This window comes from Hippopotamus amphibius, chromosome 3 (assembly GCF_030028045.1).
Source record: "Hippopotamus amphibius kiboko isolate mHipAmp2 chromosome 3, mHipAmp2.hap2, whole genome shotgun sequence".
NCBI classification, from domain to species: Eukaryota; Metazoa; Chordata; class Mammalia; order Artiodactyla; family Hippopotamidae; genus Hippopotamus; species Hippopotamus amphibius.
The window spans coordinates 125,757,033-125,818,657 of NC_080188.1; the positions used below are offsets into that span (position 1 = coordinate 125,757,033).

The 61,625-nt window shown below is 52.1% G+C and overlaps 5 protein-coding genes across 9 annotated transcripts in view; 3 read left to right on the forward strand and 2 right to left on the reverse strand.

Annotated features, from left to right (window-relative positions):
* Positions 1-3,895, reverse strand: part of BATF2 (basic leucine zipper ATF-like transcription factor 2) — a 6,608-nt gene extending 2,713 nt beyond the window's left edge. For 2 of the 3 annotated variants that reach the window (XM_057729683.1, XM_057729682.1), the window contains exons 1-2: positions 3,701-3,895; positions 2,291-2,395 (exon numbers count right to left, since the gene is read on the reverse strand). In XM_057729683.1, the coding sequence (XP_057585666.1) occupies positions 2,291-2,395; positions 3,701-3,739 (144 nt within the window). In that variant the 5' untranslated portion in view covers positions 3,740-3,895. Of the gene's footprint in view, positions 1-2,290; positions 2,396-2,653; positions 2,894-3,700 lie in introns of those variants that run through there. The other variant, XM_057729684.1, reaches the window with a different exon arrangement.
* A 12,453-nt stretch (positions 3,896-16,348) lies between these two features.
* On the forward strand, positions 16,349-23,431 carry ARL2 (ADP ribosylation factor like GTPase 2). The gene is made up of 5 exons (XM_057729686.1): positions 16,349-16,710; positions 19,902-20,012; positions 20,110-20,272; positions 21,737-21,817; positions 22,964-23,431. Exons 1-5 carry the CDS (start codon positions 16,646-16,648, stop codon positions 23,096-23,098), a joined length of 555 nt encoding a protein of 184 aa, XP_057585669.1. The 5' UTR covers positions 16,349-16,645; the 3' UTR covers positions 23,099-23,431.
* Positions 23,432-26,590: 3,159 nt separating this feature from the next.
* On the forward strand, positions 26,591-35,857 carry SNX15 (sorting nexin 15). 3 transcript variants are annotated; one of them, XM_057727781.1, is made up of 8 exons: positions 26,591-26,783; positions 29,626-29,661; positions 29,883-30,003; positions 31,358-31,473; positions 31,576-31,744; positions 32,042-32,185; positions 34,741-34,998; positions 35,292-35,857. In XM_057727781.1, the coding sequence occupies exons 1-8, from the start codon at positions 26,685-26,687 to the stop codon at positions 35,396-35,398; spliced, it is 1,050 nt and encodes a 349-aa protein (XP_057583764.1). In that variant the 5' UTR covers positions 26,591-26,684; the 3' UTR covers positions 35,399-35,857. The 3 variants fall into 3 exon arrangements, with proteins under 3 accessions (XP_057583764.1, XP_057583766.1, XP_057583765.1); XM_057727783.1 differs by lacking the exon at positions 34,741-34,998; XM_057727782.1 differs by lacking the exon at positions 32,042-32,185.
* Positions 35,858-36,255: 398 nt separating this feature from the next.
* Positions 36,256-38,851, forward strand: SAC3D1 (SAC3 domain containing 1). Its single transcript, XM_057728223.1, has 3 exons — positions 36,256-36,388; positions 36,580-37,160; positions 38,244-38,851. Exons 2-3 carry the CDS (start codon positions 36,587-36,589, stop codon positions 38,744-38,746), a joined length of 1,077 nt encoding a protein of 358 aa, XP_057584206.1. The 5' UTR covers positions 36,256-36,388; positions 36,580-36,586; the 3' UTR covers positions 38,747-38,851.
* Positions 38,852-39,325: 474 nt separating this feature from the next.
* On the reverse strand, positions 39,326-48,979 carry NAALADL1 (N-acetylated alpha-linked acidic dipeptidase like 1). Its single transcript, XM_057729237.1, has 18 exons — positions 48,780-48,979; positions 48,521-48,693; positions 48,317-48,438; positions 47,811-47,933; positions 45,150-45,433; positions 44,941-45,045; positions 44,137-44,222; positions 43,877-43,996; positions 42,067-42,152; positions 41,920-41,983; positions 41,767-41,834; positions 41,427-41,518; positions 41,255-41,345; positions 40,431-40,512; positions 40,173-40,346; positions 40,012-40,099; positions 39,809-39,901; positions 39,326-39,512 (listed from the first exon to the last, which is right to left on the reverse strand). Exons 1-18 carry the CDS (start codon positions 48,977-48,979, stop codon positions 39,326-39,328), a joined length of 2,238 nt encoding a protein of 745 aa, XP_057585220.1.
* Positions 48,980-61,625: the final 12,646 nt, after the last annotated feature.

A 61,625-nucleotide genomic window follows, 5' to 3' on the forward strand; every position in this document is an offset into this window, starting at 1 on the left:
GAAGAAGCTGCAAGGGTGCTTTATATTAAAATGTTGCTTAAGCCATGGACTCAAAGTTCTAACAGGCCTCAAAATCACCCGCATCCCCACTCCCAAGCTGGTTTCTGCTATGGAATGTGGAAAGACATTTTAAAAACATGTCATTAGGCCACTCTTCACCCAAGTTCTCCAAAGGCTTCAATTCACCTCCAGAAATTGAGTCACTCACTCATTCGCCACTTTCAGGCTGCTCTAATGTCACCTCCTCCAGGAAGGCTTCCCTAGTTAGGTTTCCATCACCCCACGTGCCCCAGTCTCTTCCCTCTTCCTTGCTTTAATTCTTCCCAGAGCACTTATCAACATCTGATATCCTAAATACCTCATGGGTCATTTATTTGTCTATCTGGCTCCCCCATGAAAATAAGAACCCTGGGGAGGGTGAGCTGGGCTTTTGTCTGCTGTATTCACAGCTGTATATCCAATGCTTAGAAATATGCCTACCACACAGGAGATACTCAATAGGTATTTCTGGAAGGAAGGAATAAACGAATGCAGCCAGTCTCTACTGCTGCCAGGCAGGCACCATCCTGGGCATCTGTCCTCATTCTGCATTCTACAGGATGCTACTCTCTTATGCCTGTGCCAGCCCTATTTCATTTGCCTGCAATGCCTTTTCTCACCTTCCTCCATTTGGAAAACTCCTATTCATCCTTCAAAAGCAGCTCAGACTTCATCTCTATATCACCTTGACCCAGCGATCTGTGTGTTGCTCCCACCTATGCGTTCCCAGAGTACTTTACTCTGACTCTATCATTTGCTCCGCAGGGAATTATTGAGTCCCTTCTATTTGTCAGGCATTGATCCAGGTGATGGGGAAACAGCAGGGAACAGAATAGTTCCCTGCCTGAGGATGCTTACAGTCTGCTGAGGAAGATGAGCAATGATCAACATCTAAATATGGGATAGAAGGGGACTTCCCTAGTGGTCCAGTGGTTAAGAATCTGCCTTCCAATGCGGGTTTGATCCCTGGTCGGGGAACTAAGATCCCGCATGCCGTGGGGCTACTGAGCCTTCATGCCACAACTACAGAGCTCGTGCACTACAACTAGAGAGAAGCTCAAAAATGTGCGCTGCAAGGGAAGATCTCTTGAGCCACAACTAAGACCTGAAGCAGCCAAAAATAAATAAACAAACTTTTTTTTAAGTGTGTGATAGATGGTCAGTGCTAACCAGAAAAATAAAGCAGAGTAATAGGAGAGGTCTCTTTAGATCAGATGTTTAGATAGATCTGTCTGAGGAGGTGACATTTGAACTAAGCAACCAGAAAGACCTGAGGATCTAGCTGGGCTGCTGTCTGAAGGTAGAGGGAGCAGCCAGGGGGAGCCCCTGAGGCTGAATGTGCTTGGCCAGTGAAGGAGAGAACAGGGTGTAGGTTGTTAGCAGAGGAGGGTGGACAGGTCGGGGTGGGGTTGCAGAGAGTGTAGGGCCTTTGGGTGTGGAGGGCTCGAATTTTACTCATTGCTCTAAGGACTAACGTTTATGCAACTCTCCCAAAGGCCAGGTCCTGAACCCAGCTCTTAATTATCCCCCGGGGGGTGGAACTGGTGGTGTCCTTTCTCTCTGCACAGAGGTAGAGGGAAGCTCCAAGGTCAGGTTACCATCCAAGGTCATGTTACCATCCAAGGTGAAGAGGCAAGTGTGAGCGGAGCCCTCCCCCCCCCGCCACTGGGCTCCTTTGCCTCCTTTAGTCTCTACAAGGGTCCCGCCAGTGGGCAGGGATTACTGTCCCCATTTTCGAATGAGGACAATGAAGCTTAGTGAAGGAAGTGAATCACAGCTAATGAGTGCCGAGCCCATCTTAGCCCTGGCCCAGTTTCTCACAGTGTGACCTTGGCCACCCCCATCAGAAACCTGACAGGCAAGGTAATCATCGCAGCGCAGCACCTCCTGAGGTGGATCCTGGGTGGGGAAGGGTCAGCTGATCACTGAGCTGGGTTCCCCCTCTTTGCCTCCCTTCCTGTCTCCTCCCCCTAGACTGGGGGTGCCTTGAGGGCAGGCCCAGGCTGAGGATGCTCTGTCATGTCCCTGGAGCCCAGCACGCGTCTGGCACACGGTTTCCACTCAACACTCAGGAATTAGCAAATCTCAGCTGCAGAGCCCTCCCCTCCTCCCAAACTCAGCACCCACCCACGCCCACCACCCACCCCTGGCACATACAGCAGCGCAGGGGGAACTGCTCACACATGGGACAGAGAAGAGGTGGCGGGGGCCAGGTAAGTAATGTCCGAGATGGGAAGGAGGCACTCCCCACCTGGTGCAGGGCATCCGCCTTGTTTGTGTGCTTCTGCCGGCTTCTCTGGGCAGCCGCCCGGTTCTTCTGTTTCTTCTTCAGCTGCCTCTGATGCTCCTCAGAGTCCTGTAGGGCGAGAGGCTGAGGGCTCAGGGTTCCCAGCAGGGGCTTGCTAGCTGTAAAGATGTACCCTTCTTGAATCAAGTCCCTGAGGGTCCGCTTTCTCCACGAAGCCCTCTCGGGCTCCCTCGGCGTCCACGCACCCCATCGCGGACTCAGCACACCTCGGTGGACAGCCAGCCTGACCCACGGGTCCTGCTCACAGCTCACGATGGGGCAGCACAGACGGGGTTCAAACCCAGACAGAACCGACTTCACACTCACCGTCTCCTTATCGGCCATGTTGCTCTGGGCAGATCACTCACACCTCTGAGCCCAGCTGCCTGATCCCTGCAATGGAGGCACCAGCCCCTTCCTCACGGGCCATAGAGCAGGCAGATGTTAATAAAAGTCAGCTGCTGTTGTTCTGCTCGCTCATAGTTCCACGGTCAAGCTGTTGATTTCTCTAGCCATGAACTGTCTGTGAGGGCAGGGCAGGGGTTCCGATTCTGCTCTGTGTTCCCATTTCCAGCTCAGGCTCAAAGCTGATATTCACTTACCCAACAACTATTTCTTGTGCACCTACTATGTCCACGCACTGAGCTATGGGGACACAGCAGCAAACAAAAAAGGCAAAACTTCCTGCCCTCAAGTGGCTCGCATTCTAGGGGAACAGTAGCCTAGGATGAATGGATCGAGTCCCTTCTAACAGAAGAGTGGACTCAAAGGTTGGTTGACAGCTGTGACCCTCCCGCGACACTGGGGTTCGTGAAACTTAGATGAAATATTTAACCCAAATGCCTAGGGTTCTGGAAGGTCAGACAAGAGGGAAAGTTGGAGACCCAACCCTCCTCCCATAGGTCACTCTGGGACGTGCCTTCCGAGTGTAGGGACCTCAGACAAGACCCTGGCATCCCTAGCTGAGAACTCTGTGCTCCTAGGTTCACGGCCACAGCAGGCCCCTTCCAGGTGCTGGCGGGGACCGAGAGGCTGGAGCCTAGGGGAAAGACCTGCAGAGAGATGGGGTGGGCCTCTGGTACCTGGGTCCTGGGAGAAAGGCAAGGCCTCCAAGGGAACCACAGCCAGAGAACTTGGGGAGGAATGAAGGTTCCCGTAATGGCAGTGAGAGAACAGGTAGGTTAGGAGAGAGCAGTATTCAGGGGTTAAGTTCTAAACTGGAGGCTGGATCTGCAGTGTGAGAGCGGGAAAGCCCTCGATCCAATCCCCTGAGGAAACTGAGGCTCAGAGAAGGGGTGTGTGACCAGAGCTGGCAACGGACACCCTGGGGCACATTCCCCTTCTCATCCCCTGAACCTTGTCCCTTGTACTCACCGTCCCAGTCAGTGGCTCATGGCCCCCGCAGAGATGCATGGTGGGGAAGGAGAACAGAGGCTCACACCCAGTTCAGGGCGTCCCTCAGCCAGTGACCTCCCGGTGCCCTCTGGGGGCCCAAGGAAGTGGCAGCTCTTTAAATCCCCGGTGACCACTCCGCCCCCAGCAAGCCAAGTTTCAGTTTCTCCTAAAGCCACCGGCTGCTCAGAATCCCGGGCTTGGGTTGGCTCACGTGGCTGGAATTTCCTAACATGAACTGGCCTTCCGGTTGGGCTCCTTCTCTGGAAGGAGGATGGTGGAGGGTGGCCGGAGGAGGGAGGCTGAAGGCCAGGTGTGGGGAGGGTGTTCTGGGAGAGGTAGGGCAGGCTGCCAGGGACAGAGCCAAGAGAGGAAGCCAGTGGGGGACTGAGGGCTCACACGGGATACAGGAGAACCCCTGGGCTCTACAATTGCAGGAGCCTAGGTTCACAGCCCACCTCTGGTTCACTGGAGCTGTGCAGCTTTGAGAAGGTGATTTACCCTCTCTGAGCCTTCGTTTCCTCATCTGTAAAGGGAGATGATACAGATATCCACTCACAGGCTTGATGTAGGAATTAAGCGAGGTAATATAACCGCCCCCAAACCCTGTGAGACTAATTTTGAGGCATGTCTGCAAAAATAAGCAATGGCCCTTAAATAGGAGAACAGATGGCTAATGCCTGTGTTTTCATACAACAGACCACGCAGCAGTAGAGAGAGTGACGTCTAGCAGTTAAGAGCACAGCTTCCAAGCTATGTGACTTGGGTACATAATTCACCTTTCTGTGACTCTGTTTCTACACCTGTAAAATGGGGATAAAAATAATTTCATTGTGAAGGTTAAATGAGTTAAGGCAGGTAAGGCACCTGAAAGCGTGCCTGGTGCAGAATGAGGGCTCAACAAATACAACTATCATATGGTGGAAGATTCAAAGCTGAACTTATCACAGTGCCTAAAAGTTCATAATATCCAGTTGTATGGAAATGGCAAGCAGCAACAAGATCTGAACAACGTAATTTCTGTCATGTTGAATAATATGGATATGCTATCATGTAAGAAAAGTATAAAAATATGCATGAGAATGAGAAACACAAAATTTAGAGAGTGGTGGGCTGGCGGGGGTGGAGGTAGAGATGGACTGAAGGGGACACACAGGGATTTCAGTTGTGTCCGTGATGTTTTGTTGTTTCAACTGTGGGAACACAGTTGTCTGTGCTAATATTATTACCTACACTTTGGGGTATACCTGAAATGCTTCATAATAAAAACTTCTGTTAAAGACCTAAGATTTCCCTGGTGGTGCAGTGGTTAAGAATCTGCCTGCCAATGCAGGGGACACGGGTTTGGTCCCTGGTCCGGGAAGATCCCACATGCCGCAGAGCAATTAAGCCTGTGCGCCACAACTACTGAGCCTGCTATCTAGAGCCTGCGAGCCGCAACTACTGAAGCCCAAGCTCCCAGAGCCCGTGCTCTGCAAGAAGAGAAGCCACTGCAATGAGAAAGCCCGTGCACTGCAACAAAGAGTAGCTCCCGCTCGCCACATCTAGAAGAAGCCCACATGCAGCAACGAAAACCCAAAACAACCCCAAACAAACAAACAAACAAACAAACAAATGAAACCTAACTAAACCTGAAGTCCCAAGCAAACCTGTATGGTTGTGGTGACTCTAAGAGAGACCATGCTTGGAAGGGACAGGTCAGGGGATGGTGGAGCCATTAATCCCTGTCCAAGAACAGCATAGCAACTGATGTACAGTGTGGAGTCCTGTGACCTGCTGACTAGAGCATCTGGGGGTTATGCCTGAGTCCTGAGGGCTCAAGGCTGATGGTGTGGGATCACAGGAATGGCAAGTACTGTGGATTCGATCTGATAGGTAATGTTGTCGTGGAGTACTATGTGTAGGAATTCACAGCTGCCTCTGAGCTTATTAGAAAAGAACCCTGCAATTGATTAGCAATGTCTGCCATGCTGTGATTGATTAGGGATGTCTGTCATGAGCAGGGCATTGAGAGTAATAGTCCCTGCTATGTTATGAAGTGGGTGTGAAACCAGTTTGGGCTTTAGAGGCAGACTTGATTCTGACACCTGGCACTCCACTCACCAGGTCTGTCACCTGCAGCCTCAGTGTTCTTGTGTGTATACTGTGGATGACCAAGAAATCATACCTATTTATAAAGTTGATTTGAAGACGGAAATGAATGAGATGAGAGCTCTTTGCATATATTCTAGCCATTTAGAATGGGTAGAATCCATTCCCATTTCTGAGATTTGTGGGTACACAGGATTAATTATGCAGCCTCGTAATTTAAAACCCCTGGATGGGTGGGGTTGGGCATGACAGCTGGGCCTGGCCCTCCTTGCTTGTGAAGGGCCTGGGAGAGGAGGCTGAAGTGGGGCACCCCATGTGGTGAGGTTGCCCTAACTTCTCTGAATTATTTTTGTTTCCCAGAAACCAGGAGGGCTGGGGCATCTTGCTTGAGGCGGGCACCTGAGGGGCTCATTAAGCCATGAGCTCCTCAGGGAAGGATCCAGGGTAGCCGCATGCATGATGTAACCAAGAAAAAACATCTGGAGGCAGGTGGGGGGAGGCTAGGGCCCAAGTATCCCCACCCCAAGCCCCCAGCCCCAGATCTAGACCACCAGTCTTCCCCTCTCAAGACCCTGGCTTCGGGTGGAGGCGAGACAGTCAGCCAATATGCCTGTGGCCCCTCTCAGAAGGCCACAGCCCTAGAGGAAGATCAAAAAAGGCAGCATTTATGGCTTGATGTCCCTGAGGAGTGGCAGGGAGGGAGGGACACAGATTGGATAATGTTTAACCATGAATGGCCATGCAAGGCTGGCAGAGCAGCCTTTGGGGCCATCCAGTCCAACCTCTTACTTAGAAGGTGAGGAACTAATGCCCAGGGAGGCAAGGTCACCTGGTGGACGGGGGTGGAGCTGGAGGAAGGACACACGTCTCTCCTCCAAGCCGTCAGTCTTTCTCCACACCCAGCATAGAAGCCCCCCATGGGTGAAGGCTCAGAGGCCTCCCCAAACCAGAGCTACAGAGTGAGTTCCTAGGCAGCAGGATCGTTGTCCATTTTTCTCTCTGAAGCATCCCCAGTGCCTCAGACTCTGCCTCCATGTAACAGGCGCTCAATTAACGAATACATGAGCGAAAGTCCAGCAGGCAGCTTGCCATCCCGGAACCCCAAACGCTTCCTGAATGAGTAAAAATCTTCTGCTTTACTCATTCCCACAGGACCTTTCCTAGGTTCCTGGAGGACTCTTCCTAACAAACCTCCTCATTTTACCAGTGGGGAAACTGAGGCACCAGGAGGGGACAGTCACACAGCTGGTTTGGAAGGAGCCAGGATGCATTGATACCTTGTCCCCAGTTCCTTCCCACATCTCCTGGGGTTGGGGAGATGCCTGGGGTCTTCAGCTGCCTAGGGATGAGGACCCCTCTTTCTAGGTCCCCCACCATGCGCACCCCTCATTTGAGGCCCAGCCTCCTCAGGGAACCTCGAGGGAGCTTCAGATGACGGAAGGCAGAGTAAGAGGCCAGGCGCCTGCTGGTGGGGCTGAGGCTGGCTATCGACTTCCGACCCGCAACCATGGATGGGCCCACACGGCAGCGAAGCCTCAGCTGGGAGGGGCTCACAGTCAAATGGGGTATAGGACACACGCCCAGCACATTGACTGGCAGGGCGGGGCGGTGCTTGAGGGCGGCAGCCTGCCTCTGTGAGGGCATCTGTGCCATCCAGGGGGCCCTTCCTGTGGGGGAGATCAGAGAAGGCTTTCCAGAGAAAGAGCTCTTCCGGAAGGACATTGAAGAATGAGGGGAAGGGCTTGATCCCAGGGCCTGGTACTTGATCTTGAGCAAGTCATTTAACGAACCTCTTTATGCCTCACTGTAAAATGAGGGTAATAAGAGCTTAATGAAGTAATATATGTAAAGGCCTTAGAACAGTGCCTGGCACACAGTAAGTCACATAAACATCTGTTAAACTTTTTTTTTAAATAACTTTACTTATTTATTTATTTATTGGCTGGGTTGGGTCTTCGTTGCTGCACCCAGGCTTTCTCTAGTTGCCGTGAGCAGGGGCTACTTCATCGTGGTCCACGAGCTCCTCATTGTTGTGGCTTCTCTTGTTGCGGAGCACAGGCTCTAGGCACATAGGCTTCAGTAGCTGTGGCATATGGGCTCAATAGTTGTGGCTCACGGGCTCTAGAGCTCAGGCTCAACAGTTGTGGTACACAGGCTTAGCTGCTCCGCGGCATGTGGAATCTTCCCAGAGCAGGGTTCGAACCCGTGTCCCCTGCATTGGCAGGCAGATTCTTAACCACTGCGACACCTAGAAAGTCCCTGTGTTTAACAGAAGGACCTATCTGTTAAACTTATAACAATGCACTTAATAAATAACTGATGAATTTTTGGTCACGTACAGCAGGCTTGTATTTTATTATTATTATTGTTGTTATGATTATTAATTCTAAGAAAAAATGGCAGAGTGCAAGAACAGGGATGAGTTTTTTTCTAATGAAATACATTTCATGAAAAGAGGGTTAACGATTGTGTCCATATGTAAGACGGGCAGCACTTAATAGTTGATGAAAACCACTCAAAATTTCTCATGTTTACAAAGGAGTCTCAATAAGAGATGGGAAATTAATTAACTCTGGATTCTTAATTTCATAAATGATCTAACTAAGCTTAAGTTACTGACAAGTCTTGAGTATACCAGCTTCAGGCACGGCTAGATCATGATGCCCAAACAATGTCCTCAGCAGTCAGTGTTTCACTCTATCTGTTCTCCCCCTGGCCGGCTACTTTCTCAGGCAGGTCCTGCTCAAGGTGGTCAGCTGGCCACCTGAAACACCAGTTTAGCTGCCCCAGAAGGGTGCATCCTTCCATCCCCTGCCACTTTCCCAATACTTCCAACAAAGGTCCCAGACCTGGCTCTGCTTGGTCTGGCTTGAGTCATGTGGCTATTCCTGACATCAGTCACTGTGGCCAGGAGATGACATGAGATAGTTAAAGCTAGGGTTCCATAGGGACTAGGGGTGAGGGAGGGGAAATGTCCGGAGGGCGTTAGGGTGCTGTTGGCAAGAGAAGGTGGAACGGATGCTGGGCTGACGCCGCCACCTTGGCTCCAATTCAGACACGAGGAAGCTGCTGCTCAGCAGTACATCCCTTGGCCGGGTCACGTCCCCAGGTGGGGCGGACTCTATCCCCACGTGTCTCTGAGCCTGGCACTCTCTCTTTTTATTGCTTCACAGGGACCCATAAGCAGGAAAGGAAAGGCTTGCTGAGGGGACAACTTCAGATGAACTCAATGCAGGGCAAGGACTGGGGCAGTAACATTGTGGGGACAACCCAGGGCATAGGGAGGAAAGGACTGATGTTCACTTCAGCACAGCACCTTGACCTTGGAGGCTCTCATTAAAGCCTGAATCTGCCAATAGCTGGGCCTCTCAGGAACTGGGTGACTTCACGGGGGCTCTATGATGCCATCATCGCCCCATCCTAGGTGGGAGCTAGTGCATGTTCCCATCCCCCAGTCATGCCGGGCCCTCTGCCACCTCCAAACCTTTGTGCTTTGATTCTCTGCTATTCCTTGAACGTACACATCTTTCCGGGAAGCTGACTCAAACTTCTGGAAGAGGGCAGGGACTATAAATAATAAACAACTGCGCACTGAAGAGTCAGCTTCTTGGGATGTGGCAGTAGGGACCACAGCACGTGGATTTTCCCAGGTGGTCCAAGTCCCAGACAGGCTTGAGTTCATATCCCTGCTCTGCCTCTTCTATCCGTGTGACCTTGGACAGGGCCTTTGGTTTCTCTGGGCCTCAGTTTCCTTGTCTGTATAATAGGCTGTCACAACGACGGAAACCATGTAGGGAAAGCAGTCACCACAAGCTCCTTCTTGTCCCAGTGTCCCTGGCTGGACATCCCTTGTGATGTCACGTGCCCACTGTCCACTTTGGATGCTGGAGAAGCCCACGCGGGGCACCCTGCTGAGATCCCGGACACTGAAGAGAAAGGACAGTCACCTGGGCCCTGGAGGGAGCCTTTCCACTCATCAAATGGCTGTCTCCCTTCTTGGCTTTTGTGTTGGTGCCCACAAGAGCTCTGAGAGGCGGGACGGCCTCACTAGGAGGCTGGTTTGGGGACGTGGCCGGCCAGGGTCGTGAGCAAGGGCCTGGAGGGCTGGGCTGGGGGCTAAAGCCCAACCCCCTTGAGTGGCCAGCGACTCACAAGCACAGATGAGAGAGGGCTTGCTTTGGCTGACCCAGCCCAGCACTTGTACCAAGGGTGCCAAGGGCTTTGGCAAGGCGGATTGGCAGTCGGTCATGGTCAGAAGATTCTAGAGATTGTTCTCCAGTCCCCTCGCTTTACAGCTGGGGAAACAGGCTCAGAGAGAGAAGGGGACTTGGCCCAGGGCAGGGAGGGAGCAGATCCAGGTAGACGGGGTTCTGCTGCAGCCCCGGTACGCGCTTCCCATCTTACTCCTCGCTGATCCCGCTAACGTCTCCCAGCGCTGGAGTGGAAATGACGGGGACACAGAGCACCCTTAGAAGGGGGGGGAGCATTCGCACCTGTGACAGAAACTTGCGGGGGGTTCGTGGGGGAAGGATTGCTGACCTTTGTTGAAGCAACATTGAAGATGGGGCCTCCCACAGGGACTGGGCCAGGGTTCCTGAAGCCCGGAGGGGGCCCCCAGCCAGGAGAAGGCTAGGAAGTTATCCCAGGAGAACTGGGTGCACCTGCAGCTCAGGTGCTACCAGGTGCGAGGCCTCAGGCAGCCTTGTGCCCTCTCTGGGGCTCAATTTCCTCATCTGGAGAATGAAGGAATGTGACAACTGACCTCTGAAGGCCCCTTTTCTGTGGCTGGAGGTTGGGACCAGCCTGAGGCCTCTTGGGAGGTGGACACCTCCAAGCCCAATGGGGGTCGTGCCACCTCAGAGGACAGAGCAGGTCCTTTACTGCACCAGGGGCCGAGCATCAAACTGAGGGTAGGTGTGTGGGCACAGGAGAGCCGGAACTTCCCTGCCTTCCACTCCAGGCCCCAGCTCCCGCTCCAGACACCGCATAAGATGCCCTCCTCGGTTTGGGCCTGGCCTAGGAGTCACCCTCTGTGGGATCTCAGAAGAGAGGGTGCAGGCCCGGCATGCCTTGGTCTGGGGACTGAGAAGCCTGGTTGTCAGGAACCAGGCTGATGAGGCTCTGCTGCTTTCTGGCCGGGTGAGCAGCTAGAAAGCAGTTAATGAAGCCTCTGCCCCATTCCTTTTACTCAACAGATATTTATTGAGTATCTACTATGTGGCAGGCCCTGTTCTAGGTGCTGAGACAGCTTTTTTTTTTTAAGTAAATAAATGTATTTATTTATTGGCTGTGTTAGGTCTTCGTTGCTGCACACAGGCTTTCTATAGTTGCGATGGCTTCTCTTGTTACAGAGCAAGGGCTCTAGGTGCATGGGCTTCAGTAGTTGCGGCACACGGGCTCAACAGTTGTAGCTCACGGGCTCTAGAGCACAGGCTCAATAGTTGTGGTGCATGGGCTTAGTCGCTCCTCAGCATGTGGGATCTTCCTGGAGCAGGGATAGAATCCGTGTCCCCTGCTTTGGCAGGCGGATTCTTAACCACTGCGCCACCTAGGAAGTCCCAAGACAGCTTTTAAAAAGAAAAAAGATCCAAATCTCTGCCCTCATGGTGCTTCCATTCTAGAGGGGATGGAAGGGTGGGGGAGAATAAATGTAATAAATTAAGGGAACTGTAGAGGCTGGTAGGAGGCCTTACATGTCATGGGGGAATATAGAGCAAAATATAGGATTTGGGGAACGTGGGTAGGGGTCTGAGCAGATTCAAACTTAAATAGGGTGGTCAGGGTGGGCCTCATCATGACACTTGAACAAAAAAAATTTTTTGAGACATTGGACATGTGAGCAAAAAATTGAAAAGAGGAGGGTAACAAGGAGGTATGGGTTAGGGGCGCTGGTCCCTAATGCACTGCCCTGTTGGAGAACTGGTAAGCAGGGAGGGAACAGGTGATGGAGACACAGAGCCATGGGGACCACTCATGCAGGGCCTGGTAGGCCACTGAAGCCCTCTAACACTCAAAGATATGGGGAGCACGCAGCTGACAGTGGAGGGCTTTTTTTTTTTTTTTTACATTTATTTATTTGGCTGCGTTGGGTCTTTGCTGCTGCACGCGGGCTTTCTCTAGTTGTGGTGAGCAGGGGCTACTCTTCGTTGGGGTACTCAGGCTTCTCATTGTGGTGGCTTCTCTTGTTGCAGAACATGGGCTCTAGGCGCAAGGGCTTCCGCAGTTGTGGCATGTGGGCTCAGTAGTTGTGGCACACGGGCTTAGTTGCTCCGCGGTATGTGGGATCTTCCCAGACCAGGGCTCGAATCAGTGTTCCCTGCATTGGCAGGTGGATTCTTAATCACTGCACCGCCAGGGAAGTACCTCTTTAAAAAATATACATATGTATGTATTTTGGCTGAGCTAGGTCTGTTGCAGCATGCAAACTGTTAGTTGTGGCATGCGGGATCTGGTTCCCTGACCAGGGATGGAACCCGGGCCCTCTGCACTGGGAGTGCAGAGTCTTACCCACAGGACCACTGGGGAAGTCCCCAGTGGAGAGCTTTCAGCAGATGATGGACATGATCTGACCAGAGGTTAAAAAATTCCCTCTGCCTTGGGGAAGAGGAGCAGGGAAACCGCTGGAGAGGCTGCTGTAGCAATCTGGGTGAGTGGAGGCCCTGGCTCATCTGTCAAGTGGAGATAAGAGTGATACCTGCCTCTCAGGTCGCTGAGTGCAGGCACAGCAACTACTCCCTCCCCCCAGCCCCATTCACCAGGCCAGGCCAGGCCCTGCGGAGACAAGCAGCAGCCGGCACAGCCTTGCCCTTGAGGATGCGAAGGCACGGGTCAGGTGGATATGGACGTGGTTGTTGGAAGAGCTCAGATTTTCAAGTCCTTGATCACTCCTAAGGTTCTGGAGAGGCCTGAGGATGTCATGGGCCCTGAGGAGGATGACAGGGGTATAACAGCTCCTTGTGTCATCTGGAAGTTGGAGAGGATACCTCCTCTGTCTCCCACAAGATGCAGCTGTGCTGAGACCTGTAATGAAGATGCTCAAACACTCTGACTTGTGGGACTTCCCTGATGGTGTGAGCCTGTGAGCCGCAACTGCGGAGCCCAACTACCATAACTAAGACCCAGTGCAACCAAATAAATAAATGAATATTACAAAAAAACTCCACAAAAATACCCCATTCTGACTTTCCATTTAAGGCATTCTGCTATGGTCTGCATGTTGTACATATGCATTGGGGACAGGGTGGCCCTTGGATACTTAAGGCCTATAGGGAGATATGGGGTGGGATGCAGGAGCAGGCCAGGGTAGAACTGTGGTCTATAGGCAGTTGCTGGTTCAGTGATGAGGTGGTACATTCAAACCTCCAGTTCTTTGTTTACTCATTAGTAGGACAAAAGCTACACTTGGGTATGCTGACACCAAGTGCTGGTTGGTGCCTCTGTCATATGCACGTGGTCCCCAAAATAAAACTTACATCACAGATGTTTCAACAGAGAGAAAAACAGGATTCCTGTTATCGAAATGGTAACTGGACTTTAAACAACCTCATATGAGCATTATAGTTTAAAAGAATCAAATAGGAAATTCATCTACAGCAAGCTTAAATATTTATATATACAAATAAATAAATAAAATACACTTCTTGCTAATGCTTAATGATCAACAGTTAGACTTAACAAGGGTCTTTTCCCCTGGCTTTTTTGTTTTTGTTCCAGAATAACAAAGTTTCCTTTATGATTATAAAGGATACATGAAGTGGACTGTCTGGATCAAAAAGGCTACACTTCTTAAAATTAAAACCATAATGCCAGGTTTTTCTCCCCAGACACTGGGTAAATTCACCCTTTTAAAAGGTATCTAGAACTCTATCCTCAAGTTATAATCCACTTACTTAGCTCCAAGAAATTCTCCCTCAAAAGCCAGTTTCACAGCTGTCAGGATTTGAGTATTTTAATCTCATGATTCTTTCTTGTGAATATATATATATTCACAGTTATATATAACTACAGCTCCAGAGATCTTCATTCCCAGTTTTCTTCCAAATGTATTCCACAAAGATTTTATTTCCTCAAGAGCACCCTTCCTCCTTCCCAAGAGACAAATGAAAACACTGTCACTAGGCCCCTACATCAGTCCTTAAAAGCCCCTCCACCCTCATTCCCCTACTCTTGATGTCTAGCTACTTGCAATTAATATTCAAAAGTTCAATACAGTTACCCCCTGGTTTCCTAATCTTTCACCAAACTAGGAGGCTGTTTTTCAAATTGGTGTCCACTGGAATCCTACTCTGGCCCCTGGGACGCTAAAGCAACAGCTTAGACAGGACAGGGCTTTTTTTTTTTTAATAAATAAATAAATAAATAAATAAATTTATTTATTTATTGGCTGTGTTGGGTCTTCATGTCACACACAGGCTTTCTCTAGTTGCGGTGAGTGGGGGCTACTCTTCATTGTGGTGTGCAGGCTTCTCATTGTGGTGGCTTCTCTTGTTGCAGAGCACAGGCTGTAGGCACGCAGGTTTCCGTAGTGTGGCACACAGGCTCAATAGCTGTGGCACACATGCTTAGTTGTGCCACGGCATGCGGGATCTTCCTGGAGCAGGGATTGAACCCATGTCCCCTTCATTGGCAAGCGCATTCTTGACCACTGCAGCACCTAGGAAGTCCCAGGACAGGGCTTGAAAGCCTGACATTTAAGCAAGGATTTCAATGCTAGTAGCAGTAGTGAAGTAAAATAATCCACAAGTGCTTATGGTAATAATTGTAAGTTTCCCTCAAACCTGCTCCAGAGTCAACAGCTGAATTGCAGCAACTTCCAAACTTTTGTGACTGTGACTCAGTGTGTACATATATCCATATAAATATCTGAAACAAATGTTTCAACAGACACCACTTACCTTCTCTTCACTGGCACAGGCAGCAATGTTTTCTGTTCTGTTCATTCTATTTAACTTTTGCTAATGCTACTAGGTTTCACTATATGAAACTGACATCTTTGCTGTCAGAACAGTCAAATACCGGCAATTTCATACATTTCAACTTATTTGTGACACTAAAATAATTTCACAATATACTTAATGGGTTGTATCCCATAGTATGAAAAAAAACATTGTTTAGGGGGTTATTGTTATTTTTAATATTAAAATGGGTTTGAAATTTGGGGTGTTTTCTTTCACGTAATATGGCATAGACATCCTTCCACACAGGTACTTCACCTTTCTCAAAGGCTTCATGGAACCCCCCATACATGGGTACTTTAGCTTAGGTAACTGATCCCCACTGAAGGCGCTTAGATGTCTTCCAATTTCTTGCTGTTCTGAACCATGCCAAAGTGAACTTCCTTGTCATAAATGTCCACGTGCTGGTGCTAGAATTTCTGTGGTGTAGACCCGTGGAGGCAGGATGGCAACACACCGAGATCGTAGCTGTGTCTCAAAGCCTTTGAAGAGGAGTTATGCTCACTTTCCTCCTTTGTGTGCGCCTGGTGGAAAGTAATGGTGCTGACCAAGGGGGCCCAGCCAGGCACTCCCTTCTGTCCAGCCCTCATCTGTCTACAACCTTCTTCTGCAAGATGGGAAGCTCCAGTTCACTCCAGACCTCTCCCTCTTTAGACAAACAGCATGGAGGGACCCAGAAACAGAGTGCACTTTACTGTCGACCAGACCCGAGTTTAAAATGCTGTGCAAGCTCTTTAAATTCTGGGGACTCCACTATCACATCTACGAAAAGGACATAAACCTCTCGCGGTTGCTGGGAGGATAAAGCAGAAAACGTGAATGCTTTATAAAACGAGACAGAACTGAGCCGTTATCTTCATCTGGTGCCTAAGTGTTTTCTCCCAAACATTAGAGCCTACTTTGCTGCCTACTCATATTTACCCTGTAGTGGCTTGGGGGAAGGGCTCAAGAAAAGATGATAAGGCTCACCCTTCTGTGTTTACAATCTGCCTGGTCCCTGGCCTCGGTTTCCTCACTTTTTCTGGACTTGAGCGCTAAGATTAGAAACCAAACTCCTGGACAAAGCCATTCATTCAACCACAAATATTTACTGAGCACCTACTATATGTCAGTCACTATGGCAATCAGGCTAAGCACTATGTGAGCCTCAATTCTCTTACCCGCAAAATGAAAAACGGAGCTTCTTAACAGAGAAACAATGGGCATCTTGGGCGGGACAATTCTTTGTGCAAATCTGTCCCCTGACGTCTAAACGACAGGGACTTTACCTTGAAACTGGGACAATCCAATGACGCCCCCACACATTTCCAAAGGGCCCCTGAGGGGCCTTTCCACCCTGGATGGAGAATCCCCGGCCTACCCTCTACGATTTCAGGAGCCGGGGAAGGAGGGGAAGCCCTGCAACTGGCAGATTTAGGATGATGCCAAGGCCCAAGATGAGCAGAATCTGGACCGTTTTTCCGGGGAATTGAGCCTCACAGTAGCCCCAGGGTGACGTCAACTTCCTTGGGGTTCTTGACTCTGGCTCCTGAGTCAGAACTCCTACTCGATATGCAGCCAAGACACAAACCAGGAACTTTAGGTTTCTGTTCCCAGCCGAGCCTAGGGTGCTAGAAGGGAAAGAATGGCGATGCTCTCGTCTCCCAAGCCCTCGGGATGCGAAGGGTTAACGCAGGTGGCCGCGCAGAAGCCCCCAACACCGCTAGAGGGACCAACCATCGCAGCACCGCCGGGCGGCTCGCGGTCACGCGGGAGCGAGGGCGGGACCAAGCCAGGAGCCCACCAATAGGCTGTGCTGTCCGTGGGCGTGCTAGCCAATAGGAGGAAGGAAAGGGGTCCCAGGACTACGAAGAAACGGCGGCCGGGAGGGGACTACTGGGACATGGGGCTTCTGACCATTCTGAAGAAGATGAAGCAGAAAGAGCGGGAGCTGCGACTACTCATGCTGTATCCTCCCGGACGCCGCGGCCGCGAGGGTAGCAGGGGGCCCCCGCCGGGTGGGCGGTGCCGGGCGCCCCCTACCGGGCGCGGGAGGAGCGGCCGGCCGGCCCGTACCAACTGCCCATTGTGCGTCACGCACGTGGGCCCTACCATCGCTTTTGGCCGGGGGCCGAGAGGAGGCCGTACCACCGGCTCGGGCGGGGAGGGTCCGGGCTTCGTTCCCAAGGCCAAAGGTGTGGGCGTAAAGGCACAGCGGCCGGACCAGGTGTCCCAATGTAGGGGGAGGTGGGGCCCGGAGGCGACTCGAACGCTACCACCTGTGGGTCTGGCGCGAGCGTGGGGCCGCCGTCCTCCCCTGCCGGAGCGTGCTGGCCTCGGCCCCTCCCTCAAGGTCGGAATCCCGGGGGAGTGCGGGGCCCGCCCTTCACTCCCGGGAGAGGGGGGTGTGGACTCCGCGGGTCGTTGCGCGGGTGGGTCCAACTGTGCTTGTCTTTGCTGCCTCACGGCCAGTCGGCGTCCCCGCGGCTGATGGCTTGTAGGCCGAGGGCCCCGCCGACCTTCTGAGTCCCATTAGCAGGCATCCGCGCCCGTTCGCCCTCCTCTGTGCCAGGACCAGAGGGTACGCTCTGATCCAAGAGCTGGGCCCCCCTCACCGCCAGCAGAGAGAAGACATTTACGTGCGGAGATAACTTAAAAATAATGTTTACATCATGTCTGTTTTGAAGAACGCTGAGAAGGGCACAGAGAATTCACTCATCCAATAAACATTTATTGAGCACCTGCTACGTGCTAGGCACTGTCCTGGGGGCTGGGGTAAAACAGCAAGACAAAAAAACCCTGCCTTCACGGACATTATATGCAATGCCCAGGGGAGAAAGACTTTAACAAAAAAAATAGGTAAAATATATACCATGTACGAAGAATAATGCAGCTTAAATAAAGTGGTCAAAGAAGGCCACACGGAGAAACAGTTGAACAAAGATAGGGAGGTGAGGGGTGAACCATGTAGATTTCTGGGGAATATTGTTTAAACAAAGGCAGCAGCAAGTGTAAAGGTCTCCAAGGAGGAACTCAGCTGGTGTGTTCAAAGGCCTGTCAAGGAGATCAGATGGAAAAGCCACCTCATGTGGGGCCTTTTAATTTTGGACTTTTCCTTTTTTTTTTCTCTCTTTTTCCTTCTTTTTCTTTATTATTTTTTTCAATTTAATTTTCATTTTATATTGGCATACAGTTGATTTACAATGTTGTGTTAGTTTCAGGTATACAGCAGAGTGATTCAGCTATACATGTACATATACCTACTCCTTTTCAGATTTTTTTCCCATAAAGGTTATTACAGAATACCAAGTAGTGTTCCCTGTGCTGTACAGTAGGGGACTTTTCTTTAAATGAGAAGTGCAGAGAGGAGGTGAGATCTAAGACTAGTTAGGCCACTGCAGTAACACAGGTGAGACAGGATGGTAGCTTGGATCAGAATGGAAGCTGTGAGATGATGGAAGTTGGGGGACATCTTGATAGTAGGGCCAGTAGGAATTGCTGCTGGATTGCACATGAGTGTGAGAAGGGAAGAAGCTGCTTGCTGAGAGGTGGAAGCAGGTAGGGAACGGATTCAGGGCGAAGATGAGAACTCAGATTGGGCCATGTCAGATGCCTCTGAAACATCCTAGAAATGTCAGCTAGGTAGCTGGACATAGGGACCAACATCCAGGGGAGCAGCTGGGTGGGACGTGTGAATTTGGTAGTCACCAGCATTAAGATGGTATTTGAAGCCGGGATCCTGGATGAGATCACTGAGGGAGTGAATGTGGACAAGGAGGAGAACCTAGGCTGCTCCAATCAGGAGGTCAGGGAGATGAGGCGGAGTGACCAGGGAGGCCTGAGGAGAACCAGGCGAAGGAGTGGAAGAGGGGGCTGGCCACTCTGTCTGAGCTGCCAGCAGAGCAGGAGGAAGAGGGCTGAGGACTGTCTGGCCAGTGGAGAACAGCATGGCATCTGTAAGGACTGACCTTGGCCAGAGTAGTTTCGGGGGAGCAGTGGGAGCAAAAGTCTCACGGGTTCAGAAGAGAGCGGGAGAACAGAAGTTGGAGAGGGTGAGAATGGACAACAGTTTTGAGATTTGATATAAAGGGAAGGAAATAAAGGAAGACGTCAGGGGGAGAGGGATCTAGAGAGGGTGTCGTTTGCTTCTTGCAGGTGGGAGAGACCCCCGCTTATCAGCTGCTGGAAACAATCCCGTGGGGAAGGAAGCATGGATGATTGGGGGGGGAGGGGTGGGCAAGGGGGACAGTCAGCCGCTGATCATCAGGGCCTAAGGCTGGGTCTTGGGAGAGGTTCTCTCGCCCCCTCCCAGCCACAAGTCCCCTTAAGTGTTAGAAGGAAAGAGGAGGGTGGGTCTCTTCGGCTGGTGAACTTACCCATGTGTTTGCATACTCAGCAGCCAAGTGTTTGGAATATTCCAGAAACGGAAAGGCGAGGGTGGCTGCCTCCAGATACTTGCTCTTGCTGTTCCCTCTGCCTAGAACGCTCTTCCTTCAAAAAGCTGGCTCCTTGCAGTTTGGGCCTCAGCTCAGGATGGTCAGAGAGGCCTCCCCAGGTGCAGAGCTAAGGGAAGCTCCTCGATGGCCCTCTCTGGAAGCCTCTCCACCGGGCTGACACTCACCAGGCTCCGGCAGCGCCTTGCTTCTCACTTGTCTGCACTCTACCAACTGTCCTGCACTAGAGTTGTGAGCTGCACAAGGCAGGGACTGTGACTCCAGGGCCCCCCCCCAGCGCAGAGGTATTCTGGCACAGACTAGGCTTTCAGTAAATGTTGTGGCATGCATTAAGGAGCCTCTGGTTGGGAGAAGATATTTCTTGATACTTTCATATTTATCATGTAGGTCAGGCGTGTATTCAACTTTTTTTTTTTTAGTTTAGTTGCGCCAGGTCTTAGTTGCAGCAGACAGGCTCCTTAGTTGTGGCATGCGAACCCCCAGTTGTGGCATGCATGTGGAATCCAGTTTCCTGACCAGGAGCTGAACCCTGGCCCCCTGCATTGGGAGCATGGAGTCCCAACCACTGCGCCGCCAAGGAAGTCCCTGTATTCACCTTATTTTGATATGTGGTGGGAAATGATCTGTCCCCTAAGAGAGGGGCACTGTGATGATGTCACCACCCTGCAGAGCCTGGGGACTTCTCCTTAACCTGGCACACCCCAGTGGCCTGGACAATGCTGGCAAAACAACCATCCTCAAAAAGTTCAATGGGGAAGACATTGACACCATCTCCCCGACGCTGGGCTTCAACATCAAGACCCTGGAGCACCGAGGGTGAGCGGGGGTCCCCAAGGGCAGGCCTGCCCAGAGCAGGGCAGGGAGGGCGGGTGAGGGGACAGGCTGACCCTCCCGCAACCCCCTCCCTGTCCAGATTCAAGCTGAACATCTGGGATGTGGGTGGCCAGAAGTCCCTGCGGTCCTACTGGCGGAACTACTTTGAGAGCACCGACGGCCTCATCTGGGTGGTGGACAGCGCCGACCGCCAGCGCATGCAGGACTGCCAGAGGGAGCTCCAGAACCTGTTGGTGGAGGAGGTGGGCAGGAGGCCTGGCTGAATGGGGGAAGCCGGGCTTCCCCCAGTCTCCGGGCCCTAGTACTTTGTGCAGATATGTGGATGTGTGTACATCTTCCTCAGCAGATTCCCTGAGGGACACCTGGGATGGGGTCTGTTCCTTCACTGAGCCCTCACCATGTGTCCAGCACCCTTGGGGAAGCAGAGACAACCTGTACACCAGCCCAGGGAGGCCCACAGTGCCATGAACAGGATACGCTGTGGACTGAGACACGAGTTCACGTCCCTGCGATGTCACTGCTTCACCACCCTGAGCTTCAGTTTCTGCACCTTGAATCGGGCTTTAGGGAGGATGACTTGAGGCTAGTGTGTGAGGCTTTGGGAGGCAGTGGAGCCTGGCTCAGGAGTTGGACTCTTTGCTGTGTGACCTCAGGCAAGGCACTTAACTTCTCTGCATCTCCACTGCCTCTTCCCTCAGATAGGCATTATTACAGTGATCTTAAAATTTACTGTCTAGGCCAGAATGCCCTTCTTTAAGTAAAATTTTAGATTTACAGAAAAGTTGCAATGATAGTGAAAAGATACCCCATCTATCTTTCACCTAGCTTCCCTTAATGTTAACATCTTACAGAACTGCCATACATTTGTCACAACTAAGAAATTAACATTGGTAAGTTACTATTAACTGTATTATAGGTTTTATTTGGATTTCATCAGTTTTTCCACTAACGTCCTTTCTCTGTTCCAGGGTTTGATCCACTTTACTACATTGCATTTAGTTGAAAACCAGGACACTTTTGAGAGTAAAAGAGAGAGCGGTTATTAGTTATGCAGGGACAACAGGCATAAACAGGGGTGTCGAGCGGGTCCAATGAGATCCTGGCTGTTGAACGCTCAGCCCTGGCCTGGCATGTCAAGGCCTTTTTAAGGGCTAGATCCACCATCCACGTGGAGGAACTCCCAGTCACAAGCACATATATGGAATTAACTGGAATCACAGGCAGAGAGTGAGGCCGGTCAGGGTAATGGGACAGTTAGGAGGCTGCATGAACTTGGAAGAGGGAAAGGTCATTTCCAACAGACCCCATAGGCCCTGTGATGGTCACATTCTTTGTGCATGTCAGGTCATCATATTGAAGCGGTCTAGAACTAGGGAACATCTTACCCATCACCCCCTCCCTGTTTATGGAAGAGGAATGTGAGGCATGGAGGAGAGAGGTGCCTACTGGGGTGGGGATTGGGCTGGAACCGGGGGCCCAGCCCAGCCCAGCCCAGCCCAGCCCAGGGCTCCCTCTGCCCCTTAAATGGCTGGACACAAAGGCTGTCTCCACACTGCCCACCCCATTTGTACCTTTGCAGCCACTATGGGATCTTGCCCTGAGCTTCGAGGTTGATCTCTGACCCCAGGTACTCTAGGTGATTAGTGCAGGGGCCAGGTTGCCCTCTGAGCCTTCACCCCCCTTAGCCCTCTGTTTCTCTTCGCCAGCGCCTGGCCGGAGCGACTCTCCTCATCTTTGCCAACAAGCAGGACCTGCCTGGAGCACTGTCCTCTAATGCCATCCGCGAGGTGAGTCCAGGCCTTGGCACAGGCTCACGAAGGAAAAGGGGCACGCATTTCTTTGTTAATTTATTTTGTTATTATTATTACTGGCTGTATTGGGTATTTGTTGCTGCACGCGGGCTTTCTCTAGTTGTGGCGAGCAGGGGCCACTCTTCCTTGCGGTGCACGGGCTTCTTACTACGGTGGCTTTTCTTGTTGCAGAGCACAGGCTCTAGGTGTGCGGGCTTCAGTAGTTGTGGCGCACAGGCTTAGCTGCTGTGCCGCATGTGGGATCTTCCCGGACCAGGGATTCAACCCGTGTCCCCTACATTGGCAGGTGGATGCTTAACCACTGAGCCACCAGGGAAGTCCCTGTTAATTTATTTAAAAAGCATTTATTAGCCCCTGCTGTGAGGCAGGACCTATTCAGGATACTAGAGATTCAGTGATTAATAAGATATAGCTGTGCCCCACAGCCTGGGGGAAGGCAGGCCTGCAAATAGATTATTCCACAGGATAACAGCAGCCAACAAGCAGTGGGTGCTTTCTGTGTACTAGGCTCTTTGCATGGACTAACTCATTCAATTCTCACAGCAATCTCCTGAGGTAGGAGCTTTTATAATCATTCTACAGATGGAGAAGCAGGCTTAGAGAGGTTAAGTAACTCACCCAAGGTCACACAGCCATTAAGCAGACAAGTCAGGATTTAAACACAGGCCTATGAGACCCCAGGTTGTATCTTAACTCTTATTCTAGAGCTTGAACACCAGAATGAGAAAGAGTGGGGTTAGAGTCTAGGTTCTGCCACTTACTAGCTGTGTGACCTTATGCAAGTTGCTTAACCTCTCTGAGGTTTCCTCCTCAGTAAAATGGCCAACACAGTCCCTGGCTTATGGGGCCGTGGGAGGAACGGATGAGAGGACATTTGTAGGGCCCATAGCACAATGTTGGGAGCCCTTGTTGCCATCCCCTTACTAAGGGGTAGTGCTGGCATGGCGGTGACAGAGAGCCTAGGTGCCCTGGAGGGCAGATCTTCACCAGGGGCCATGGGAAGCTTCCCAAAGCAGGCCCTTGAGGGAAGCATGCATTTCCCCTGGGCCAGAAGAGGGAAGGGGCTGAGGGCAGGCAGGGCCTGTGGTCACTGGGGCCTACCGTCACCTTCTGTCCTCCCAGGTCCTGGAGCTGGACTCCATCCACAGCCACCACTGGTGCATCCAAGGCTGCAGCGCCGTCACTGGGGAGAACCTGCTGCCCGGCATCGACTGGCTCCTGGACGACATCTCCAGCCGCATCTTCATGGCCGACTGAGCCGCTCAAGATGCCCCCCAGCTCACAGCCCAGGCGCCCCCACCAGGCCCTCACCAAGCACCATCCATGGGGGGATGGGAGTCAGCCAGCCCAACTAACACCTCCTGTCCCCCTCCATAACCTGCTGCTGCTACTGCTGCCCCCTGCTGCTCTGTGGCCAGCCAGCAGGAGGGCTGCCACCCTGGCTGTCACCCTGACTCCCAACCCAGCCTGCCTGCAGCCGCCGTACCAAGAGGAGAGGGCTGGGGCTGGGAGGGGGCTGCCTCCGCTGCTATCAAGGCTGTGGGCCTCGCCATTCGATTAGCTGTGAGAATAAATTGTTCCTTGCTCCCATGCCTGTCTGAGTCATTTGTTGATTCAACAGCTATAGAGACTGCCTAGAGTCCACAGTCCAGCAGGGGACAGAAAGGGACACATAATTTCAGTCAGGGGGTTCACTGTCACTGTGTCAAAGGGATGGCAAAGAATTATAGAAGCACAGGACAGGGCTGTGGAATTCCATTTGGAAGAGTCCAGGTGGGCTTCCCAGAGGAGGTGACATGAAAGCTGAGAGTGAAGGATGAGTAGAAGTTTTCTGGCTAGAGGATGGGGAGGACAGTTTAGTAGAGCAACTGCTACCCTCAGAAGTATGAATTAGAAAAAGGAACGCACCCCAACCTCAGGGCTCACAGCTTGTTGAATGGGACACGGGCTGAATTTCAGCTTCCAGCCAGGAACCCGTGTGCTGTGGACAACCTGCAGGGCTGTGTGAGGTAGCGTTGGTTCAAGTTACAGGGAATCATAGGACCGAGGAATGAAGAGCAAGGGCTCTTGGGAAACAAGGGTGAGGACTCTGGTGTAAGAGGATGTGGACATCAAGCTGGGTGAGCTGAACAAGAGCAGAGCTGGGAAGGGGCCTTCCCTGAAGGCTGAAGGGCACTCTCGGAAGCAGGGGCCAGGCTGGGAACCAGGGGGACCCCAGGGCCCCCATCCAGGTGGCAAGATAGATGTATGTTTTCATAGGGCCCCCTGCTGTGGTCCTACCAGTGGGGGCTTACTCTGCAGGGCTCTGTTTGAAGCACTCTTCACTTACCATCGCACTGAAGAACAGCCCCAAGCAAGACAGACTCTTAGTGTCCCCATTTATATAGGAACTGAGCCTCCAGAAATTTATGTGACTTCCTCAAAGCCACCCAGCTAGGAAGCAGGGGGGCTGGGATTTGGACCTAGCATGCTTAGCCACCACATCCTACTACCCTGTTTTCTGTTTTTGTTTCTCTACTTGCAATTCACATACCAGATAGAGGGAGCCTAACTTATTTATGAGGGAAGGTCAGTTTTCCCAAGGGAATGGTGAGGAAGAGATACTGGTTTACTCCTAAATTAGCACTAGGAACCCTCCCTGGAGGGGTGGAGACCTGTGAAAATCTGGCCTCTGTTAAGGTAGAAGAAGGGAAATGGATGTTGGGTGGACAACCCTAGAAGATAAACTGTCCTTCAGTGTAGAAATTTAGAACCGCCTGCCCTGTCCTCTGTGCAAGACAGACACTGCGGTCCCCACGCTCCCATCCCTGTGGTGAGCCGACAGACCCAGTCTCCAGAGCCAAATCCTGGCTCTGTCACTCACTGGTTGACACTGAGCACGTTGCTTAACCTGTCTGTGCCTCAGTTTCCCCATCTGGTCTAAAGATAGTGTCACCTACCTCCTAGGGTTGGGAGGAGGACTGAATGGGTGGGTTTCTTTTGTGTCATAAGCACTGTATGTCAGCTACAATTATCATTCCTGGAACCAGTAGGAGTTCAAGCAGACCCAGTCAACGCGTACTCTGCCACCCACTGATCTGGGTGAGTCAACCCCGGGTTCAAGTCCTCCCGGGGGCCCTTAGTAAGCAGCATCCCTGACTTCAAATGTGAATTGTACCTGGTTAGAGACAAATAAAAATAACAAGGTTATACTCATCACAAAGGCCTACGGATGTGGAGTATGAGGTGGGGCAGAAAGTCTGCGTCACATGGTCAAGCTGACCCAGTGGGACTGTGGCGAGCAAGCCCCCTGCAGCGGTGCATTTGCAGCTTTTTGCTCTCCTCTACCTTAGAGAAGGCCATTCTGTTTGCTTCTTCCAGTGATAGAACTCCCAGCGGAACAGGAGATCTGGAGAAGGGCCAGGGGCGAAACTGCTCTAGATGGGAAAGATCTCAGAGGGAGAAAGAAGGCAGAAATGGGAGAATGGGGAGCAGCCGGGCAAGAGAGAAGAGGAAACGGTGGACGAGAAGGGGACTTGGAGCCATGGCCCTGCCAAGGGGACTTCGGGGACCAGGAGCGATGTCTAAAGCGGTCTTTAGAGGAGCCCTCGTGTGTGCTGTGGGAGGGGACACCACCCCATCCCAGCCTCCTCCCGAACACCTTTTGGATGAATTACCTTGTTTTCACGCTCCCAAGAGTTGGATTAGGGAGTTTGCTTTGTATTTCTTTCTGGAGTTACAGTGCCCACTCATTTGAGTTCCAGTAACGAGTGGCCATGAGCCACTTCACCCATGCCATCGCAATCAAGCTTCACAACCCGGTGGTGTGCTATCAGTCAAGGTCCTGGATGGTTTGCCCAGACAGATTACTGCCTTCAGCAGAAAGAACCTTTCTTGGAAGGATACTGGGAACTCATGGCATCTTGATGGAGGTCGGACATCCAAGCTCAGAAAACAGAGTGCTGCAAAGGCTGGGCAGCCAAACCCACAGCCAGCACTGTACTCAAGGAACAACTTAGTCCCCTTGCCAGGCGCTGTGCCCTCCATCCCTCACTCAAAATTCAAGGCTTCAAGAGGGAGTCCCCCACCCCCCACTTGGGACCTGGGGCAAGGAAAGGAGCTGGCACTTTTGGATTCTGGGCTAAGAGGATGGAGGGCTGCACATACTGGCAAACTACCTCTAAAGATCTGGTGCTATGGTGCTAACAGAAAGAGGCAGGGGTGAATGCTGGACAGACCAACAAAGGAAAAAGAGAAACATCCACTGCAGTAGATTCTATTATACACATCCCCGTGCTAGAGATGAGAAGCTGAGGCTCCAGTGTTTAAGGGAAACTCTTGCAGCTGGTAAGAGGCATGACTTCAGAACCCATGACACCATTGTACTTCTCTGGAGTTCTTTTTGCTCTCCCCACCCTTCCAGAAAACATGAATTTAGTGAATCCTAGGGAAGGAGACGGGAAATGATTTGGCAATGTCTGGCACGGTATAAGTTGGTGGATGGATGAAAGAAGGAAATTGGGGAGTGAAGGAGAGGTCATTAGGAGATATGTGATGAGGGTCAACGATCGCATGGGGTGGGCTTATCTCTAAGGAGACCTGAGTGATCCAGCCTCCCCAACCCTTACTCTCAAATCATCTAGTTCCTGCTTTCCCAACAACCGAGAACTTTTCAGACGATCCCTTGGCCCAGCGCCCTGGCCGAGTATTGCACTGTCACTTGCGACCAGCTCCCTGAGCCCGAGGAAGAAGGGCGCAGGCCCAGGAGAGGCGGCGGCTGGCGGAGACTGACCTGGAGGGGCGGGGGCGGGGCGGCGTGGAGGAGGCGGAGGCCGGCGGTCAGCTCCGCTCCAGCTCTTTTGCCATGTCCCGCCAGGCGAAGGACGACTTCCTGCGGCACTACACAGTCTCCGACCCCCGGACCCACCCCAAGGGCTACACCGAGTATAAAGTGACCGCACAGGTGAGGTGGGGCCCAGCAGCGACTTTACCCTTTTAACGAGAGAGAGGGGGGCCGTGTTTTACCTTAAGGCAAGACGCTGCTGGAAGCTCCCATTTTAGACGACAGAAACGGATATCCCCTTTAAGGGGAGGTGGCGGTAGCGCTTTAGTTTACGTCTACAGCCATCAAGGGGCGGGGCCATAGGAGGGCTTTGCCCTTTTAAAAGGGCGTGACAGCAGTTCCGAGACCGCGAGGTGTGGGTGGCCACGCCCAACGCGTGGCATCTGGCCATCAGGCTGTGAATTTCTTTAAGTTAATATGAAAACGTTGGCTCAACCTAACTATTGGTTAGTTCTTCAATCTCTTGGAGTAAGTTTTGTCTCTTGGTTTCTTTGATATTTACATAAAATTCCTTTAAGGAGTTTAATTACTTTTAATTTTTCAAAAAATAATGCTTATGTTTGACTAAAAATTCATAGAGTTCAAAAGAAATTAAGGAGTCTCTTCAAATAGCAGGAAATCAATAAAGACTAAAGTTGATGTATGTACGTTGTAACAACGTTATAAGCATATTATATAGAGACGTGGAGGAAATCATGAAAAGAATAAAAATAGAAACAGTATAACAGAATACTTATACAATGATATACAAAAACTGGGGAAGATTTTTCACTGTAAATTTTTTTGTACTTTTACCATTTTGAAGTAGGCAACTATTAAACTGGTGCATTAATAACTATTAAAGTGCAGCAAAAAACGTAAGGACTTTCAAAGTGATTTAAATGCAGAATCCTAGATATTTAAAATGAGCTTTCCCCAAATCTTTTACGTTTCCCATGTCTAAAATATATAAATAAAAAGATAGTCCCAAGAGAAATGTTATATAATATCATTTACATGTGGAATCTAAAAAAATGATACAAATGAACTCATTTACAAAACAGAAACAGACTCACAGACATAGAAAACAAATTTATGGTTACCAAAGAGGGAAGGGGGGCAGGATAAATTAGGAGTCTGGGATTAGCAAATACAAACTACTATATGTAACATAGATGCACAACAAGGCCCTACTGTATAGCATAGGGAACTATATTCAATATCTTGTAAATAAACTATAATGGAAAAGAATCTGAAAAAGATATATATATATATATATAGATCTATCTATATATATATCTGAATCACTTTGCTGTGTACCAGAAAACTAACACAACATTGTAAGTCAACTGTAATTCAATAATAAATAAATAAGAGTTTAAAAAAAACAACCAAAAACATAGTCCCTGGGAATTGCTGGGTCATTTGATGGACATATGTGTAGCTTTCCTATGCCAGTTTTCCACAGTAGCTGTACCATTTTATATTCCCATTCTCACCAACACTGGATATCATCAGTGTCTTTAATTTTAGCCATTTCTTGGTGGGTGTGTAGTATTTCACTGGAGTATTAATTAGCATTTCTCTGATGACTAAATGAGGTTGAGCATATTTTCATAATCTTATTAGTCATTCAGACATCTTCTTTTGTGGAAAGTGATAATTCAAGTATTTTGTCCATTTTGGAAAGTTGGGTTGTTTGTCTTTTTAATATTGATTTGTAGGAGTTCTTTGTATACTCTGGATAGGAGTCCTTTGTCAGCTATATATATTCCTCAGTGGTTTTAAAATATAGTTTCTTTCACCCAGAATATTTTAGGCAAGTCTGTTGTGAAAAGCAAAGGCCAGGGTTTCAGTGCTAGCAGTACCCCCACAGGTCACGCCCCTTCTCTGAGCCTCCACTTCCTCATCTTTTAAATGGGCATGTGAATCATGTCTGCCTCCCTGGAATCTAGGATAATGAACAGGAGATGTTTTTGAAAACTGTCAAAGTTACTTCAAGCTGTAGGCTGTTATTTTTTAATTATTATGAACATAACATAATGAAAACGGAGTCTTTTTTCCACCTCAGACACTAGTCTGCTCTTCCAGGGTCACAATCCCAGTGAGGGTTTCTTCTGTGTCTGGGAATGTTCACGCACAGAGGCTTCCTTCTTTAAGGGAGGGGTGGCTCCTGGGACAGAGCCCCATTCTTTAGAGAACTTGGGGTTTCTTTGGTTTCAGAAGGAGATGCAGGAACTTGGCCCTTTGAGGGAACGGAGATAAAAGTTGGGCTGAGGATGGAGTTCCCTAGACGGGCCTTTAGGGATCCTCCCATTTTGAGACAGGAGGGGACCTGGACCCTTTATGGGGGGTGCTTACACTTGCACCTAGACAAACAGAAAACAAACTATAAGGGGCTAAAAAATAACTGCGTGCATGCAAAGTCTAGGCAATTGTGAACAAGAAGATACAAAAAGGCCACAAACCAACTGCCGCTTCTGAGGTGCCTGGAGCAAAAGCATCTTACTTTGCATGATCCCTGCACACAGCACCACCAAGGGGGTGGGCAGACACTCCAAGCCGCTCCTCCAGCCCAACCCACTGACCCGCCCCTACCCTCACCCACTGAAGGAACCAGCCAGCCCTCCTCGGAGAGAGTGAATAAGGGCGCCTGTTACTTGGTTTTGATCCCTCGTGATGCAGCATGGGTCCCAATAAAGCCTTGCCTGGATTTCTCAGCTGGCCTTATCAATTTGTATTGATTAAAGAGTCCAAGGACCCGGGTCGGTAACAATTTGACAGATGAAGAAACTAAGATGCATGGTAGAAAAACTGCTCAGTTACACTAAAAGACTTAAAGCCGGGACACCTTGATACAAGTAGCCAAAGTGCTCTGCCCCTCTGAAGGGGGCTAGGAGGGGGAGCATCCTCTGATTTTACAGGGTGATGGGGTGTCAGATGTCCATCTCTGGTCTCACTGGTTCTTACCTTTCTTCCTCAGTTCATCTCAAAGAGGGACCCAGAGGATGTCAAAGAGGTGAGCCTCCTGGGAGGAAGGGACCGTTTCCCAATTCCAGATCTGGAAACAGGAAAGAGACAAGGGGCAACTCTGCCAAGAGACCAGTCCCTCCTTCCTCCCCATCCCTGGGAGGAGGGGGTGCTGCTCCCTAATGCACACACAGCCTGGGGCCAGGCTGGGAGTGAGGAAGGTCGCTTCCCACCGGTGTTCAGCCCAGTCAAGTCACGTGTCCCTCTTAGGTGGTGGTCTGGAAGCGGTACAGTGACTTTCGAAAGCTGCATGGAGACCTGGCCTACACCCACCGCAACCTTTTCCGCCGCCTGGAGGAGTTCCCTGCCTTCCCCCGCGCACAGGTGTTTGGTGAGTCTTGATCCAGGCATTCAGGCCGAAGGTGGAGAGAGCCCTGGGCAAAGGGGACCCCTGCTGGTGAGGGCTGGATAGCGGGGGCCTGAAACTCCTGGCAAAGACGTGTTTCAGACAGCTGGAAAGGCCCTTAGAGATGGCCTCATTTTACAGGTGGGGAAACTGCTCTGCCCTCATTGTGTGTCGAACGCTTTAACATTCCTGTCCTTATTAGCCCCATTTTCAAGATGAGGAAACTGAGGCTCAGGGAGATGAAAGGACTTGATCCATAAGTGGCAGACCAGAACTCCAAGCCACAAGCCAATGTTTCCTCTAAACCTTCACTTGTCCAGAAACAGAAGCCATGGACCACCTGTAGCTGAGGAGTACCAGAGATGTGGCTAGTCTGCACTGAGATGTGCTGTACGGGTCAAGTACACACTGAAAACAGAATGGAAACTATCTCAGTAATTTGTATATTGATTACACGTTCAAATGAGAATATTTTGGATATATTGGGTGAAATAGAATATATAATTAAAATTAACCTGTTTCTTTACTTGTTACTTTCTTAAAATGTGGCTTCTCAGGAATTCCCTGGAGGACCAGTGGTTAGGACTCGACTGCCGTGGGCCTGGGTTCGAGCCCTGGTCAGGGAACTAAGATCCCACAAGCCGCACAGCACAGCCAAAAATAAAAAAAGTTTGGCTTAGCCAATTTCTAGTCTAGGAAATTGTAAATTACATTTGAGGCTCATATTATATTTCTTACACACAGGGCTGATCTGTTACTTGTGTCTCTAGACTCACAGGAGATGTTCTTTTGTGGCAAAGTGAAAGGTCCTTGCTAGAAGATTATGCCAGGCAGTGGGAAGTACATCAGGCTACTTGCCCTGGCAGCATGATAACTGGCCCAGAGTTAAATAACTCTGCACAATACCTAGACCAGAACAGTGAAACTGTAAAAATGGGGCTACCTGCTGTGTGACCTTGGGCAAGTCACTTGCCCTCTCTGAGTCTTACTTTCCTCCCTAACACATCAAAACCACCTGAAATTATTTGATTCTTGTTGGTTGCCTGCTTTCCTCTGTCTAGGATGTAATACCCATGAGGGCAGGGACCTTGCTCATCTCCTCATTCACCTTCTGAACCTAGCACATAATAGGTGCTCAATAACCATCTGGTAAATGGATGAATGGGGAGATTGGTCCCTCCTTGCAAGACCCTCACCCCAGGTGGAGCAAAGGAAGATTCCTGGGAGAATGGGGGGCGGGGAGGGCAGTGGGCTGCTGAGAACAAGGAAAAGTGGCCTGGGGACCAGAAGTCCCTGTGGGTCACTGTTCTGTCCCTGCCCCTTGTCCTGGTGGGTGCAGGCCGCTTTGAAGCATCGGTGATCGAGGAGCGGCGAAAGGGGGCCGAGGACCTGCTTCGCTTCACTGTGCACATCCCCGCGCTGAACAACAGCCCGCAACTCAAGGAGTTCTTCCGGGTATGTGTACCTGCTCTTCCCCCGTCCCCAGCACCTGGGAAGCTTACCTGCCCACCAGGCTGTGTCCTGTGACTCCCCCTGGCTGGTCTTTCTCTGCCGCAGGGAGGGGAGGTGACACGGCCCTCCGAGACGTCCAGAGACCTGAACATCCTGCCACCCCCTCTGATCCCCACACCGCCCCTCGACGAGCCCCGGGTGCAGCCTCATGAGCCCTGGTTGCCCCAGCCGCTCCCCGCAGAGAGGAGGGGCCTCGAGGAACTGGAGGTGCCAGGTACATGGGGTGGGAGGGGGAGCCAGGGCTGGAGGATCCAGGGCGTGTGTGTATGAAGGGTGGGGACCACTCCCTCCTCAGTGAAAAGCCTGGGGTGTCTCCCAGCTCCTCTGCCACTATCCTGCTGAGCACAGGTCATTTTCCTTCTCTGGGCTATAGCTTCTTAATCTGTGAAATGGGTACAAACGCCAAGAATGCCCGTGGTTGCTGCAGGGATTCGGTGAGAGGGTAATTACATTTTGAAAGCTGGAAAATAATAAAAGCAGGCATGAATGTCCCCACTGATCTATTCCTCAGTGGACCCCCCGCCCTCCAGCCCTGCCCAGGAGGCCCTGGATCTCCTCTTTAACTGCGAGAGCGCCGAGGACGTGTCCAGCTCCCCTGCCCGAGGCCCCCTCACTGAGGCTGAGCTTGCCCTCTTCGACCCCTTCTCCAAGGAAGGTAACAAGTTGGGACAAATGGGGTGGGGAGTGGGGCAGGGGGAGTGGGGGAGCTGGGCAGGGGTTCCTTAGAGGCAGGGGCATAGCCAGCAGCTGGCCTGCGCCTTGCCTGTGTAAATCCGAGAAAGGTGCCCCCTGTGGGCGAAAGGCAGCCTTGATGAGAATTAGAAGCAGTGCCCCTCCCCAAGGTGCTGTGGCTGCATGGCGAGCTGGATGCCCCTGTACAGGGAACAACCATGGAGGAAGTGAGCCGCTTCCCACCATGGCATCTTCTCCCTGAGAAAGCTCGGGAACCAGCTGGGTGTCACACTGCCCTGGGAGGGTTTCGGTTCCTTTGTTGGAAGCCTGAGGTGGGGGTTTCCTGGCTAGCTTGGAATCTGGCTGTAGATCTGCCAAGTGGCCCTGTTGGTCAAGGGAGTGAAGGTCTGGGCTCAGGGGACAGAAGAGGAGGCCCCTGGAGCCCCTGCTGGCATGTGGGGGCACCAGAGCTGGAAACCCCCCTCCATGCACACCCCATGGAGGCCCTGGTCCTGAGCTCCTTGTCAGATCAGGGACTTGACAATCCCAGGCTCTGAGATCTTTTAGTTTTCAAATTCTCCGAGTTAATGCTGTTACTGCAATTGGGGTGTAAGTGGCTGATCATTATGAAACAGTTTCATTTTGTTGGCTTCCCTTCTTTATTCTTTGGTGACCTTTTGGGCAGGCCCTTAGCTTTCTGACCAGTTTCAGGCATTCGCGTTCTCTCACCCTAGGGTCTGATCCCAATCAGGACCTCAGTCTCCTATCCAGTTTTCAGCCTTATGCCCCCTCCACCAGCTCAGGCCTGACTGGTATCTGTGAGGAGTGTCCTTTTACTTTTCTTGTTCTGCTCCCTCCCCTCCAGGGTTGGGGAAGGGAAAGATGGGTTTGGAGGGGAAAGACAAGAGTGGTGTCACCATGGCTGATAACCCAGCCACAGAGAGGCAGGCAGCCGGACACTGTGCCTTGCTCCAGTCAAGCCCCGTGGGTGCCCAGAGCCCAGATGCTTGGGCAGGAGCCTGTCAAGACTTCTCAAAGGCAGCTCCCGTCTTATGGGACTTTCCCTCGGCCCATGGAAAAACTCCTAAATCCTTGCCCCCACCAAGCCTGGAAGTGCACTTTGCTCAGATGCTGCCTGCTGTCTTTGCTCCACTTTGTGTGCACCTCCAGCCAGCCTTTCACCATCAGAACTGTCCAGGCGAGGAGCCGGCGCTCATCTCTCTCTCCTCAGCACATACACCAGGCGCTTGAACTCAAGTACTAGGGCGTCCCAGGAACTCTTCCGTCTTCTGCTCCGTTAGCAACACAGGGAGGGCTCTAGTCCTACTGCGAAGTGAGACGTCACCTTCCCTTCCCGTAAGAGGCCTCTGGTCTCCACATGGGGTCCCTTGGATAGGGTTGGAGAGAGGCCCACCCTTCCCTCTCCAGGCCAGTGGTGTGTAGTGGTGGTTCCTAGTCTTGCACCTTCTCTTTTTTTCCCCTCATTATTTATTTATTTATTTATTTGTATTTATTTAATTATTTTGGCTGCACCAGGTCTCAGTTGTGACATGCAGGCTCTTCGTTGTGGCATGCAAGCTCTTTAGTTGTGGCATGCAAACTCTTAATTGCAGCATGCAAAGTTCCCCAACCAGGGATCAAACCTGGGCCCCCTGTATTGGGAATGCAGAGTCTTACCCACTGGACCACCAAGGAAGTCCCCCCATACCTTCCCTTTAAAGGAGTTTTCATCAACGATTCACCAGATCTCTAGCCTTCTTTTGTGTAAGCTAAAAAGAAGGGGATCTTCCACCATCTCTTTGCCAGTCCTACTCTTCACTCCAGAATGTGCAAATACCTACCACCCATTGTCTTCACATTTCCGGCCTCAGTTGAAATTGTAAGACCTTAAAAAAAGCCTTGAGATTCTCTGGATCCATTATTCTAAGATTCCAAGGCTTGGAGCATTTCTACCCTTGACCTGGCATAGTTGGTCCAGCAGCCTTCAATTAAACTTTATGGAGGTGGGCTTCCTAGGTGGCGCAGTGGTTAAGAATCCGCCTGCCAATGCAGAGGTCATGGGTTCGATCCCAGCTCCAGGAAGATCCCATATGCCGCGGAGCAACTAAGCCCGTGTGCCAAAAAAGAAAAAAAAAAAAAAAAAACAAATAAACTTTATGGAGGAAATTCTTGGATTTGTAGATCAAGTGTAGTCAGGAGGGAAGTAGAACCAGTGACCCAGAGCTCGCAAACTAATGTTAATGTTTACTAAAGGAAGAATCAGGCCACGTTGTACATCTGAAACTTATGTAATATTATAAATCAACTATACCTCAATGTAAATAAAAAATTAGGTAGGTAAGGCTGTTTTTACAAAAGTACATGAACTCCACCAATCAAATAGATCATGGCTAGTGTGCTATACACAAGTGGTTTTTGGATTGCTCAGGCTCTGAAAAACCTAGGACAGGTTGGTGGGCAAGAGAGGTCTGGGGATGGGCAGCAGGCCCTGGGAAAAGGAGGGCCGCTCTTGCCTGAGTCCTCCATATCTGATTGCAGAAGGTGTAGGCCCCAGTCCTACCCACATAAGTGAGCTGGCAGCACTGGAGGCGGAATCTGAAAGGCTGGATCAGGAGCCCTGGGAGCCCGGAGGGCAGGTGGAGGAAGAGGATGAGGAAGGAGGGCCCACCCCCGCCTATCTCAGCCAAGCCACAGAGCTCATCACCCAGGCTCTACGGGACGAGAAGGCAGGTGCCTACCCTGCAGCTTTGCAGGGCTATCGGGACGGCGTGCACATCCTACTTCAGGGAGTTCCTGGTGAGCAGGACTGGAGGGTGGAGGGTCAAGCCTGGGGTCCTGGATGGTGCAGTGAAGGGAACGGAAAGTGAAAAACACGCAAAGATCAGAATTGCTCCCCACTGACCAGTTGAATAACCTTGGGCTATTTCTTTACCCCTTGTGGTCTCAGTTTTCTTATGTGTAAAACAGGGAGAATATATCTGACTCCCAGAGAGTAGGGAAAGACACATGGTGATGCTCTACGAACTGTAAGGGGCTAGACCAGGGGTTCTGAATCCAGGTACCTGCGACCAGCCATTCTGTCTTCACAGGTGACCCATCACCTGCCCGCCGGGAGGGTGTGAAGAAGAAGGCGGCCGAGTACCTGAAGCGGGCAGAGGAAATCCTGCACCTGCATCTGTCCCAGCTCTCACCCTGAGATGGGAGTGGACCCTTTCCTAGGACTCTAGCTGCAGCACTGCCAGCCACCCTCTTCTCATCTCTGGTGCCTGGCCTGATCTCCTGGTCTTGTAACTCCAGAGGCCATTTCTGTATGTAACTGGATCAAGAATGAGAAAAATAATGAATTCTCAGCTCCTTGACCCCACCTGCCACCTTGGAATCAGGGATTCACACGTCTGATCCTGCTTGTCTCTCATCTTGATACGTGAGCAGCAGCTCTTTTCCCTGAGCTCCCTGTTTATCCATCTGGAACCAGGGTCTGCAAACTACATCCTGCAGCCAAATATGGCCCACTGCCTTTTTTTTTTTAAGGCCTATGAGCTAGAAGAGTTTTTACTTTTTTTTAATTGTTGAAAAAATTCAGAAGAATAATATTCTGTGACAGGTGAAAATTATATGGAATTTGAGTGTCTAAAAAATAAAAGTTTATTGGAACACAACCAGGCTCGTTCATTTAAGTGTTGTCTATGGTTACTTTCTCACTATGCCAGCAGAGTTGAATAGTTGCAGAGTTGACTGGTTGCGACCTGTAAATCCCAGAACATTCATTGTTCTGGCCCTTTGCAAAAAAAGTCTGCTGACCCCTGATCTAGAAAATAGGGATAAGAGTCTCCAGGGAAACAGAAGAGAATGACAGTAAGGCCGATTGAGCCAGGTTATTGGGTGAAGAGGAACCAAAGCGGATGTCCGCACTTGCGGTGGGCGGTTCAAAGCCAAACAGTTACGGATCAGAGGGCTGGAGCCTGGGAAGGCGTGGCCCCACTCCTGCTCCGCCTCTCCTACAAAGCGATTGGTTGCGGAAGGGACTACAAACCGGTGCATCATGGGAGTGGTCGGGACTACACCGGTGCATTTTGGGGGGCTTTAGCGGGGCGTGAGCGTGAGGAGCGCTGTAGACGACGCGGAACTACAACGCAGAGCACCTCGGGAGGCCTGCTCGCAGATTTGTGGGAGGCGACGGGACTCGGTGAGTGGACTGAGCTGCCAAACGGGCGGCGGGAACGTTTAGACCAGGGCGGGGAGGCGGGCCCGGTGGGGTCGGCCCCGCCCCGCCCCGCCTCCCCTGAGCCTCCGCTGGCCTTGGCGTGCCCTCCCGCAGGATGGGGCCGGGGGCCGCCGCTGTCCGCGGGATGTTGAACGCCCATCCTTTCCCCCCAGCCCACCCATGCCCGGCTACGAGCTGCCCGTGGGCACGTGCCTGGACATGTGTCCGGCCGCCGAGCGCGCCCAGCGCGAAAAGGAGCGCCGCCTGCACCGCTTCGAGGTGGCGCCGGGGCGCCGCGGGGAGCGGCCCCGAGCAGACCCGCAGCGCGCAGTGAAGGAGTACAGTCGGCCGGCCGCCGGGAAGAGCCGGCCCGCGCCGAGTCAGCTGCGTCCGCCGTCCGTGCTCCTGGCCACCGTGCGGTACCTGGCCAGCGAGGTGGCCGAGCGCACCGACGCGTCCCGCGCGGAGGTGGCCAGCTTCGTGGCGGACCGGCTGCGCGCGGTGCGGCTGGACCTGGCCCTGCAGGGCGCGGGCGACGCCGAAGCGGCGCTGGTGCTGGAAACGGCGCTGGCAGTGCTGCTGGCCGTGGTGGCGCGGCTCGGACCCAATACAGCGCACGGGCCAGCGGACCCGATGTTGCTGCAGGCCCAGGTGCAGGAGGGCTTTGGTTCTCTGCGGCGCTGCTACGCGCTGAGCGCCGGGCCCCACTCCCGCCAAGCCACCTTCCAGAGCCTTTTTCTGCTCTATAACCTAGGTGAGTCGGGGTCCCTGCGATAGAGCAGATCGATCGCGGGGGCAGGCGGCCTTCCATGCGGACAGTGGAGGCCGGGAAAGGAAGAATTTTTAAAGCCTTACCAATAGCTACCTCCCCATCCCTGCCTCCTAAATGTGTGTCTCGGCCAATGCACAAGATCCACTGAGACCCTTCTTGGACCTTCTGGCCTGTCCCTTCCCATCTTTGGGACTCAGTTTTCTCGCTGTGAAAGTGGAGGGGATGGGGTTGGAATGGGACAGTTGACCTAGATAGTGATTTTCAAGTTTTTTTTAAGCCTCCAAGTTCAGTCAGTGTTGCAAAGCGGCCAAGAACACCTATGCCAACAAATATATGAGACAGCAGGTTCAAGACTAGATCTTTTCCATGGATGCATGGTGCATTTTAATACATTCTATTTAACTGTAATAAAATGCTGTTGATTTCACAACCCACTAATGGGTCAGAAGCCTCAGTTTACAAAAAGTGACCCAAGTTTCCAGTGTGATGATTCTCCTTGGAAGGGGAGCAGAGGCAGAATTCAAAAAAGAAATCGCCTTACCAGGCGGACAGGGGAAGGTGTGGCAGGGGCAACTCCCAAATCTTGGGGCAGCTAGGGCAGTGGAGAAAGGGCTGGGTTGGAAGTCTGAAAACTCGGATTTGGTTGGGTCAAGTTCTACTGCATACGGACTCTAAGACCGTCTCAGGCAAGTCATTAAATTATCTGGGCCTGTTTCCTTCCTCTGTAGACACTGCCTCACTTTATTACAAGGACCCAGACTATTTGAAGGGGTCTGGAACCGCTGGCAACAAATTCTGATATGGCCTGGGAAGTGGCCCAGGGGAAAAGGAGAAGGGAGGGTGGGCTTGGCCTGGGGCAGGGGTGTGGCCAGAGCAGGAGGGATGGGGTGGGGTGGGGTGGGGAGTGAGGCCCGGTGATGAGCTCTTTGGAGGGCAGGAGGAAGTGGCGGCTGAAGACCCAAGCAGGTTGGCGGGAAGATAAGGGGAGACCTAAGGGGATGGCACGGAAAGTGGGTCTGCTCCAAAAGGAATCAGCGTCCTCATTCAGGTTTCCCGCCCTCACAGGCTCGTTGGAGGCCCTTCACGAGGTTCTGCAGCTCCCCGCTGCCCTGCGTTCCTGCCCAGCCCTGCGCACGGCCCTGGCAGTCGACTCTGCCTTCCGCGAAGGCAACACCGCACGCCTGTTTCGCCTGCTCCGGACCCTGCCCTACCTTCAGAGCTGCGCCGTGCAGTGCCATGTGGGCCGTGCCCGCCGGGGAGCCCTGGCCCGCCTCGCTCGTGCCCTGAGCACTCCTAAGGGCCAGACTTTGCCCCTGGGCTTCATGGTCCACCTGCTGGCCCTGGATGGGCCCAAGGAGGCACAGGACCTGTGCCAGGCCCACGGACTGCCCTTAGATGGACAGGAGAGAGTTGTGTTCCTGAGGGGTCGCTACACTGAGGAGGGGCTGCCACCTGCCGGGACCTGCCAAGTACTGGTAGGGAACAAACTTGGAGGGCGCACCCTGGAAGAGGTGGTCATGGCAGAGGAGGAAGATGAGGCTATGGACAGACCCAGGTCTGTGACGTGAGGAGAGCTGTGCAGTCTTCCAGAGCCCCAGGACTGGGGCTGAAGCACTCAGGTTTCTTTTTTCAAGATTCCCACACAATAAAAGGAACTTGTCTTGCAGGGACAACAGCTTTATTTGGGGAGGGCAGGGAGGAATTGAGACATGCTGCTAGGGGCGTAGAGGGAGAGGAACCCAAATTGGGCAATGCCCTATCCACCCTGTGCCTCAGTTTCCCTGCTGGTCACTGAGGGGTAGCTCTGGTGGTCTCTGAGTTGACATTTAAGGTTGGCATTATGCGTCCTCACCCACCCACCCACCACCAAGAGCAGTAGGTTGTTTTGCCGTTTCCACCATCCTTGTCTCCTGTTTACCCTCTGCCCACCAAGAGTCAGGAAGAGGGAAATTTTCATCTGGGGCCTGTCACTTCCTTCAAGCATCCACACTGGTGGGACCCCAAGCTGTTGCCTCAGAAGTTTGCGAGGGTCCTGTGGTCGTGTCCTTTCCTAGCATCAGGGGGAGATGGGGACACACTCAAAGAAAACAAGTGGGAAAAGGTTAGGGTAAAGGGTGGGGCTGGGAGCTGAAGAATGAGGGCTAGGGTCAGAGGTCAGCCACAGGCCTCAGGGTGGCTGCCGCACCCTCCAGGGCCACCACCAGGATGCTGAGCTGCCTCTGCACCTCAGCCCAGGCTGCAGATCCAGGGCCTGTGTTCGTGGCCTTGGAGCAGGCATTGGACAGGCCCGGGAACGTGGCTACAGAGCCGGTGCGGGGTGCCCAGAGCACGTGGCTATTGGGAGAAAGGGGGGAGGATCAGGGTCATTCAGGGCCCAGGAATGGAACAGCTTCTGTGTACAGCTAGGCACAAAAGCACCTCTCCACTGGTGGTGGGAAGAGATGTAGGTTCTAGTCCCAGGGTGACCTTGACCGATTTGCCTCCCCTCCTTTGAGCCTGACTCCCCCACTGTCTCAAGGGACTGGGTTGTGCTCTGAAGGTCAGCAAAACGGCCATTCTCTTCTCGCAGCGGATGTCCATTGTCCAGCCTCATCTCACTGCCCCTCCCAAGAGCTTCGGGACAGGCTCACCTGTAGTAGCGTTCCTCTGGAAAGGCTCGAGAATTCAGGAAAGTCCGTTCCAAGAGCATCAGCTGGTCATTGAGCATCCGCACCTGCAGGGGGCTGGAGGTGACAGGACCCTCTGGTCACCCTACAGCCAGCAGCCCAGCTGCCAGCCTGCACCCTGCCCTGGATGCCGCCCTCCCAGACACCTGCTTGCAGCCCTTGCTCACTCGGGGGTGCCCTTCTGCAGTGCTGATATGTGTTGGCCCAACACCATGGCTGCCTCCTCAAACTTCTCCACTGCGGTCACCAGAGGTCCTGTGGGGAACAGCCAGCATCTTAGCCCTGGAGGTGCAGGGCTCCCCACACCTCAATGTCAGGGGCTCCGTACCCAGGCTGATGCCATGCTGCTCCAACAGGCCACTGAGTTCTTGCTGGGCAGCCTGCAGGAAGCCGCGGAGGGTCTCGCTGTAGTCACTGACGTTTAGAGGCAAGAAGAGGCTGTCACTGAGCCGGAGAAGCACACTACCCGCGGTCCGGGCCACGGCCTGATGGCTGCTGAAACCTTGCAGGGAGGGCGACAAGGCCAGGGCTCAGTCTTCAGCCCATTCTCCTTCAGCCTCAGGAAGCCCCTTGCCCCCATCCTCACCAGGGTCCAAAAACTTGTCCACGTAATCAAAGGTGTCAAAGGCTGTGTGGTAGGTGGGGTAGATCCGGGCTGAGGTCTTGCTCTGGGGGAGAAAGACCCAGAGGTGACAAGCTTGGGATGGGAAGTGGAAGGAGGTGTACAACATAGAAACATTATTTCAATTCAGTTGTCACCACATCTATGAGGAAGGTTCTAGGATTCCCACTTTACAGAGGCAGAAACAGGCTCAGAGAGGTTAAGTAACCTTCCTGACGTCACACAGCTAATAAGTGGCAGAGTTGGGTCAGGTGCCAGTTTCCTGTTTCACGTGAAGAACCTGGGGCTTTGCAGTCAGAGAAGAGGATTCAAATCTCAGCTCCACCACTCAGGAGCAGTGTGGCCGTGGAGGGGACAAAGGGCATTCTGGAGCATCAAACCAGGAGACGGGGCACTCTGCATCCCTTATATCATTTCACCTTCAAACTACCCCTGTTTTATATTGTTCTTTAATCTGTTCTGAGATAAACTTTTTTTTCCCTCACATTTTAAGATCTCTGGAATCAGGATGCTTATTACAGTTAGTGTCATCCTGCAACTAACTGACAGTGGGGTTTTTTTTTCCTCCCGAATAGTACATATCATAACAGCGCATCTTATCCTCAGTAGTATCTTAAATTTGATAAAATAACACTGATGAGGGTAAGCATACTCAAAGAAACTGGGCTGAGGTAGCAGAGCTACTGAGTGATGGAGCCAGATTCAGTTTGCATTGGAGCAGCGCAAAGGAGAGGAGGGGGCTGGTGGAACAAGGTACCGGGCTGGGGGACGGAGAGGTGCCCGCTTACCCGGTCATAGGTGTAGGCGATGTCCATGGAAGAGATGCCCAGGAAGTGAACGAAGGGTGCGTAGTCGCTGCCAGCCCCCAGAGTGCCCAGGCTGCGGGAAGGAAGATGATCAGGCTGAAGGGTGCTGGGCCGGCTCACCAGCCCGGAGTCCCCATCCCGGCTCTGGGCTCACCTGGGGACCAGGCCGTACACCGGGCTGCTGCGGTTGGAATATCGGATCCAATTGTCATAGATGCTGAGACTGCTGGGGCCCGGCGCGGGGATCTGAGCGGAGGGGAATCTAGTCTGCGGGCTGGCCCCTCCCTAGGCCCAACGGCCAGGCGGGTCCTCCGCTCTGCCCACCCGAGTCTCCAGCCTACGCACAGTCCTGCGGGTCCTACAAGGTCAGCCCCGCAGCCTCACCCACCCCCGGACCCTGTAATAAGTACCAGCTCCAGCTCCTCCTACCCCCGTGTAGCCCCGCCCCCGACCGTCCTCCTCCCTGCCCAGTTCCCACCCCCGCCCCCTTCCACCTGTTTGGCGGCGGCGAAGATGACGCTTTGGACCGGGGGCGTCCCCTGAGCCCTCAGGGTGGCATTGGCTGTGAGAGGATCCGAGAAAGATTCCATTCGGGCCCCGCCCTTTCGTCTCCCGCCTCCCCGAGCCAGCCCAGAGGCCCGTCATACCAAACACCGAGATGTCCACGTTGATGTAGGCCACGGCGCGCTCCTGCAGCTTGCTGAAGAACTCCTGCAGGTGGACGGGACCATGTCAGCCCCGCGCTGCCCCGCCCCAGAAATCCCCTCGAGCGCCTAGCCGCGGGGCTCACCCACCTCCGTGAATTCTGTGGAGCCTATGAGCCCAAACTCCTCTGCACCCCAGCTCGCAAACACGATAGATCTGCGAGGACGCCAGGTGCCTGGGGAGGGAGATAAAGGGCTGGAGGGCAGGATTCCCCGGATCCTGAGATGGCTTAGGGGGAAGGTTGGGGATGTGGAGGGGAGGGAGGGCTGGAATGGGCGGGGCACAGGCGACTCGACTGGAGGTAAGTCCTGGCACCTCCCTGGCCAAGCCTTCCCTGAGGCTTTGTCCTCCTTTTACCAGTGCCCCTCCTCTGATGTGACACCCTGCAGCACTGCCCTCAACACCCATCTCCCTCCGTCAGGTGGTCCGTTCTGCCAGGATGCCCTGCCCCCACTCTTCTCTCTGGCTATGCTGATTAAAGAGGTCCCCCAACTCTCTCCTCCAAGCATCTTATGCAAAACGCGCTCCTAATTGTCTTCACTTGGCAATAATACGTTCACATGCTCCATAGAGCGTTATCCATATTGAGCCCATCCTTACGACAACGTCTTGAGGGACAAACTATGATTGTCTCCATTGAGGAAACTGAGCCGCAGAGAAGTTTAATGACTTGCCAGGGTTACACAGCTGGTAGGCAGCAGAACCAGGGTTCAAATCCAGGGTCTGGCTCCAGAGTCCAGGGGCTTAGCCAATGCCGCACAGTGCTTCTCATAGCCTCCTGCAGCCTGGCTTCCATCTCCAGTCTCTGTGCCCTCGCTGCTCTTGCCACCATCCTCAGCCACCTCCCGGAAGCCTCTGAGGTCCTTGCTTGCCCCTCACCACCTTCAGACTCCCCCTCGCTCTCCATGGGACTACATCTTCCTGGCTGTGCTCCCATCTCTGGCTACAACTCAGTCCCCTTTGATCATTCCTCATCTTTTTGTTTTATCTAAAAAATGTTTAAGTATAAAATGATTACATGCTTGCAGTGAAAAATTCCCAAACTGTTTTCTGCCCAAAATGCATAACCTGAATCTAATCAGACAAACCCAAAGTGAGGGACGGCCAACAAATTAAATATCAGGATCATGAAAGAAAGAACAGCTAAGAAACTATTGGCAACTACTACGGGTGCAGCATGTGATCCTGGTCTGGCTCTCGGACCAGAAAATTCTTTTGCTCTAAAAGTTATCGGAACAATTGGCAACACTGTTCATTTCCTGATTCTGATCATTGAACTGTGGTTATGGGAGAAAATGTCCTGATTTTTAGGAAATATACAGCTCTGCCTCCTGGTCCAGATGCTCCTTCCCACCTGCTGTGCCCTCCACCTGGATCCCCACTCCCACCCTCTCTGAGAAATGCCGCCTCCCTGAGCTCTGGCTTGCATCTGGAAAGCCCGGTAGATATTTTTCTTTAGAGCATCTTTCACAGTTGTCATTACGGCAGGAACTTTGGTATTCACTGGGGGATGTCCGGTGCCTAGAACTGGCCTGGCTCATAGTGGGCATGGGGGACGTATTTGTTGAGTTCACAACTGTCTGTCACCCCTGCCTCAACTGGGCTGAGACTCCCCGAGGGCAGAGCCTGGACACTGCCCTGGCCTCGCTTCAGTAGGGGGGCCCTGGAGACCCTCAGAAGGTCCTGCAGGAATTCCCTGTACCACACTGGGCCACTGGAGCGAGGCCAGGGCTGGTGTCCATGCATGCCTGCCCCCAGGGCCCTCAGGCTTCGCCCAAGTGGGCAGTAGAGAATGAGAGAGAGGAGGGGGAACAGGACGCCCAAAATCTCAGAGAAGACTGGGCTGGAGGTGACCTCCTGGGGCGAGAGTCCCTGGACCAGGGGAGGGGGGCCGCTCACTCTTCTTCAGCAGAGTCCCCAGGACACGGGAGAGCTCCAGGAGGACAGCAGTGCCAGTGCTGGGGTCCACGGCCCCGTGAACCCAGCTGTCCCGGTGGTTTCCATACAGCACATAGCGGTCTGGCGGGAGGAGCAGAGTCAGAAACTCGAGAGGAGCGAGGGTGGGCGGGGCAGCCCGGCTGGGCAGAGGGGGCGTGGTCAGGGGCCCTCGGAGCAGGGCCGGGTCCTGGGGGCGCAAGGAGCAGGGAGGAGGCGCTCACCGGGTTCCACGGCCCCGCGGATGATCCCCACGACGTTGGAGGAGTTCCGCAGCTCCAGGCGGTTGTGGACACTCAAGTTCACCTTGCTGGGGGAGCATAGAGGGGCGACAGGAGTCTTGGCACCGCCCACTCCCCCCTCCACCAATATAGGAGAAACTGAGGCCCAGAGCAGGAAAGGGACCTGGCCAAGTCACTTCCCGGGAAGTACCAGGAGAGGCTGCGAGGCTCGTGCCCAGATCTTATGATTCCAATTCTCCTTTGTACTCACTTATTGGATACCTAGTGTATGCCAGCACCGTACCAGGCTCTGGGCGATGACTGAGACAGACATGGACCCGGCCCTCGTATGGCTTCCCTCTCCTGAGGGAGACAGACCCCAAGAAAGTGAACAACTACAGGCGGTGAAGGGGCTTGGGAGGACACTGACAAGGTACCTGGTGGCAGGTGGGGAGGTTGGTGCTGGCCAGGAAAGGTGGAGCCTGGGGAAGGGTGTTCCCATGAGCAGGAACAGCAAGTGTAGAGGCCCTGCTTTGGGCAGGAGCTTGGTGTGTTTAAGAGAGGGGGCGGCTGGAGAATGGAGGTCCAAGATGAGGTGGGGGGGCCCCCACACGGCCTTGCGGGGCACGCAGCCGTTTCACAGCCTTCCCCAAGGACAAGACAGATATTTTGGAATCAGGGAGGGGTTGGGAGAGAGGAGAAAGGGAAAGGCCAGGCCTTGCAGTGAGCAGAGAGGAAACCCAGGGTCAAGGAAGCATAACATGGGAAGAGAAGAGGGATGTTGGGGGAGGAGGGGCCCCATCTCACCTGTGTTCTGGAAAGATACTATCCGGACGGAAGCCGGGCCCCAACTTGTAGTCACAGCCCAGTGCTCCCTGCCAGGAATCCGGGGCTGAGGTTCCCTGGAGGTTACTGGGGAAGAGGGAGAAGCCAATCAGAGCAAATGGGCCAGGTGTGGGGGTTGAAATTTGGGGGCCACTGGAGAGTGGGCAGGAGGTCCCAAGGCACAAGCTCACCAGAGAAGGACTTTTGCATCCTTGAAGCCAATGGGCTGGGTAGGAATTGGGGGAAATCCGGACACAGTGTCAGAGTTCAGGCGGAAGGAGGAGGGGTGGGCTGGCAGGTAAGGAGTCAGGGGGTCCCCAAAATACTCAAAGTAGGAGCCTCGCTCCACCCCCGAGGGAGGCAGACCCCAGGAGTACGGGAAGGTCTCATTCGGCAAGCTCTTCCCATCATTGATGTCTCCAGGGTCCGTGTACACCAGCACCCCAGCCACCTCGTACTTGGCGGCATTCACAGCCTGCAGGAGGCAGAGGAGGCTGTGTTTAGGGGAGGGGCGAGAAGGGGACACATCTTGTTCCTCTTCCTCTCTCCCTCACTGTGGAGGCCAGGACAGGTCTGTTTTCCCACCAGCAAGATGATACTTACACAGTCATTTGTTGCAGTGCTGCTTGAGACAGTGAAAGACTGTTTAGCATAGGCAATGCTCATCAGTGGGGCCACTAAATAAACTGAGGTACCCTACAGTGGAGTACTATGCAGCTGTATAAAAGAACGAGGATGTGCTCCTATACCTATGTTCATATAAGTACTGTTCGTAGTAGCCAAAAGGTGGAAACAACCCAACTGTCCATCACTGATGAATGGAGGAGCAAAACCTAGTATATGAAGTGCAAAGGAATATTACTCAGTCTTAAAAAGGAGTGAAGTGCTGATACATCAATGAACCTTGAAAACATTACGCGAAGTGAAATAAGCCAGACACAAAAAGACGAATATCACATGATTCCTCTTATGTGAGGTATGTAAAATAGGCAAATTCATAGAGACAGAAAGTCAAATAGAGGTTAGCAGGGGCTACAGATGGAGAATGAGGGAGTTAGTGTTTAATGGGTATAGAGTTTCATTTGGAACCATGAAAGCATTCTGGAAATGGATAGTAGTGAGGGTTGCATGTGAATGTTCTTAATGCCATTACATCATACATTTAAACGATGGTTAATGGGACTTCCCTGGTGGTCCAGTGGTTAAGAATCTGCCTTCCAATGCAGGGGACAAGGATTCGATCCCTGGTCGGGCAACTAAGATGCCACATGCCACAGGGCAACTAAGCCCACGAGCTGCAACTAAGACCTGACGCAGCCAAAGAAATAAATAAAATACTCTTTTAAGTTATTTTAAAAAATAAATAGAAACTGGTTAACATGGTAAACTTTATGTTACATATATGTTAGGACAACAAAAACAGTACATTAAAAAAAAAAAAGGATCAAGGACAGAGTTTATTACCAATTGAGAATGATCTCCAGGGTGTTTTTTGTTTGTTGTTTTTTGTATTTTTTGTTTTGGCTGGGCTGCATGGCTTGCGAGATCTTAGTTCCCCGACCAGGGATTGAACCCGTGCTCCCTGCAGTGGCAGTTAGGAATCCAAACCACTGGACCACTAAGGAATTCCCTCTAGGATATATTAGGATGAAATGAGCACAGCTCAGAACAGTGGGTATTGTATGCTACTCTTATATAAAAAGAGAAGGAAATAAGAATATACCTTCATATGTTCTTCTTCCCAGAGAAACTCTAGATAGATATCCCATAAACAAGCAAACAAACAAAAAAAGCTACCTCTATGGAGGATGGCATTATGGGAAAACTTTTTCATTCTATGCTTTCTTTTTTTGTTTTGTTTTGTTTTTTGTTTTTAAAAGCAGGCACAAAGTTTATTGTTAGAGACATAGCGCAACAAGTGGGAGAGCACACAGAGAAACAGTTTGTTTGGTTAAGACAGAAGGCAGAGGTGCACACCTCGAGAGAAAGGGCGTGGGCGTCCTCCCCAGTGAGGAGGAGGCTGTGCTTTCTTTTTTGAACTGGAAGTTTCAGAATCTGTATAATTCCACCACGCCTGTTCCCCTTTCGTTTCTTCTCATTTCTTTCCTTTTTTTCCCCCCAGCTCTTATCATGGGCACTTCTTTTATTTATTTATTTATTTACTTACTTACTTACTTACTTACTTACTTATTTTTACTTCTTTTAAAATTGTGATAAAAATACACATAACATAAAATTTACTATCTTAACCATTTTAAAGCTTACAGTTCAGTGGCATTAAGTACAGTCCCGTTATTGCTCTACCATCATCTCCATTGATTTCCAGAACTCTCTTCATTTTGCGTATTTAAAACTCTGGACCCACTAAACACGAACTCCCTAGTCCCCACTCCCACTCTATATCTTTTTATATTTCAAATAAATACGTAAATAAACGTTTTAAAACCATAGAGATGTAATCCTCAGTCAAAATGTTGTATTGAGAAAAAGCAAGTTGGGGGGGAGGGGACTACAGGAGGGATTGAAGTCGAATATTCGGAACTACTTCACAGGAGGACTGAGACTTCCAGAATATCAAAGCTGAAAAATTTGCCGGTTTCCTTTATTTCCCAAGGCTCAGGGAGGTTAGAGAAGGCATCCGAGGTCACACAGCACATAAGTGTTCTTTGGGCCAATCAATGGGCTAGAGCCCGGCTGGGCAGAGTCCCAAAGCAGGCCATGGTGGATGGAAGGCATCCCTCGCCCTCCCCTGCCCAGAGCCCAGGGCGTGGCCCACCCCTCAGCACTGCTCCATCCCCTCCCCCTCACATCATCCTGTCCACTGCCTCCGCTTTCCCCACCCAGCCCCTTACCTTAGCCCCACGTCCTACACCCCCATAGCGGGTCAGGACGATGCTGCCTTGGAGTTTGACGCCCCGACGTTGTAGCTCCATGAAGTCTTCTTCCGAGCCCTGGTTAGCATAGACGAGGAGGCCCTGTTCCCAAAAGAAGATGACCCTTAGAGCCAGGCCCAGGAAAGAAGGGGGAAGGCTGAAGGGCAGGATGAATGATTTAGATTCTGTCCCTGCACCTCGCCCAGAGCTTATAAGCTCCCCAAGAGAAAATCACATCTGGTTTCCTCTGTGCTCTGTGTCCAGGTACCCTGTATCAGGCCTGGCCTTGAACAGGGCCCATTAGTGTTTGTTAAATGACTAAGCGATGGGAAAAAGGAGTAGTAGGAGTGTGGAAATGAGTACATTCCACTTTCTTCAGTTGAGGCACTTTTCTTCAACTGCCCCTGGGTCAGAATGGGAGTTGCTGGGGTGGAAGCCAGGGGGAGCTGGGCCATGGCAGTGGGGAGGGAGTGTCCCAGGCCCACCTGAGGGGTTCCAGGGGGAGCATAGGCAGCATAAGGTGGCACCACATTGGGGTCCCCCTGTTCCCCAGTCACGTTCTCTTCACTTCGTTGGCAGGAGAAGAGGATGTCTCCGGTGGGACCCACTGTGGAGAGAGGGCAGTGTCGGGGCTGAGCCCGGCAGCTCCCCCAGCCCACAGGCATCCCCAAGCCAGAGCAGGACCTCACCGACATCCACACGGTTGGGCTGCTCCTGGCTGGGCAAGGACAGCAGCACTTCATACACAGAGGTCCCGGCGGAGTCCAGACCCGACTCTGGGTCCTGCCAGCGCCCCAGCAGGAGCTGCACCAGTGCCTCATCGCGGAGGCTGGTGGCCAGGTGCGGCTCCTTAGAGAGTTCTCTGCAGGGTGGGCAGAGGGAGCGGTGGGCCCAGGGTCAGGGAGGGGCCTCTGGCAGACAGGAGGGGCACATAGGCAGGCCTCTCACCTAAGGTTCTCCCGGATTCTGTTGGCATCTAGCTGTCCCATGACGGTCTCCAGGATCTCCAGATCCAGGTCTTGGGGGGCTGAGGCACTGGGGGCTGGCGAGTCAGTCCCCTTGGGGATGGCAAAGTGGCCCAGGATGATCCCCAGCCCCAAGAGGGCAGCAGCCCCCACCACCCCGCCAAGCACCTTCACGCACTGCATCCTGTGGTATCTCGACCAGCTGGCGTGGCCCCTTATAGATGGGGTGTCAGCTCTAGTTAACCATTATCTGATAGGTGGCCCTGCCCTTTGGCCACCAGCTGGCAGGGAAAGAAAGGGAGTGTCCTGCAGGAAGGGCCAGGAGCTCTTCCTGTCCGCCTCGACTTCTGCAACATTCACCTGGAAGAGACCTCCAAGGGGCGTCATATCCATACGTGGACACCGAGGCTTGGAGAGGGACAAAGTTTCATCCACGGTCTCCCAATAGAAGAGGCCAAAGGCAGGACTAGAACTCAGAGCCCCTATCTCCAGAGCAGGGCTGGGTGTGCTGCTCACCATCCCTGCCTCTGTTTCCCTGGTGTCATTCCATTTCCAGCACATGCAACCCTGGCTACTTGAGTGAGTTTTAAATCCAAATCCCATCCTTTGCTAGACATGAGCTGTGTGACCTTAGGCAATTTACTTAGCTTCTCGGAGCCTGTTTTCTTAGCTGTAAAATGGGATAATAGAACTGATTTCACAAAACTGTGGTGCTGTTTTCATTAAACAAGGCCACATCTGTAAAAATGTCTAGCTTGGCGCTGGGCCCGTAGTGGGAACTCAGTACATTTTAGCCACTCCTGCCTCATCGGAAACCTTAAAATGCTGAGTCTAGAGCTAAGGGAAGAAGAGGGACCCAGAAGAATTCTCTATCTATCCTGCAGGGGTTCCAGCTTATGGGAGGAAGTGGGACTCTTAGAAAGGAAGACTGTTCTAGAAGACAGAGCCGGGGAAGCCCACACTGTCTTGACGAGGTGACCTCCTCCTCCAGCCCCTGACCCTATCAGGAATCCACCCATCTGTTCATCCACCCACCTACACAGTTATTCACCCATTCTCCTATCCACCCCCCCCATCTCTCCATCCATCCATCCATCCATCCATCCATCCATCCATCCATCCATCAATTCAATCAGCCACCCATTCATTTATCCACTCCTTCACTCATACCTGCAGGCATCTTTCATTTATTCAGCCCTATGCCAGAGCCATGCCAGGCCCTGGGGAAGCCAAGGTGCCCAGGAACTCAAGTCCAGCAGGGGAGTCAGACAGACTTCGGGTTCAAAGATGTGATGAGTGCCCCTGTGGAGGGAGGACAAGCGTGCTCCCAGCGGAGAGAATGAGGGGACCTTCCAAGGACAAGAAGGCATTCAGCATGCAGAGAAGGCAAGGGGGAGGCCATCCACACAGACAGCCTGGCATGTGTAAGGGCTGAGAGGGAGAGGGGGCCACCAAGTACTCAGTCTAAGTGCTGAGCCTCTTTCTTTCAGACTTCATAGACAGCCAGACAGGGCTGGAAGGTCCCTGGGGCTCAAGTGTGACTCCTTCCACCCGCCATGGCCTATCCTGCCTTGGAATTCTGCCTGGCCAGGCGGCAACTCATTGCTTTTTGTTTGTTTGTTTTTAAATTTGTATTTATTTATTTATTTATTTATTTATTTATTTGGCTACATTGGGTCCTAGTTGCAGCATGCAGGCTCTTCGTTGCGGTGTGTGGGCTTCTCTAGTTGCGGCATGCTGGCTTCTCTCTAGTTGTGGTGTGCGGGCTCAGTATTTGCCACAAGCAGGCTTAGTTGCTCTGCTGCATGCGGGATCTTAGTTCCCCGACCAGGGATGGAACCTGCATCCCCTGCATTGGAAGGCGGATTCTTAACCACTGCACTACCAGGGAAGTTCCCAGGCTGCAACCCATTGATTGGCCCAAAGATGCCTGGAAATCTGGGGGAGGTGGGCATGTTCAACTTTGTGTGGGCACGTGCGTGCGCATGCACGTGCGTGCGTGTGTGTGTGTGTGTGTGTGTGTGTGTGAGATTTCGCAGCATCCTCTCAGAGCATCCCCCTTCCTACTGTGTACAGCCCCATTCACCCGCACCACCGTGCCCACCTCCCCTTGTGCTGCTGGTGGGGAGCGTTAGCACGTTAGCGTGGCAGGACTAGGGGTGGCATATATAGTGTGATCAGGGACTTCAGGAAGGCACACCAGAAAGCCACGGTTCTTGGAGAGCTGATCCAGGATATGATCTTATCAGAAGGCCATCAGTGTGGGGCACACACACATTCCTTAAGAGGGCACAAGAGGACAGCCACCACCGGGCAACCAGCCAGACACCAAGGTCAGCTGATAAGCTGAGGAACAGACATGGGGATGACACCAGGAGGCAGCAGCTCCATGGTCCTGCCCCACCCCCTCCTGGAAGGATTTAGCCCCGGGAACGTGTGAAGCCACAGACATGACATCTGGACAAGAGTGTGTGACATCTGAGTGGGTGACACCGGAGAACTCCGGCTCAGGCTGTTGGAGTCAGCTGATGTCTATACTGCTGTAGGCACCAGACACTAACTTGATCAATCTTCTTTCCCCATCTTGGCTGAGAGGATGGTGTAGCCCCTCTCTGAACATTTTGGACTGTGAGTGTTGACGGAAATCCCTTCAGGGAGCTAATGCCTTTGATTTCCTTTTTATCTTCCCACCTCGCTCCCTCCATCACTTGGACTCGGAGAGTTCTTCCACCTCTCCAGGACCACCAGTCCATTGGACTAGCTACTTTCCACTCTCCTTCACCTCCCACTTGTGCTTACCCAGCCTGAGTCCCTTGCAAACCCTCTCTACCGCCGCGATCCTCTCTGCTTTGGTCGCATTCATTGGAAAACCCCCGACCTGGTTACATCCACCCCTCCACCCTCTCTGCACCTGCACCCTTGACCCCAAATGTGCCTGTAGAGTCAGATGGCCTCACTCATCTCACTTTAAGTTTATGATCCTAGACGTCAAGCAGGCCCTCAGTACTGCCTGGCCGTCCTACCAACCTTCCCCGGTCAGCACTACCTCCTGTGTTCCTAGATGGCAGTTTCACGTCCCCTCCACTCTTCTCAAGGCTCCAACACGTTCTCCTCCTCATTCACTCTCAGCTGATGACCGTGCTTCCTACTTCACTGAGCAAATCAGACGGAACGTCACCGCGATGTGTGATCCACACCCCAGTCCAAGTCAGCCTCTACCCTGTGCAGAGCCCACCGCCTTGCTGCTCAAGGATGTGGCCCCACAGGTCTCCCCGCCTTTAGTGGATCACTTCCCTCCACCTAAACCACCTGTTTATGGTGTTTAACACATCTTTTACAAAAAAATCTCTTGGGACTTCCCTGGCAGTCTCTGGTTAAGAATCCACCTTCAAATGCAGGGGACGTGGGTCCGATCCCTGGTTGGGGAACTAAGATCCCACATGCCAAGGGGCAACTAAGCCCATGTGCTGCAACTTCTGAGCACGCAGACCACAACTAGAGAGAAGCACAAGCGCCACAGTGAAGAGCCCGCACACAAGAAAGATCCTGCATGCTGCAATGAAGACCCGTTGCAGGCAAAAATAAAATAAATATTTTTTAAAAAGATCTCTCAATTCCACTTGCTCCTCTAGTAACTGTCCCATTCTTTTGTCCCCTTTTATGATAAAACTCCTTATAAGAGTGGACCAGGCTTGTCTCCAGTTCCCCTCCTCCCGTTCCTTCTTGAGGCTGCTCCATTCCGGCTTTACTCCACTAAAACTGCTCTTGAAAAGGTCCACGTTGCTCCATGTTGCTCAATCCAGCGGTCAGTTCTGTCCTCTCTTCTTACTTGACCCAGCAGCAGCGCTGGTCACAGCTGATCACCCATTGTCCTTATGCGCTTTGGTCACTTGCCTTCCAGGACCTCTCACTTGCCTGATTTCCCTCCCCCTTTTCAGTCTCCTTTGCTGGGTCCTCTTCATCTCCTGACCTCTTAGTGTCAGAGCGACCCAAGGCCTGGCCTTGGATTGCTTTTCTAGCTACACCCATTTCCTAGGTGATCTCCTGGCTGTAAATTCCATGTGGCCCCTCCCTCAGGTCCTCCACATCTCTGCTCAAATGTCACTTCTGCACGAGATCTTCGCTGCCACTCCCTCTAAATTGTGTTCCTTCGCCTCCCTCAGGCTTCCTTTCCCCTCTCCCGCTTCATTTTTCTGCATTGCCTCTATCACCATCTGACATTAATCATTCCTCATCTCCCCTCCTAGAATGTAAGTTCTCCTGGGGCCCAGCTCTTTGTTTTATTCACCGCTGAATCTCCAGAGCCCAGAGCAGTGCCTGGCAAATAGGCACTCAAGTAGAGTAGATGAAAGACTGACCCGAATGAGCTCAGCTCCTCCACCCTGGGCATTTGTACTCAGCTGTCTGATTTTTAAGGAGTGTCCAGGGCAACCACGAGGGATACAAAAGGTGGGCACAGAACCCCTGGGAAAGAGACTCCATTAGAGCAACCCTTAATAGAACTGCTAAGCCAGCCATGGGTGGGGCTTAGCACAGGGGCTGTGGGATTTAACAGACCTCTAGGGCGGGATGTTTCTGAAGGCTGATTCCCCGGGATGGAGGGTGATGCTGCCAGGTTGTGGGAGGGGGCCACCTTCTCAGGCAGGAATAGCAGGACCTTTAGGCTGGGCAGGAGTGGGGAGCCTGCTGGGAGCAGAGGTACCCCAATCCACTTCCACTGGGCCCCTGAAGCTGGTCGGAGGTTTGGGTAGATCCACTGGAGGTTGGCTTCAGAAGAGAGATGGGACCATGGGGACACAGGAGGCTGATTGCCAATACAGCCTGCAGGGACGTGCCATCAACAGGAGTGGTTGTAGGGACTGAGTTCGGGGCAATGCTGGGGACCTGAGCTGCTGGGCTGTGGCCAGGATGCATGTGGGACATCTGCCAGCACTTCCGTGGTTTAGACATAACCGATGAGGGGGCTCTGTAACCGTCTCCATTTCCTGCAGCCGAGAGCGTGGATGTCGCTGCATGTGCTTGTTTTCCCAGGCTGAGATGCTGGAGGCTTTTAGAGGAAGTTTTTTGTTTTTTGTTTTTGTTTTGTTTGTTTTTGTTTTTCAAATAAATGGTGAAATATTTACACAGCAATAAAAAGAATAAACTACTTTTATATACTCTTACCTGCAGCAACATGAGGCTGAATCTCACAGGAGGAAGAGGAGCAAACGAAGCCAGACACAAAAGATAATATATTGTAAAATCCTATTTATATGAAGGTTCAACTCCTATGAATTTATATGAAGTGTATTAGTTATAGACTGTTGGAGGTCAGTGAGAGGATGTGACCACCGGTTGACCTGTGAGCTGGACTCGGGCAGCTGGGGGCTCCTGGCCACTCCCCTGTCTTCAGAATGTCTGTTCTGCCCCACGGTTCCCACACTAGGAGCTGTTTTTGTTCTTTTCATTTTATTTTATTTTTTGGCTGCACTGTGCAGCATGTGGGATCTTAGTTCCCCGACCAGGGATCGAACCTGCACCCCCTGCATTGTAAGCACAGAGTCTTAACTACTGGGCCACCAGGGAAGTCCCCTAGGAGTCATTTTGAAGACTCAGGCTTGAGAGAGTAAGATGGTGTTGAGGCCATCTGGACTGAATACTTGGCTGAACCCAGTTAAGATCTCTATATAAATTTTCAAGATTCTGATGGGCAGATGCAGAGATATACTCATTTTTGGTGCCCAAGATAAGCCTTGTATGTAAATTCCCTTGCTTATCAAAACTGCCACCTATCTTGCCAAGGGCAGGGGGAGGTGTGTGGAGAAGGGATGAATTGGGAGTACGGGATTAGCAAATGCAAACTATTAATATATATAGAATCGATAAACAACAAGGTCCTACTGTATAGCACAGGGAACTATATTCAATATCTTGTCATAGAACCAGCCTAAGGTCTCTGATGCCAGCAAAGACGTCACAGGGAAGACTCAGCTGTTCCAATTATATATGCCTTCTGTAGAGGGGATTACTGAGACAGGAAGAAAAATGCAAGAATTGGTCACTAGTGCTACATGGAGGCAGCTTTAACATTTCTCTGGGTTCTACTTTATTTTTTAAGTCTTTACGATCCGCACCTACCCTAATTCAATCTTTATAAAAGAGGCAGTCTAGAGAAAAAATAAAAATAAATAAATATGTATACAATATGTGTGTGTATACATATACATATCCTATAATAAACCATATGGAAAAGAATATGAAAAAGGATGTATATATGTATAACTGAATCACTTTTCTATAGAGAAATTAACACAACACTATAAAACAACTATATTTCAATAAAATAAATTTTTTAAAAACCTGCCACCTATCAAATGGGACCATGCTGATAAGTGTATCTTGGTGATAGACACCCTTAAGTGGTTCAATTATTTTAATCATTTAGCTCTTGGTCCACCTATCCCCCTCAAGGTCAGTATCAATGATTCCCTTTAGGAAAATACCATGATGGCTGTACAGCTGGGTCACAGGTTGGCTAGGCCACTGGTCAAGAACCAATCAGGAAGATGCCTGGGAGCCCTGGAGCCACCTGGGAGAGGAGGGAGCTCCGCTTAGCCTAAAGCTATGACCAAATCAAACCTTCATTCATCAGGTGTGTCATCAGTTTTTGGCCTGAGCAGGATCCCACAGGTCTGGTATAAGCCAAACCAGGTCTGACAGGGGGCCACAAACCTGGATGTCCATCTTCTTGGCTAGTGTCCCCCTGTAGTGAGTGTGAGGCAGAAAGATGGTCACAGTTCTTTCCATGTCACACTAGAGGATTCTGCCCGCTATATAATACCACCCTTAGGGTTATGGGGTTTGCAAAAAAGTGCCCTATAGGATATTGCTGATTTTGTATCTGATTTAGCAATCTTATCTCAGGATTCATTTTCTTTTCCTCCCTTCAACACACACACACACACACACACACACACACACATATATATGGTATGTGTGTGCCACTTTCTTGTATCCTCCTTTAAACTGGCTTTGTCATCTTGCTGGCTCTGTTATCTCCCTCATTAGGGAGTTAAAAAAAAATCTAAAGCACTCTCCTTGTCTAGTTGTATAGGAATTATTTCTAAGTTTTTGAATATTCTACCTATACATTCTCTCTCGTTACAGCAGTAATCAGGGGATGCTTAGAAAGGCTCCTTGGGGCTAGATAGAGTCTAAGGGCAGCAAAGCTGATGCGCACAAGCCCTGAGGGCCTGTCAGTGGCCGGGGCACAGGGACCACAGCTGGACTCAGGCCTATGGATGGGGTGGGGGTGGGATCTCTGACTCAGGATAAGGAGAGCCCCATTAGTGAAGGGCAGTAGGTCTCATGGGAGGCCCCAGGAGGCCCTGGCTGGACGTAGGAGTGGGAATTCAAATTCCAGAAGCATCTCAGGCCTGAAGCATGTTGGGTGTTGGGCCCTAGGGGAGCTCTCACTACCCCCTCCCCCATGACTTGACTGACAAAGAGGAAGAGACCTATCCAAGGTCACAAGGTGGAAAGTGGCTCTTCCGGCCCCTCCCTTGTCTTCTGCCCTTTGGAGTTAGACCTGGGGCTTCCATCCTCCCCAGGAGAGGGTGTGGCCCCCTTCCAGTCCCACCCCAGCACTTATCACAGGGGCACTGATCTTGAGGGTGATAACAGACCTGGAGCCTCCTCTGGGGTGGGGGCAGCTCAGGGCTGAAGGAGGTGGAGGATGTCCGAGGGTGGCCTAGGGCCCAAGCTGGGAGCTGGTGGCCTCCTGCTCCACCTGATTCCCAGGGCCCACAGACAGGCAGGGGCGCCAAGGCTCAGCTGCGGAAAAGTTTACTGCTGGGACCTGGAGAGGAGCAGCCGTGATGGCTTCCCAAGGAGATGTCCTGTCTCCAGCCTCGGACCAGGCTAGGGCTGACATTGGTTTCCGCGGGCGTGAGCAGTGTCAGGCTGCAGGATGACCCGTTCTGCCTTCTGGGAGCTGGGTTGCTGCAGGCAAGAGGAGCCGAGTGCGCGATGCTGGGCAAACCGTATCCTCTCTCCCTACCCACAGCTGGGTGGAGGCCTGGGTACCTGGAACAGCGCCCCCTCCTGGACGGCCTGGGCTCCCTCCTGGACGGCCTTTCCTTCCACCTGGACGGCTTTCCCTTCCTCCTGGATGGCTTTCCCTTCCTCCTGGACCGCTTTCCCTTCCTCCTGCACAGCCTTCCCTTCCTCCGAGATGGCCTTCTCTCCCTCCAGGATGGCCTTTGCTTCCTCCTTCAGGCTCTTATACAAGGAGTTGGGCTGGAACAAAGGGTTGCAGGGGCCAGAGGTGGGTAGCCGAGCCCAGGCACGACTACCTGCCACGTGCTAGCACAGGAGCTGGGCTAGGAGGCAGGGAGGAGGCACACAAAGGAAGCGGCTCCTGGGCTGAGGTCTCACCAGGTCTTGCAGCTTCTCCCCCAGGGAGAGGTTGTCTGCTTGGATGGTGCTCAGCGACTCCCGAAGTCTAGGGTTGACAGCAAGACCCCCTCAGGCCCCAGACTCTTGTCCTAGGCAGCACCCCCACCCCCACCCCGCCCCACTACACACAGCTCTCGTGTGAACTGCGTCATCTGGCACAGCCAGGAGCCTAGGGTTTCACCAAGAGCCCGGTCTCGCTCTGGCAAAGCCACAGGCAAGGGAGGGAATTGTTCTCCCCTGGTGACTAGCAGCAGGGAACCCAGACAAAGACAAATTGTGCTTTCCCTCTTCTTTAGCAAGAGAAGGTCAGGCTGCTTCATGCTTCAGATGCTAGGCTGGAAGTCCTCTAAGGCAGCATCAGACTAGCCGCCCAGCCCTCTGGGCTGCAGGGGGGATGCTGTGGCAGGGTTCTGCGTGGAACGAGCCCTGCCTGAGTACCTGGGCCAGCTGTGTATGAAGAAAAGCGCCAACTGCTCAGATCCATGGCTGTGGGAGCCACACGCAGCCCTGGCGGAATGACTGTCACACTCTCTCCACCCCAAGACCTCTGTCTCCAGGCGGAGATCTGACCCTGGCCTTGCCACCAACAGGCAAGCAGCCGTGGGACTGTGCAGACCTAAGCTCCAGAGCCCGACATCTAGAGAACAGATCACCTAGACTCGCCTTCTCCACAGGCCAAACTACCCCTCAAGTTCTTGGACAGTTAAAAATGGCAGTCCCTTACAGGCAGCCTCATAGACGACCTACTAACCAGGCGTGTGGGCCCATTGATGGGAAAGAGCTGTGGCCCTCCACTCCCGTGGGGCAGGTCCTGCTCACATACAAGGACATTGATGCTTGGGAGGGAAGGGACCTACTGGCCAACAAGGAGGTCACCCAGAGTAGAACGGAGAGAAGGCAAGGGAAGGAAGAGGGCCAAGTGAAGGTGCCAACTCACAGCGGTCAAGCTCCAGGCCCTTACCTCCATTGGGGAAAGCCCTGTCACCCTCCTGTCCCCACCTATCTCTGCCCAGCTCACCTCATGCAAACATTCTGCAAACGGCTCATTTCCTTGGAGGTCCGCTGGGGGCCCCAGTCTTCCTTATCCAGGAACTGACACTCCTCGACCTCCAAGTCCCTGGGCGGGTGCACAGTGAGGGTTGGATCAGAATCTGAAGGCTGGGGAAGGTGGGGTGGGCAGAGAGGGGAACCCAGCCCGAGGCCCAGGCTTCTTCGGTCCTATCTGGGCCAGCCCCCCTGCACACCCCAGGGCTGAGTCCTGGCCCAGGTCTGAACGTTGATGGTGGGGAAGAAGCACCTTCTCCCCACCCCGCCGCTTCACAGCCTCACACATGTTCACATGGCCTTACTCTGCAGGGCCTTCCGTGCGCTCTGCTGTGCTCAGGAGTGTAAACAGGAACGTGAAGGTGGCTTCCTGTTGCAGGCCCAGCTTCTGCTCTGAAGTATCTAAAGAAGGTGGCTTTGGCAGAGAGGGTGCCCTGGTGACTGAGGTGGCATGAGGCTGGCAGCCCAAGAACCAGGATCCTCCCACACCCAGTGGCGAGATGGTAGGGTGCAATGCCTGGGGGTTCAGATCTCCATCCAGGCAGGAGAAGAATTTCTCCAGCCCTCCTGCCACCCCTGCCCTCTGCCTTGGGAGGTCCAGTCACCTCTATGTTCGGCTCCCCGGAGACCTGAGGGTCTTTGGGCTTCTGTTCCCCCGCAGGCTGCAGCACCGGCTTCTGCTCGGGCTTGGAGTGGGCTGTTTGTCCGCCCCTGGGAGACTGAGGGAGACAGAAACGTGGTTGGTGAGCATGTTCACCATCCCACTGGCCTCCCCTTTTCAGCCTCCCCTTTTCAGCCTCCCCTGGTTTTCTTGGGGCAGCCTCCAGGCTCGAGAACCTCCACCACCAGCTCTGTCCAGTAAGTCAGATCCCTCAAAGTTAGGGTTGCCAGCTTTAGCAAGTAAAAATAGGACACCCAGTGAAATGCGAATTTCAGAATAAATAGTGAGTCATTTTTTTTAAGCATAAGTATATCCCAAACATTGCACAGGCCATACTTATACTTTATTTTTGCTTATTTACTTGTTTTAATATTAATTTATTTATTTGGCTGTGTCGAGTCTTAGTTGTGGCATGCGGGATTTTTCATTGTGGCGCGCGGGCTCTTTGTTGCGGCGCGGGCTTCTCGCTAGTTGTGGTGCACGAGCTCTGGAGCGCACAGGCTCAGTTGCCCTGCGGTATGTGGGATCTTCGCTCCCCAATTTGAGCCCGCGTCCCCTGCAGTGGGAGGTGGATTCTTAACACTGGATCACCAGGGAAGTCCCCCCATACTTATACTTTAAAAAGTGTTTGTTTTCCATCTGAAATTTAAATTTCACTGGGGTGTCCTGTGTGGTTTTTTTTTTTCAGGGTTTTTTGTTTGTTTTTTTTGTTTTTGTTTTTTGGTTTTTGTTTGTTTGTTTTTTGCCACACCGTGTGGCTCATGGGATCTTATTTCCCTGACGAGGGATTGAACCTGGGCCCTCGGCAGTGAAAGCGTGGAGTCCTAACCAGTGGGCCTCCACAGAATTCCCTGCGGTGTCCTGTGTCTTATGTGGTAACTCCACCAAAGCTATACGTTAACAGTATTTTGTAAACTGAATTCCTGCAAATGCAAGGTGTCAGGGTGGGGGTTGGTGGGATAGGAGGGCACTATTTAAAGGAATCCTATAGAAGCTTATAAGAAAGTGGAGAATCCCTCCCATTTTTGCTGTAGAAATTGTCTATCAGTTGGACATTGAGAAGCAAGTAGTGTAGCATTCAAGACCCTCAACTATGGACACCCTTGTTTGTAACCCACCTACTATTCCACTGTCCTTGAACAAGCCTCTGCTCAGACTTGGTCAGGAGGTTTCCTTCCCAACACCACCTAACTGTCCCCACCACCATGCTCTCACCCACACTGTTCACCACTCTCCTATTCCTTCCCGCCTTTGGAATCTGAACTTGGTCCACTCTTTTCTCTGCTAAGCAAAGGTGGAGTCTCCCCTAGGATCCCCTTAGAAAGATCCATGGTGGGACTTCCTAGATGGCGCAGTGGTTAAGAAATCTGCCTGCCAATGCAGGGGACCTGGGTTCAAGCCCTGCACCAGGAAGATTCCACATGCTGCGAAGCAACTAAGCCCCGTGCACCACAACTATTGAGCCCATATGCCACAGCTACTGAAGCCTGCGCGCCTAGAGCCCGTGCTCTGCAACAAGAGAAAACACGGCAATGAGGAGCCCTTGCACCACAACAAAGAGGAGCCCCTGCTCCTCGCAACTAGAGAAAGCCCGTGTGTAGCAGCAAAGACCCAACATAGCCAATAAATAAATAAATTTTTAAAAAAAGAAACACCCATGGTGAAGCTGAAGCTGGCCTGAGCCTGAGGATGTGTCTGTCTCTATAAGGTGATGTAAGATGTCCCACCAAGCAGGCTTGAAATAGTAGCTTCTCCCCAAGTCACAGAAAGTCTTAAGTCAACAAATGGAATTGTCACCATTTTTCACTCTCTGATTTTTCAGAATCTTATACATTTGCTGGCCAAATGGTGGAGAACAATCCAATTAGAGAAGAAAAGTGACCTCAGATGCATCCTTCTTCACACTGAGTTCTGCCTGGGCTTCAGACAGGCCTGTGGGTTGTGGCAGGAATTCTACGTGAGGTGCTCTCTGCCTTACATTGAACCTTCCCTGACGGTGCCTGAAATATTACAGTTCCTGTCCACGTGACATAAACAGAGTCTTATTGGCTGGCAGTGCCCGCAGAGGGCCTATAACCCTGGGGACTCACTGTGCTTCAGGGTAGAACCGGTTCTTGGAAGCAGGGAGCTCTGACATCAGGTTTGATCTATCCCAGAGGGAAGCCGATAACATACAAGATCTACAAAAGTAGCCACATGGGCTTCCCTGGTGGCGCAGTGGTTGGGAATCTGCCTGACAATGCAGGGGACACAGGTTCGATCCCTGGTCTGGGACAATCCCACGTGCCACAGAGCAACTAAGCTTGTGAGCCCACGTGTCACAACTATTGAAGCCTGCGCACCTAGAGCCCATGCTCTGCAACAAGAGAAGCCACTGCAATGAGAAGCCCGTGCATCACAAAGAAGAGTAGCCCCTGCTTGCCACAACTAGAGAAAGCCTGTGTGCAGCAGCAAAGACCCAACACAGCCACAAATAAACAAATAAATTAATTAATTTAAAAAAAGAGAGAGAGAGAATGCCTGGGGTTCTCTTGGTGCCCCCTCAGGGGCCCACTGGCTAAGCACAGACAAGTGGTTAATTTAGATTTAGATAGAAGACAGCTCAGAGCTGAAAATTCATAAACCTGTGTTTGAGTCCTGCTCTGCTGGTCAAAGGCAGGGCAGCCCCAGGCACTCAGGCTCAGTTTC

Excerpts from the sequence above, each read along its gene's own strand:
- ARL2 (XM_057729686.1), top strand. The coding sequence starts at position 16,646 with ATGGGGCTTCTGACCATTCTGAAGAAGATGAAGCAGAAAGAGCGGGAG. Across the intron at positions 16,711-19,901 it reads GAGCTGCGACTACTCATGCT|TGGCCTGGACAATGCTGGCA; the intron begins GTATCCTCCCGG and ends GGCACACCCCAG. Across the intron at positions 20,013-20,109 it reads AAGACCCTGGAGCACCGAGG|ATTCAAGCTGAACATCTGGG; the intron begins GTGAGCGGGGGT and ends CTCCCTGTCCAG.
- SNX15 (XM_057727781.1), top strand. The coding sequence starts at position 26,685 with ATGTCCCGCCAGGCGAAGGACGACTTCCTGCGGCACTACACAGTCTCC. Across the intron at positions 31,474-31,575 it reads AACTCAAGGAGTTCTTCCGG|GGAGGGGAGGTGACACGGCC; the intron begins GTATGTGTACCT and ends TCTCTGCCGCAG. Across the intron at positions 34,999-35,291 it reads CCTACTTCAGGGAGTTCCTG|GTGACCCATCACCTGCCCGC; the intron begins GTGAGCAGGACT and ends CTGTCTTCACAG.
- SAC3D1 (XM_057728223.1), top strand. The coding sequence starts at position 36,587 with ATGCCCGGCTACGAGCTGCCCGTGGGCACGTGCCTGGACATGTGTCCG. Across the intron at positions 37,161-38,243 it reads TTTTCTGCTCTATAACCTAG|GCTCGTTGGAGGCCCTTCAC; the intron begins GTGAGTCGGGGT and ends CCGCCCTCACAG.
- NAALADL1 (XM_057729237.1), bottom strand. The coding sequence starts at position 48,979 with ATGCAGTGCGTGAAGGTGCTTGGCGGGGTGGTGGGGGCTGCTGCCCTC. Across the intron at positions 41,835-41,919 it reads CGTGGACATCTCGGTGTTTG|CCAATGCCACCCTGAGGGCT; the intron begins GTATGACGGGCC and ends ATCCTCTCACAG. Across the intron at positions 40,100-40,172 it reads GCAGCATGGCATCAGCCTGG|GACCTCTGGTGACCGCAGTG; the intron begins GTACGGAGCCCC and ends TGTTCCCCACAG.